Source organism: Medicago sativa, chromosome 2, assembly GCF_051527215.1.
Source record: "Medicago sativa cultivar Bolivia chromosome 2, Bolivia_mono, whole genome shotgun sequence".
Lineage (NCBI taxonomy): Eukaryota > Viridiplantae > Streptophyta > Magnoliopsida > Fabales > Fabaceae > Medicago > Medicago sativa.
The window spans coordinates 38930901-38992099 of NC_140750.1; the positions used below are offsets into that span (position 1 = coordinate 38930901).

Genomic DNA, 61199 nt, shown 5'->3' on the forward strand with positions numbered 1-61199 from the left:
CAAATTCCTTCTGGACGGAGAAATCCTATACAAGAGGAACTATGACATGGTCTTGTTGAGATGTGTTGATAAACAAGAAGCTGAGAAGTTGATGCATGATGTACATGACGGTACCTTTGGAACCCATGCTTCAGGTCACACCATGTCAAGGAAACTGCTAAGAGCTGGCTATTACTGGATAACTATGGAGCGTGATTGCCACAAACATGCTAAGAGATGCCACAAATGTCAAATCTATGCTGATAAGATTCATGTGCCTCCACACGCTCTCAATGTTATATCTTCCCCATGGCCTTTCTCTATGTAGGGCATTGATATGATCGGAAGAATTGAACCAAAAGCTTCCAACGGACATCGTTTCATTCTAGTGGCAATTGACTACTTCACCAAGTGGGTTGAAGCTGCTTCCTATGCAAATGTGACCAAGCAAGTGGTAGTGAAATTTATCAAGAATAACATCATCTGTCGATATGGTGTTCCCAACAAAATCATCACTGACAATGGTTCCAATCTGAACAATGGTATGATGCAAGCTTTATGTGAAGAATTCAAAATCGAACATCACAACTCTTCTCCTTATAGACCTCAGATGAATGGTGCAGTCGAGGCTGCTAACAAGAACATTAAGAAGATTGTTCAGAAGATGGTCACTACTTACAAAGACTGGCACGAGATGCTACCATTTGCCTTGCATGGTTACCGTACTACAGTGCGCAGTTCAACCGGGGCAACTCCTTTCTCTTTGGTGTATGGTATGGAAGCAGTTCTCCCTCTGGAAGTGGAGATTCCATCTCTTCGAGTGATCATGGAAGCAAAATTAACTGAGGCTGAATGGTGTCAAAGTCGGTATGACCAGTTGAATCTGATTGAAGAAAAACGTATGGATGCTATGGCTCATGGACAGTTGTACCAAGTGCGAATGAAGAATGTTTTTGACAAGAAAGTCCGACCTCAAGAATTCAAGGAAGGCGAACTTGTATTGAAAAGAAGGATAAGCCAGCAACCCGACCCAAGGGGCAAGTGGACACCTAACTCTGAAGGTCCTTATGTTGTCAAGAAGGCTTTCTCTGGTGGTGCTTTGATCCTTACACATATGGATGGTGTTGAACTCCCAAATCCTGTGAATGCCGATATAGTCAAGAAATACTTTGTCTAAAAAGAAAAGAACAGCGTGGTAGGTCGAAAACCCGAAAGGGCGACCTAGGCAAAAATGCGCTTCCCGATGGATCGAAAACCCGAAAGGGCGGTCCAGGCAAAAGTTAGGGACAAAAAAATGATGAATAAAGCTCGCTGAGATTGTACGCAACTCAGGCAAGAATGAGCGCCTCGATGAGCCGAAAACCCGAAAGGGTGGTTCATGCAAAAAAGAGGTTGACAATAAAAGACAAGTAACTATATCTGGCAAACCACCATCACCCCTTTGGGCATCTGCAACTGTCAATGATCATCTTCATCAGAAGCTTCTGTACTTGTGAATTCAAAATTTCTATGAAATGTAGCGGTCATCATGTTCAATGTATCACCAACCAATAAAATTACCATTTTCCGGGCTTTGTAAATCTGTGAAGTCATGCCTTTGGCTGACTTTCACTCCTCTACATCAATTTGAGCCTGTGCTATTTGTTTAAAACTCTATTTTTCTTTCTACTTTCAATGCTATATACAAAATATTTCCTTTCTATTTGATAATATCAATATCTGAAACAAACATTTTTGAAAATTAAAACATCTTTTCCTGTCTATTTTGAAAGCAAACCTGAGCAATAGGGTACATTTCAATGAAACATGCATGAATGAATGAGTGTCAATGTCTATTTCAATACATGTTACAAGCAGGTTACTTCCCAGGATGATCTGTGGTCAATGGCAAGAATGAAAAATAGAATGAAAAATTGAAAAAAATGAAAATGAAAAGCTCGCTAAGTTGAAAACCCGAAAGGGCGGCTTAGGCAAAAATGAGCACCCCGCTGATTGACAACCTATGAAGGCAATTCAGGCAAAAATGGGGCAATGAAAAGAACTTTACTCCCCGGTGAATCAAAAACCTGAAAGGGCGGTTCAGGCAAAAATGGGATTGAAAAATGAAAGAATGAAATAATGAAAAGCATTGACCACAGATGCGAACATCCAATGTTTACCCAGCACTGACACGCCTAACAACGGCGACCCGTATCCAAGAATCTTCCAAAGGTTCCCTCCTCTACAAGTTCATATTGCCCTCAGCCATGGTTTTGATACGTCTCTCAACGACGATCTCTCCAAAGAGGATTTTCTATGTGAATATGTTGCAGCACGAGCCACTACGTGCCCAATCTTCCAATGTTTCCTCTATCTCTGTGAAGCTTTCTTGTCAAATTACAAACCAATCATGCATTTCAAGCATTCATACATGCATAATCATGCATTCTATGTGCTCATACATTCAATAATCTTGCTATACAATACATACATGTTGCATTTCCAATTTCAACTTTCAATCTAAATCAGTTTCCACCTTCAGTTCAGTTCAATTTCCCCTTTCAATTCAATCCAATTCCAAATTTCAATCCAATCTCAATTCCAATTCAATTTAATTTCAGATGTCAAATTCAACTCAATCTTCAATTTCAACTTTCAGTCTAATTTCAACTGTCAAACTCAATTTCAATCTCCAATTTCAATCCAATCACAATTTCAATTTCAACTGTCAAATTCAATTCAATTTCAACTTTCAACTCAATTTCAACTGTCAAATTCAATTCAACCTTCAATCCAATTTCAATGTCAATTTAACTCAATTCAATTCCAATCTCCAATTCAATTCAATTTCAACTCTCAATTCAATGTCTATGTCTATGTCTCCGATCAATCTCAATTTTCAATCTCTTTTTCAATCGTAAACCTTCAATTCAATGTCTGTGCCAATATTAATCCACTCTCAATTTGCTTTTCTTGGGCCAACAAAAATGGTCATGTCTACCTTCAAATCAAGTCAATATCAACTTACTCTCAATTTGTATCTTTCCAAATCAAACTTCCAATACATATCTTGTTATCGGTCAAGTGGCTAGTTCGACCCAAAGAACAACTTGTACCTGCTATATACCTATACTTCCGGACAAACGACAAGTTCGATCCAAAGAACAGTTTGTACCCAGCTTATGCTTTGTTACCAGTCAAACGACAAGTTCGATCCAAAGAACAGTTTGCATCTACCCATATGATGTGTTGATGATTCAACGGCGAGTTCGATCCAAAGAACAGTTTGTATCTACCCTTTTGTCTATATCTCCAGCCAAACAGCCAGTTCGATCCAAAGAACAGTTTGTGCCTGTCTATCTGTTTATATCTTCAATCAAGTGTCAAGTTCGATCCAAAGAGCAGCTTGTATGTCTATGTTTCCGGTCAAGTGCCAAGTTCGATCCCAAGAACAGCTTGCACCTATCTCTTGTTTTGTATTCCTTGGTCAGGTGGCTAGTTCAATCCAAAGAACAGCTTGTACCCTATTTTCTATCCCCTGGTTTGTCTACCCAGTCAGTGTCTATCTGAATCCCCAGTGACATGACATGTTCCATAGACTCCAGTTGTTTGTCTTGCATTCATAATCAAAATATTGCATGGCATTCATAATTTTTGAAAATCTAAGAACGTATTTTTATGTCCAAAAACAGTGCAAATGTTAATATTTAAGTATCTTCGTCCCGTCAAATCAAAGACTTCGTCTCTTGACTCTCCGGACAAAGAAACTTAAATAGGGGCAGCTGTTATACCCTAATTTTGGACCTAAAAATACTTGTTCAATTCTTCTTTTCTTGCATTTCAAGTCATTTGAACTGTCTCTGATCAATTACATCTTTCCCTGCATTTCATTTCAATATCACTTGCAAAATTCATATGAAAGGGTATTTTAGTCCTCTCCTGTGTTTAAGCTCTTTTTAATTTTTGAAAATTGTTTGAGTCTTTTCAACTGGTTTGAATAAGTCCTTATTTCAATTATATGTCAAAATCCCTTTTACAGGTTGCATTTGAAGTCATTTTGAGTCAGTTTAGCCCCTAGGGGCATTTTAGTCTTTTCATGTGTTAAAAGCTCTGTTTAATCTCTTAAAATTGTCTCTGAGTCTTTTAATTTGTTTGTATAAGCTTTTGCTTCAATTCCCTGTTAAAAATCCATTCAAAATTGCATCTGAGTCGTCTTAGGTCAGTTTAGCCCCAAGGGCATTTTGGTCATTTCACACAAAATTTTGGCAGAGAGAGGTTACTTTAAAGTACCTCATTTAAGTAGTTGGTTCGTTTTAGTCCGTTTTGTCAAATTTTAATCGTTTCACTTTACGTTATTTTCCTTTTTACCAATTTTAATTCAATTTTATTTTAATTTCATTTTAGTCCTAAAAAATTCTAAAATTGCATTTTTGGCCCCTTTGTGTCATTTTATTTTAAGTTTTTGTTTTATATTAGGTCAATTTTCGTTTTAAGTCCTTTTTTGGGTCAATTGCAGTCCAGTCCTCTAATTTCCACAAATTGCAGATTAGTCCTTGGTAGTTTTTTTTTTGCAGGGCAGTCCTTGAAACTTTTGAAATTGCAGAAAGGTCCCCAAGCTTACAATTCAGTCCAGCACACGTGTCAGCCACTCATAGGGTCAAAAGCCACATGGCTCCCTATAAAAGGAGCACTTACTGCAATGTGTCAGGATCAGCAATCACAACGTGCCAACTCAACAAACACCGTTCCATTTCTCTCTCCAAAATTAACAGATCAAAATCAGAAAAAACTCAAGAACACGATGAAGGTTTGAAGAATCTTCAAACCCTAACCGTTTCCAGATTCATCCAAAACCAGCACAAGTTCACAAATCCATTGCCAAATACACAAAAATCAACACAAGTTTCCTAGAATCGAAATCAAAAGCTTGCAATTCAACAAAAATATTTTCGGATTCAACAAGCTCTCGGTGATTACTTGCGTAATCATCATCATCGAACTTGTTCCTTGCAATCCAAGCGTGAATCCGTCAATAATCAAGACGAATTCGACGCGATCACAAGGAATTTCGAGAAAAGAGAAGAAGATAGACCAAACAGCAAAGTTCATCAAGAACTCTAAACCCTAACTTTTCCAGATTCTCAAATTCATAGCAGATCATCACTGAATCACTCAATCCTCATCAATTCTCATCATAAACAACAACGAATTCACAGAAATTCCACGAAAGTCGCGAAGAAGAAGAAGAGTGAAAAGATCGATTTATTTTCGATCTTTGAAGCTACGAACTCACCAGAAGCATCAAGAGCATATCAGGACTCAAGTTTTCCGAGGATCTTCATCAGAAATCTCCAATAAAATTGTCAGGTAACACTCAAATATCATCGTCCTTTTCCAAAAAACAAGTTACAAGAACGAATCAACATAGATCTTCAGACTTTCGGAGAGTTTCACTCGAAGAGATTGAAAACCTAAAAAATAATTTCAAAACCGTAGCGAAGACTCTACATCTATGTTGATTCAGGTGTTATCTGTGAAAATCAGTGTTAGATTCATGATTAGGGTTAGGAGATGAGTAGATCGAAGTAAAAACCATAAGCCTCTGAGAGAAGATGAGAGAAGACGAGAGAATCTGAGAGTTAGAGAGAGAAATGAAAGGAACAAATGAGGCTTGGACCGGCCTCTTAGGTTTTATAGAGGGAATGAACCAGACCGGTTCACCTGAACCAGTCTGGTTCGCCCTTGAACCATGTGGCTGACCGTTCGATCTAGGGTTACACCGTTTGTATCAATCCATCGGTCCCTGAGCTCCCTGGGAACCCAAGATCCATGTTTGTGTGGGTTTGGGCCTATTGTTGTACTGGATTTCGTTTTTTCTTTATTTTCTTGCTATTTTGACACTGGTTCCTGCTGTTTGCACCCCTATATGTTCAAAAAGCCTTGAAAAAATTCCATAAAATTTTCCACATGTTCTTGATATTTTTCTTGACATTTTTGTGATATTCTTGTGTGTTAAAACCTGAGAAAAATATATGTGGAATTTCTTGCTAATTGTCTACTTTTTTTATTAAAATTTGTGAAGTTGTGCATTTAAAAGTCCCTAAAAAATTCTAAAATTTTTTCATGTATATTCCTTGTTATTTTTGTGATGTTTCTATGCATTTGTTTACTGAAAATCTTAATAAAAAATATTAGTACATTTTCTTTCTTTATTTCTTGATTTTGTGTGAAAAATTTTACAAAAAAAAATTGTCTAATCCCTTTTCAAATTCTTGATAAATTGTTTGAGGTTCATGCTATGTGATTCTTGGGATTTTTAGCCACTATTTGCATATAATTTGGCAGCATGAGTGTGAATCTTGATTAGTTACTTGCTTTGCAAGTTATGTCTAAATGAATAGTGCAAATGTGGCTAAGTTCACTTGAAAATGTAGGGTTCATCATGTGCCTTTAACTCTCATTTTAAGAACTGAGTATAAACCTTTAAAAGAATGCATGAGACTATGAGAGTTATGAGCTATGTGATGCTTGTATTCCATGAGTGAATTTTTAGTCATATTTTGCGTTTGTTTTGGTTTATTTTGTGTTAGATTCCATGCTCTTATTATAGTATTTTTCTTGCCTTATTTTTCCCCATATTATCATGTGCTACTAACCTTTTTCTTGTGTTTCATGTTTCATACATCATAAGCATACTCTCTATCACACTTTCTCATCCCATCTCTTTACATTTCTTTTGCTTTTAATTCATTTGTGTGGGATTAAGTTCTCACAAGGAAGTAGTGTGTATGTAGGTGAAGGATGTAATATGGACTATGGACTCTAATAATGTACACCGACACAAGCACCGACACATGCACACACCTCACTTTAGATGTATGCTTAGAATATGCATGTTTAGATGTATGTTTAGGATTGTATGTTTAGATGAATGCTTAGGATTTACACTTAGAAAAATCAATTTTCCAAAAAAATATGAACAATATCACTCAAGCCATTTTCTTAATAAACCTTGGGATCCAAAATCCCATTGATTTTCTCTTTTCATTTTCTTAATCAAATTTCAATGGAAATTAATCATACTTGACTTTTTTCCAAAAATAACTAATCAAACATCACTTTTTTCTTCAATCTCATGCCTTTAAGGCCTCTCAATCTCCATTCTTCAAAGCTTCAATTTTCAAACTTAAAATCAACCAACAAAAACAAAAACATTTTTTGAAGAGAACTACGGTGGATTTGATCCCTTAAACGGGTACGTAGGCAAGGACAAAATTCCTTCAATTCAAATAAAATAAAAATTCAAACATTCTTCTCCCTCCAAATTCTTCACTTAGTAAACCTTAGGTGTAAATATCATTTTCCAAATACCATTTAAAAATAAAGCGCACGCGTAGAAAGTAAAGACGGTTCCTATAGGATACTATAGTCGTTATGGGTGCCTAACACCTTCCCTTAGCGAAAACAACTCCCGGACCTCGATTCTCAAGGGTTTTGCTTATTTTTTCCCTTCCCAAGAAAAAATGAGATATCAACGGTTAAAAAGGTTCAAACGTAATCAATGTTTGACACCCGAAAACCAAGATAAAACATTCAGGACCTCAGATTCATGTTTCAACAGACTCTAAGGAACAGGTTCTGATATCTTTAGAATCCTGATCTTTGAAGTCTTAGAATCAGAGTTTATCATTGCCTTTGGCTTAGAGTTCTTTGGCTTTGAAGTAATCTTAGCCTTAGAGCTAGAAGCTTCAGGTTCTGATTGAACAGCAGTTTCCAACTTAGCACCTTCAGGTACAAAGAAGGTTTTCAACCCTTCCTTGATGCATTCACAACATGCTTTGAGACTGATTTCATTAGGTTTCCCTCCTGAAAATCCAATCCCTTTACCATTGTTTCTGTAAATGTTGTAAATCATTGAAGCAACTTTGCTTCTGTCAATACCAGATATAATGAAATCTTCAAGAGCTATCTCATGCTTACTTAAAGTCTTTCCATTACACTTTTCTAGTAGCTTCTGACAAAGATACTTGAGCTTCTCTTCATAAGTTTTAGAAATGAAGTCAAAGCCTCTAAGTCCTTCTTCAGAAGCTTTCAGATCCAATAGAGTTGATTCTAGTTGTTTCATTAACACAACATATTTTTCTTTTAAATCTTTCAACTCATTGTTCTAAGCTCAAAATTTGTAAGGAGTTCTTTAAGATATTCAATAAGTTCTTCTCTGGGAATTTTAGAATATACCTCATTTTCATCTTCAGAATCTGAATCAGGATCTACTTCTGAAGTCTCAGTAGCCACTAACCCAACAACTACTTTAGCATCTTCATCAACTTCTTCCTTTTCAGACCCAGATTCACTATCTAAATCTTCTCAGGATGCCATTAAACTCTTCTTAATCTGCTTTCTGAATTTCCTTGTGTTGAAGCTTGATTTCTTTGACTTGTCCTTTGATTTCTCCTTTTGAAGATCAGGTCAATCAGCAATGAAGTGTCCAGGCTTCTTACAGTAGAAGCATCCCTTATGATCTTCTTTCTTGGAACTCTTGCTACCACTTCTCTTACTCAGAAACTTCTTGTTCTTTCTTGCCAGATACTCATGCTTGTTAGAAAGCATAGCCATCTTCTCTGCAGGATCTTCACTAGAGTCTTCATCAGATGACTCTTCTTCAGATTCAACAACCTTCAAAGCTTTTGATGACTTCCCTTTAGATGGTAGAGCAATAGATTTACTCTTCTTGGAAGGTTCATGTTCATTAAGACTAATCTCATGAACTTTGAGAGAGCTGACAAGATCTTCAACACTCAAAGTGTTTAAATCTTTAGCTTCCTCAATAGCAGTAACCTTAGGTCTCCATCTAGCAGGCAAGCTTCTTAGTATCTTGCTAACATGGTCAGAAGCAACATAACTCTTCTTCAGTATTTGCAGTCCAGAGACTAGGGTTTGAAACCTTGAGTACATCTCCTCAATAGTTTCATCATCCGTCATCATGAACAACTCATACTGATGAACCAACATAAGAGCCTTTGCTTCTCTAACTTTCTTGCTGCCTTCATAGTTAGCACACAGAGAAGCAAACATTGCTTTAGCAGTTGACTTGTCACTCATCTTCATATATTCTGCTTTAGGAATAGCAGTGACAAGTGCTCCTCTGATAATATGATGCTTCTTGTAAATCTTCTTCTGAGCAGGAGTATGTTTCTTTCTATCAACAGCAGCTCCTTCTTCATCAAGAACCAAGTCACAAACACCATCTTCAAGTATGTCCCATAGTTCTTCATCTAAACCCATGACATAGCTGCAGAAGTTGGTTTTCCACCAAGAAAATTCTTCAGGGTCTCCATTGAATTTAGAAACTTTTCCAGAGTTGGACTTTTTGTTGTCACCATAATCATATGACACAGCAGTATGATTAGGGCCAGATCCAGAACTAGAAGTATCACCAGACATGTTTTTCTCAGATCTTTTTCTGTTACACTGTTAAGTGTTAGGACAACAGACCAAGGCTCTAGATACCAATTAAAGGTGAGAAAAACACAAGAAGGGGGGGTTGAATTGTGTTAGCTTTTTCTTCATTTTCTCCTAAGCTGAAAACACTAATCAGAAGCAAAGTGAGAACTGCTTCTGAAGTGAGATTCAGGACTAATATGCAGCGGATAAAAACAGAGAGAGAGAGAAAGAAAAAAGACACAAAGCAATTATACTGGTTCCTTCCACAAACCAGAAGTAGTCCAGTCCCCTTGCACTTCCAATGAGAGTTCACTAAAATGTAATATCTGATTACAATTGCTCACTGCTAAACTTAGCAAGAGACTTCAAATTGCTCAAGCACACAAGCAAGAGACTTCCTATGCTCCTGAACACAATCAAGAGAATTCTATTGCTCAAGCACAACTGCAAGAGACTTCTAATCAAACGGAATTACAAGGAAAAATGTTTGAGGTTGAACACTTGATATACAATCAGATGTGCTCACAATACAAATCAGATATAGACTCTTAAGACTCTAGAATTTCTAAGATATGAACTTAAAAACAGAAATTCTAAGTGAACTTTGAATGCAGAACAATTTCAGCAGAGTTTTGGCACTTGTAAATTGTTGTTGAGTCTCTAACAATCTCTAAGTCTTCACTCCGTTATATAGAGGTGTGAAAGAGACGTTGTGAAATTGCCAGCACATCAAAAAGAATCGTTTGAAGCTTTGATCAATCACCAATGATCTTTTGCCTGATATGGTTGTTGTCCTATGAAGGATCAATTTCAAATCCATTCCCATTGTGAAGGAACATTTCTGCAAGCAGAGTTGTTTTTCTTGTCCTGTAGCAGAGACACAACAGAGTAGTGGAGGTAGTGGTTGTACACTTCGTACAATTGTACTTTTGTCAACGCTTTTTGAAGATAAGCATCCAATGCCTTCAAAACCATTCAAAATGATCGTTTCTTTGCATTCCCAGTCTTCTGCATTGCTTTTGAATCCATTAAACAGCTTTTGAAGCTTTAATTCTTCCATCTTGATGAATTTCAGCTTCTAGTGATTTCCAGCTCTTGATGAGGTTGCTTCTGATGACCTTCAGCTTCTGATGACGTCATCACTTCAGGAGCACTTTGTCTTCAGGAGCACTTTTGTCTTCAGGAGCGCTTTCTCTTCAGATGCTTTAAGCTTCCTTTTTGTTGGTTTCTTAGCTCTCTTTTGTTCATTCAGAACCTATTTAAGATGTAAATTTTTGTATATGGTCCTGTACACTTAAACAAATATTAACTAGTCCAATTGACAATTTTTAATACCTTGTTATCATCAAAACTCTCAAGGTTTATTGTTAAACACATTTTGTTCCAACACAGATAATAATTTGAAAAGATTGGTAACAATCTCAATTAGAGCTTATAAATAGAGAAGAGAATTAGAGAAGAAGGGTTACTGAGAAAGAGAGAAACAAAGCGGCAAAAGAAAAACTAGGGTTGTGGAGAGAAGAGGCAAGGAGGCATAGCGAGAAGAACGTAGAGAGAGATTTCACCGTAGGAAATCATCAATTTTGCAAAACTAGAGGTATGGGGGGAGTCTCTATTCACCATAAGGGTTGTATGAAAATATGGGTAGTGAAGGGTTTTATTTTCAATTGTTTTTTTTATGATCTTAAAATAAATTCATGTTAAACTCGTGCTCTCATTTATGGGTGTGATTATGGATATGCTCTTATCTTTGAATTTATGGTTTGATGTGCTAAATTCGTGAACTCTGTATTCGATAAGTATAAGACATGTCATCGTAGTATTGTATGATTATTTTACAAATCGTAAAAGGCAAAACCGCTGCACTGTTTCATTGGCTTGTTTTCATTATATGATAATTTGAATTAGCTAGTTAGCTTTCACTTGTTAATTGTTCATGACATTGTACTTCTTGTTAATTGGCTAGGGTTTGTGTCCACATGTTTCCTGTGATTTATGATTGACAATTGATTTACTTTAATTTCATATTCCAGTCTTTATTTTACGTGAACAAATTATAGAACCTTCTTTTTGTTAGTTATAATTTCACTAGTGTTTACTATGTGCAAATTTTTATGTAACAAATTTTGGGTGTTTAAAATAGTAGCTTGCCTTTGTTTATCGTGATTTTTACATGCTTATAATATCTAATAGGTGGTCTTTCAATAAAACAAGTAAAAATAAGATCCCAAACAAGTTTGCATATGATTCTAGTTCACAGTTGGATTTAGATTTCAAATCAGAATATTGATTTTATTTTAATTTACAATGGTTTGAATCATTTAGTTAATTAAAATATTTGATAATGTGTAATGATGAATTATTTAATGATGTGTAATTGATGTGTTATTTGAAGATGTGTCGATACAAAGATGTGCTATATAAAGATGTGTTATTTGAAGATATGAGATTTAAATATGTGTTATATAAATATGTGTTATTTGAAGATGTGTGATTTAAAGATGTGTCATATAAAGATGTGTTATTTGACGATGATGCTATTTAAAGATGTGTATTTGTCTAGTCATTTAAAGATGTGCATTGTTGAGTTGTTACTTAGTGTTCATGCATTCATGGTCAGTCCGATTTAAAGATGTGTTTAAAGATGGGGGATAAATCAGTAACATAACTCTGATATCCAAAACCGGTACCACATGCATATAGAGTCGAGTTAGGGACATTGCATACATAACTGCAAGTCTATTTTGAAGATGCGTAATTAAAAGATGTGATATTTAAAAATGTGTAACTATTTAAAGATGTGATATTCAATAATTTGCTTCTATATGATTATGTGTGAATGATCTGTATTCTTTCTAAATGTGTACTTGATATACTTAAATGGTGTTGATATTTGTATGTTATATTAGATGTTGATTGATGCCTATTGATTTTTATTAAACGAAGGTTTATATTTAAATGTGAATATTATCCGTCTATGAAGTATACATGCCTAAATGTAAAAGATGTATTCTTTATCTTGGATCTATACATGTGTTTATGCATTTCTTATGTTGAATATATTCTCACCCTCTAGTGGCGGCTTGGGCGCCTGCACCCTTTGTGTTGTAGATTTGCAGGAAGAAGATATTAGTAGCAGTGAGACTCGGAGGATGGCGTTGGAGCCTTCTCCTTTTCGTTTATCGCTTTTGGGAGTTTTTATCGAGTCGATGCTCTGATCTGTGACACTAGGGATTGGGGATTTAGTTTATTTTAGACTATGTTTTAGAATTCTATTGAAATCAGTTTTTGTTGATAATGTGATGAGATGTATACTTTAAAGTTTTTGAAAACTATTCCACTGCGACGTTTTTTTTTATCTAAATAAAGTACTTTTGAATTGATGAAGATGTGTGACACCCTTGCGTGCTTTAATAATTATTATATTTTTATTAGAAAATGATATACGGGGTTTAGGTTGTTACACTAGTAAACCTTGAGACCTTAAAGTTTCGTTCTTAATGGGTTTCAATAACGATCAACCATGAGAATAGGCGTGGATTGTGAAACCGAGAGGAACCTTGATACGCTTTAGAGAAACCGGTCTTTTGAAATAGATTTAACATAAGATTTAGATATAGGTTTGGATTGTGAAAGATTTGTCATTATGATGAACCAATAATTCTGAGGCGATTTTTACTATTATTTTAAATCAATCAATTTGCAAAACTTCTAAACCTTGAATTATTCAGCTAATCATAAATTGAAAAGAGAATCAAAATTACAACAACTCCCTGTGGAACGATAATTTTACTACTCTGATAAAATCATGCACTTGCGGATTTCACACATCAATTCCTCAGGATGTCTTAGCAAGACACGATCTTCGACTCTAAAGTCTTCATAAGGAGTCTTTCTCCAGGATCCCCCAGTAGCTCCTTCCCTGACATCTGCTCTTCTGGTGTTAGCTGCACCATACTTTTCTTGATCTGCATGTGGTTGTTCCATGTCTTCATGAGAATTATAAGGATTGACATCCTTAACTGCATGGCATTCAGTACCTGCATCTTGCCTAATGTTATCCTGTGAAATCTGATGTATCAAGTATTTACCTCTTGACCTAAGCACGACCTCCGTGTATTCCATGTTTATCCGAGCTTTTGCAGTAGCAAGAAAAGGTCTGCCCAAAGTTACTCGACAATCTGGTTTGTCCACCAATATTATGTCCGCCAAGAATTTGAAGTTTTCTACTGCAACTTTCACATTAAACACAACTCACTCTGGTTCTTGTTCAGTTCCATCAGCTACCCTTACTAGCTTTTCTGCTGGTACCATCTCAAATCCTTTGATTTTTTTAAACGTTTCAAATGTCATCTGGTTGATATTGGCCCCTAAATCACATAAAGCGTCACCAAAAAACACATTATTAATCGAGATTGGAACGTTGAAGCTTCCAAGATCTTTAATCTTGATGTGAGTATCTGCTTTAGTGTTGGCATGATGATATCTGGCTAAGGATATCCATTCTGATGTTGTTGGATGCTTCTTAAGTTTCACAAGGTCTTGTAACATTTAAATGCAACAAGGATTTTGTTTCAGCATCTCTTGTGTCTGCAATTCCACCTTTAACCTCATAAGTTTTTGCAAGAATCGCTCGAAACTTCCTTCTTGACCTTGATCTACTCGTGCTGTGGAATGCACTTTTCTTTGGAGAGCATCAGTACCCTCCTCTTCAAAGGCTTCAGTACCCTTGACGTGGAAAGCTTCAGTACCTTCGTCGTCACTTGGGTCTTCCTCGACTTCATCCATGTTCATGATCAAAGTCTCCCCAAGTCCATAGCGAGTGTTGTTTGCTGTGTTAGGTTGATTCACCGTTCTTTCTGATTCTTGCGAGTAGTCTGATAATCCAAACTCATAGTAGCAGTTAATATAATGATAACTTGGTTCTTTCTCTAGCTCATGCTCCTCAGGTCCAGGATGATATTCAGGTGTCTTCGGATGCGGACTCCATGGATATTCGCCTACTTGAGAAGAATTGTTTTCCATTGACATCTTTGATAGCAGTTGTTATCATGGTACAATAAAACAACAAGTTTGTATTCTAGCAAAAGAGTATGATAATTGTTTTATTAACTGGATTTTAGTTGCTTGATTATTAATCCTAAGATTAATTTACTAAGCTCCTAGACTCGATTTAATGAAGATATTATAACAACCATTATTTTTACTACGACTCCTAAATGTAATGAGAAATAATAAAAACCTAAACTAAGACTCTAAAATAAAAAATATAAATAAACGAATGGGGTTAGTTCCTAAATGGTAAAACAAAAAGAAAACGAAAAATGGTTAGTACTTAATGGAAACAATAAACTAAATGCAAAACAGAAAAATAAACTATGTTAGTAACGACTAAAATAAATAAACTATATGATAAACTAGACTCTGAAAATAAAATGACTCAACTAGGTCTAAATATTTTTGGTATTTTTAAATTTTTGAATTTTTTTGGTATTTTTGAATTTTTGAAAAGAGAAAAATAAAATACGGAAAAATAAATGACAAAAAAATAAAGATAGAAAATAAGTAATTTAAATTGCTTAGTAGAAAATATCACACAATCCCCGACAACGGCACCAAAAACTTGATGTGCGGATTAGGCAAGTGTACCAAATCGTTTACCGAGTAATAAAGTGATAAGTAGAGTATTGTATCCCAAGGGATAGTCATTCGTCCAAACAATTCGCGTTACTTATTTTTAAGTTGACGATATAATAAAAGATAAGGGTTAGTGAGTAGCAATTTTTATCTGTTTGCAACAGAGCAAGTTTACCTGTTTTTGGTTGCATAAAAGTAAGAAGCGGTTAGGATTCTTCGAATCCCCCTATTTATATTGTTGGATATTAAATAACAGTCATGTTGCATTTGTTTATCTTAGGTAGACTCTACAAGTGATGAGGCCGTTGGGATGTGACTAACCTAATAGGTTGGAAACTGCACCTACTGATCACACGGTGATCCTTACGTGTGGGGTCTATAAATCTCGGTTAATTAGGTATATCCCTCTTAAGTCTGGTTGCACATGCTTTCCAAGATTTCCTAAGGCAATGAAGGCCAATGTTCCTGTAGGTCTACCCATATATGAATCTTAGTACACTCATAGCACACTCTCCTTCGCACTTAGCAGTTCTACAAACGGGAAGCCCTATCTTGTCTACCTTATCAATGGTTTAAGATAATGGTTATATTAGGCTACAACTTATTTCCTTCAAGTAGGTACTTGTTTGCTTAATTACTTACTAGTTACCTCCTAGGTTCAGCAAATTTTACTCAGTAGTAATGTCACCTCCTAAGTACTTACTACTAGGGTCAACTCGCTTTCAGTATCTTTTGCTAGTTACTAACTAATTACTTCCTAAACAGATATATATTAGTATCAAGATATAAATATCAAGACATAAGCATCAGAATAGTAATATCAATATTAGGCCTTATCACAACTTAAGTATCTAATCTAGGGTTGCACCTACTACAGAAATAAACTAAGGAATTTCCTAATAAAACTTAATTAGCGAACAAAAGATAAATAAAATTAAAACGACATTAAATTAAATAAATATCCAACAAAAATAAATAGAGGTTCATCTTAGAACTCTAACCTAAAAAGAATTAGTTACACATGGTAACTAAAATAAAATTACTAAAGATAAAAACATACCATAGAAAATCTAGGAGAAGATGGAAACTCTCCTGAAGCTCCAAAGTTACGTTCCTCTTGAACTATCACAGTTCTGAACGAGAAATTCTGAATGAGGAAGGCTAGTATTTATAGTGAGAGTTTCTAACTGGGTTTGGGCTAAAAATGCGGGCTTTACCCACAAAAAAGCATAAAATTACGCCTGCGCCCTCACATTTCAAATGCTCGGGGCGCAAGAAGTGCACCTTGGGATATGCCCAAGGCGCATGGTAGATGCCCAAGCGCATGGCAAGTTTTTGCCATGCCCAAGGCGCATCCCATGTACTCAAGCCATATGGTTTTTCTTCCTTGGTCCAGTTTCTTTGATTTTCGTCGTTTTTAGGTCTTCGCCTTCAAATGACTTGTCTCCGAATTTATTTTTGGAGAATAATAGCACTCGCGCATCGGTTGTGGAAATTATAGAAAAAGTTGTCTCTGATGATAATAACACTTTGCTAACCGCTCCTTCTCAGGATCATGAGTTGAAAGAAGCTATGTCTTATATGCACCCAGATAAATGTCCTAGTCCAAATGGTTTTAACTCGGGCTTTTTTCAGTACTTTTGGTCGATGTGTAGTTCTAATATTTTTCAGGAATGTTGCGCATGCCTTAATAATAATCAGTTTCTACCATCGCTTAACTCCACAAATATTGCTTTGATACCAAACGGAAGTGAGCATAAATCAAGGAAGGATTGGAGACCTATAGCCATGTGTAATGTATTATATAAATTAGTGGCAAAGTTACTCACTAATAGACTTAAAAATATTTCACATAAGTGCATTTCTGAAAATCAATCAGCTTTTGTTCTAGGGAGTTCTATTCTAGACAACGCCATGATTGCCATCGAAGTTGTACACCATATAAAAGTAAGTAAGAAAGCTAGAGATAAGAATGTTACACTCAAGCTAGACATTAGTAAGTCTTATGATAGAATTGACTGGATTTAGCTTAAGGAAGTTATGCTATAAATAGGGTTTGTTAGTAAATGGGTTCAATGGATCATGATGTGCGTAGAAACTATTGATTATTCATGAGATGGTGGGACCGATTCTACAAGGGCGGGGTTTGAGACAGGGCAACTGATGACAGAGCATCATATGACATTATGGCTATGTTTTTTAGTACTTTTCTTAGCACTTAAAGACAAATAAGATGAGTTGTCAATGGTTTGAAAACATATTGTATTGTTTTCACTCAAGTTATTCTAATTCAGTTTTATCATGGATCATGCAACTCCATAGGTGTTTTGTAGTGAGGAATCATGTAAATCAACAAATAAAGACATCACGTGAAGGATCAAGGATATGAAATTGAATATTAAGGGTTCTTAGAAGGTTGTTGAAGACAATACAAAGTGAAGAAACTTCATCTCTATATCCTAGGAGTTTACAGACAGAAGAACGACCGAAAACGACATGAAAACACAAGAAATCGCACCTAAGGGGAGGCCTCAGGCGCCTAGGTGCCCTGATGTGGGTAAAAACCTCTTTTTGCTTATTTTTCAAGTTGGATCTGTGCAAAAAGCCTATTTGGTCAAGATGGTGGAAGCTATTTAAGGCCCTTGAAGCGCTGATGAAGTCATGTCAGAGCCTCAATTTGCTGAGAAGATGAAAGTGGCTTATCCTATGGCAGAAGAAGAACAAATTGATTTCCTCAACCGTTGCAGATTCAAGAATTCTGAGGTTATATTATGCCCCAGATGCAATTCTGTGTTCGACAAAGAGGCTACTAAGGGCCTTGAGGGTTTTATTCCAAAATCAAAGAAAAGAGGAAAATGGTCTGCTAATCATAGACAGAGTTTTCTTTCACCAAGGGTTACATTCCTTTTATCAGTAATTCCTCGACCACTAACTATGTTAATAAGAATGGTCAAGGCAAAACTTTTGTGCCTCATCCTAAAGCACTTGTTCACAAATCTTATGGGTGTCTTTTTATTTAAGGGTTTTTTATGAGAAAAGATAATGGTGATGTGGAAGAGAGGTGATGTTTATTGTTGTGTGAAAGCTTAGGAATAAATAATGGCATCTAATCAAAACACTTGGTACTGAGCAAATCTCAACAATGACAAAATGCTAAAGAGGAGAGGGGTGAAGATTGAGCAGATTTACAAGGCTGAGTAGATTTACAAGATTGTGTAAATACATTTCTCTATTAAAATCTACACATACCAAGCTACAAATACTACAAATTAAAACCACAACAACAACTTTATCTACCAACACATTATAGAACAAAGGTACTCGCAAGATTGAATCAAACCATTGAGAACATAAGCTCACCTCAACTTAGAGGAAAGCGAGATTTCGAGGAGCCAAGGAGGGAAGGTGACGAGTCGGCGAAGACACAACTGAAGAGGAGAGGATCTGAGAAGGTGTTGAGCAGATCCAGTCACCGGGTTAATTGGATCGGCGCCGAGGAGATAGAGATGAGAGAGGGTGTAACACCCTACTTCTATTAAGCGGTAAAACGCACGAATATACAAATATATTCTAGAAATAGATGCTACGTCTTCCAAATTAAAACATACATGCAAAAAGATCATGTTACATCACATAGCAGTGGAACACATATATAATCCATAACAACTACAAATCTCAGAATAAAGATACAAAAATAACATCCTCCAATCTCAGATACAATGATATCTCAAATCTCCACATAATAATGTCTCAACACCAAAACTACATAATCAAATAGGAATCCAATGTGCAAGACTATCCTAGATCAGAGCCCTAATCTAGACACTGCACATAAAAAGAGGAACTCCGCTCCTCGGCAACATCAACACAAGTCTAAGCATCCTGCACTCCATTTACCCGTCCATACGGAAAGGTAGGTGGTAAACCACTGAGGGTTAGCATTACATCATCATAATCCAGTTAAAATTAACAAGAAACTTTGAGAATGAAAGATACATTTAAGAACAATGGATAACAAACTATACACATATTCACAAGTATTCTTAACATTCACATCATTCAATATCATCATCTCAAGTTCATATCCACAAGTGTATCATACACACCTCACAAAATCAACCATCTTAATCAACAATTAACAAATTCAATCATCATTCACAACTCAAATGCATTTCAATTCACCAACAAGTATGCAATGGCTCTAGACTCATCTAGATGCATGTGGTACGAAAACACCTCAAGGTCGTTGTTGCGCTAAAAACACACTTAGAGCAAGTGTACTCTATCGCAGAAGTAGTATAAAAGATTATCGTATCCACAGGGATTAATTAACAATTACCAAACTAATTAAGATTAATTTATTATTTAGACGAACAAGTAGTAGAGTGTTTTGGTAACTTAGTAAAAAGCAATGGCGAAGAATGATAAAAGTGTGAAGATGTAAATCAAATAGAGAGCGGTCTAGGGTCACGGTTTCACTTGCATGCTTTGATTCCTTTATGTCTAGTTCTAATTAAATTCCTATTTTTATTCAATCACCAATCCCTTTACTAAAACTATTAATCCGTTTGGTCATTCGTGATTAATATTCTTTCTCCAAGTTAACACTTTGTTTGGTCATTCAAAGAGTTGAAACTCAAGAAAAGCATAAAGAACAAAAAGGTTGAATGATTGGAAGACTAAAATTAAGGTTTGATCATGCAATAATTCTAGTCTCGATTGTTCTATAGGTCTACCAATTAATTGTAGTACGATCGCTGATCAATTAACTGATTGTTAACATACAAAGGTTTGATCATTCCTAATCATGTGATAAAATCAATAGAACAATTTAATTGGAATAAAAATAGAAATTATAATTAATAAACTATAACATGACAAGGTATCTCAACATACAAGATTCACCTAAGACCCTAGAGACTAATTTAGCTATCCATAATCAAAAACAATACTAAAATAGAGATAGAATTCATGAAATTAAGAGTAAGAAATAACCCTAAAAGGAAGGAAAATTCTTGCTCCAAGATTTGAATCTTCAATTTCTATCCCCAAGCTCTTGAATTAATTCTGCTCTCTCTGTAGCGTGTATTGTATATTGAAGTATGTGAAGTATATGTAATAAGTGAAGTGAGTGTTCTATATATAGCCTGTAGAATTCCAATTTCACCGCCTCAAAAATTCCTTTGTCAGTAAGCAAATCCTTCACCGCCTCAGCCTTTCATCAATTTACAATGGTCTTGCCTCCCACTTGTTTTCTCCTTGCCGTCAAAAGTAAAGGCCATTTTTCTTCTTTTTATCTCATGTATTAGTGTATCAACTTGATGGTAGATGCAAAATTCCTTTTGTCTTCTTTTCAATTTGATGCCGCCCCTTACACTTTTTGTTCCAGCAGTGTTAATTTCATGTGGGCCAACTTGTTTTGTTTTGATTTTTCTTCATAATCATGATTGTGTGTAGAGCCACTTGTTTGGTAAAAAGCAAAATAAATAACTCTCTCTACTTTTTTTGACCGCCTTGTTACTCATGTATGACTAAAAGGCATAACTCTTCATTTTCCTTGAGCCTTCATGAATGACTTATCTTAGGGTGAAAATTATGCCCATGTGATGTGCCGTTGGTATTGTATATACAGTTTTAGACATATAAGTGCACATAGACATATAGATACATGTACATGGATTGAAATCTTATAAAAATTCTATTCTTTTTAATATTTTTTTCTACTTTCTTATCTATATAAAATAAAGAAAAAATAGATAAGTAACTAACTAATAATAACACAAATTGGAATAAACTATACCCAAAAAGTTAATATAAAATACACAATTAAGTGGTTTATCAGTCGTCACCCATGATGCAACAAAAACATCATTATCAACGGCTATAGTCAACGGCAATATGGATATAACATCCGACACGACATATGATGCATGAACATATGACTCAATTCACTATGCATATGTTAATAACAATTCAACGACTATAATCAACGGCTATAAGTCAACGGCTATAATCATCATTCAACTATATCATATAGTTTCATATCTCCACATAGTTCCTTACATTCCAAATAAAAGAACAATTACAACATATGATCACAAACATCATATTCGTCACCTAACAACCATTCATATATCATCTCATAATCATATCAATCTAATCATAAAGGGTTCATAAGCAATTGGCCCTCAATAATCATTTTCAATCAAGTTCGTCTCAAAAATCACAATATTGAAAATAATAGAGTCATTTAACCAAAACAAAGTAAACGAGTTCCAATGCCTCAACTAGGCATACCACTAGGCCACATATGAATGCAGTAGAGGATACCTTGGCGTTTCACCGGCCAAATGCGACGGATTCATGAAAATCACAAGGTTCGTCTCAATTATCATTTTTCAAAGAATTCCCCAATTTCTAAGTAAAACAAGTAGGTTCACTACATCACAGTTTAACCTCCTTAGCCGAACTCATAAAAATCAAGTTTCAAAGATTAAAAACATTCCACGAGGATTGGGTCGACTTAGAACTAGTTATGCGGGATTTTTCGTCAAAACTTTTCAAGAGTATTTTCCCCATAACTTGAAAACCAAAAATCATATTCAAGTCAAACCAACGCCCTTAGAAAGCTAAAAATATTATCTACAATTTTCATGTTTGTACCAAAAACCAGTTCACGACAGAAACGAGGGAAAAAGTTGAAAGAATGTGAAACAGGGGGTTCTGCCCTGTGCAACTCGCAACTGCGAGTAACTTCACTCGCCATTGTGAGTTGGCTCCAGGGAGCCCCTGTTGCTCGCATCCAACTCGCCATTGCGAGTGCGTTGCGAGTTATGACAGCAGTCTCGGGAAAAAGAGCCATTTTCACCCCAAAACCCCAATTTTGACTTCCCAATGCCCAAATTTGATCCCAAAGTTTGTTTAAACATTTCTAAACATGAAAAGACACTCAAATCCATATAAAATTTGCCCCAAAACATTCTCTTAACAAAAATCATCATTTGACCCATTTTTCATCAAACTTCAAAAACAACACAAAGTCATAGCAAACTCCACACTTATGATTGCCCAAGGTTTTAATCTTCAACAACAACATCCCTCAACAACAACAGCAATTAACCATCATGACTTCATCAATAATTCATCACAACAACACCTCATTTCATCATTTTTGAACAAAAATGCAAAGCATACACTTAAACACAATTTAAGCATGTAATTTCATCATCAACAACTCAAATAACATTCAATTTACATACTCAAACATTGCATCAAAACATGAACACGAATTTACAATTAATTAGGTTCAATTCATCAATTTCACAAAATGGGTAGAAATAAAAAGTTAGGAATTATGGTTGAAACTTAACCCTCTTACCTCTAGCACAAAAATCTCTAACCCAAGCTTCAATTTAGCTCCTAGATGATGAATCCCCTCTTGCCTCTAACCCTTGTTCTTGTTCTTCCCTCTAGCCTCTAACTCTTCTCTTCTCAAATGAAAAATGTTGGTGAAAACCCTATTTCTCTACTAACATTAGTTTATATAGGCTCCCCTAATTGGGCTTATCTCACAAACCTTAATGGGTCTAACCCATTTCTATTTAAACCTCAAAAATGTTACTACTCACTTAACGGTAAAATATGACACTAACTGTCACTTAACGGTAAATAAAATAATTACTACACCTTCTAGTAACTTGGTAAAATAATACTCTTACTAAGCACTAAAAATAACCTCCAGCAAAAATTACAAAATTACCCCTGCTCTCAAAATGACCAAAATGTCCCTAAGTCCAAAATGACTAAAATGCCCTTCTAATACCGAATTCTATGATCCCCAACAAAAAATACACACAGAGGCAATAATAACATAAGAGTACATATAACACACATAAATAAATAAATAAAATAAATCTAGCGAAAAATCGGGCTGTTACAGAGGGCAGTCTATGGGGTTGAGGAGAGAGAGAGGGCATAACCGAGCTGTTGGGTTGCCTTTCAAACCATTTGTAGGACAGGTTATTGTGCTAAGGTTGTAGTTTGTGAGAATCAAAAGTTATTGAAAATGTGTAGTGTGATATGATAAAGTGCCAAGCAGCCGAGCTCCCAAGCTCCCAAGTTGCTGCTATGTTATGTGCTTCTCAATGCACTAAGTGGAATTTTGGTATTTTTCAAATGATATGGTTGCAGGAAGCAATATACATGTCACATAGTATTTTGGTCTTTAAAGCCATTATCATAGCATCGAAAAAGTAGCTTGTAACAGCAACAGTATTAAAGTAAAGGAGGTAGTACCAATTGTAGGTAGTTGAAAGACATTACGCCCATGTGAGAGGGAAAAATAAAGAAAATATGACAATGTGATGTTATAAAGAATATAAAGAAAATCTTTCAAATTTTTTAAAAGAATAGTTTTTAGAGATTGATGAATTAATGCATATGATAACTATACTTTTAATTTTAAAAATAATATAACAACATAGATTAAATTTGAAAAATTCATATAAACCCTCCAAACCCCCCCCCCCCCCCCCCCCCCCCCCCCCCCCCCCCCCAATACAATTTTTTAGTTCCCCCAAATGAGAAGGGCTTAGTATTATGAAGAAAAGTTAACCCCTCAAAGCCGTCCACTCCCATTTTCCTCTATTTCTTCCACTTGCTCATTCCTTTTTTCCCAAGCCTTCCCCTCCAAACTCGCAAACAAAGCCTAAGAAGATAAGGGTAAGGTAATTGGGGTGAGGTAGTGTTACTAGTGGACCTCGTGTTGTTATTACTAGAGAAGCTCGTGTCGTTACTAATTTATACCTCTACAAAAAATACATAGAGGAGTACAAATTACAAAGAGATAAGAGGAATAAAAATATACATGTGCTAGTTGTTGGTTCAAAAGACCGGCGATGAGAAGAAGCTATGAACGGAGAGCAACACATACGAAAGAATGGTCAATTTGAATAGGTAACAAGTGAAGACTATGGTAAACAAATAATATAGTACGAATGATGTGACAAGACAAAGCAGTCCAATAAGTCCCATCAATGCAAAACTCATAAATATGAGAGTTTTTGAAAAATTGATTGGAATAAAATTACTAGCGTTCTGCAGCTCTACAGATTAACGGGTGGGCAGAGGACTAGGTTGACCTGCTGAACAAACGTCAATGTGGACTGGTTCAGGTCGCCTTACGAAGAGCAAACTTCTACGCCTTAACAGGCTTGACGCTTGGTGGACTGTGAAATGGTTTAGGTCGACCCTATGAAGAATAAACGTCTACTCCTTAACAGGCTTGACGTTTGGTGGATTGTGGATTGGTTGAGGTCGACCCTATGAAGAACAAACGACTACGCCTTAACAGGCTTAACGCTTGGTGGATTGTGGACTGGTTGTGGTCGACCCTACGAAGAACAAACGTCTACGCCTTAACAGGCTTGACGCTGGGTGGATTGTGGACTGGTCTGGAGGACCATACCACGTGCACTCTCCTATACATTGATTATTCAACATGTACAGCTCAGCTTGATCGTTCAGGTCACGACAGCTCCACCTGCTTAGCTCAGTTGATCGTTCAGGTCACTTGAGCTCTACCTGCTTAGCTCAACTTGAATGTCCATGTCATGTGCGCACCATCGTCAACGTCACTGGCTCTCTTTTAAGTTGTTATCCAAGCAGCATTGTGGTCCTCCCCTTGAGGGTATCTCGTAACGTGCCACACGTCCTGCACAGACAATTGATGTGAGCTGTGTACCCTTGACTCCATGTGCCTTGTACGAATGAGCAGTGTGTTACCTGTATTTTCGACAGGCTATAATAAATGCAGTCAATTAAGTTTGACTCAAGATTCGAAGGAATCTAAATAAGTTCGACGCTCAAGCCGGATCGAGTCTATGGACTTAGAGAGATTTCACCGTTCGGTGGAGAAGAGTTTTTGTATAGGCAGTTATGTAGTATAAATAAGAGTTTTTCATAGGAAAAAGGGGTCACAATTCACATACACACAAAGCTTACACACTCAAACTATCCGCACATTAGGAGAAACGAGTAAACAAGTTGCAAATGTATGAATCTGTGTACCACTTTACATTCATTTATGCAATTTAAGTTTGTCCTTTAAATTCCTTGCAATTTACCCTTTTCTTTTTAGCAATTTACTTCAACGGTCGACGCGTGTTTGATTCCGACAGCTACATTCGTATTTTACATCAAGAACATTCATACTTTCTGCCAGACATAAACACAATATGCCCCGAGATTTACTGGTTGATCTCTCAAGTTAACCGTTTTTGGAAACGAGCGTTTGTTTACCAAAAACCACGGTAAACACAGTGCAAGGAAACTTGATCAGCACCACGCGCCTGGTACAGATGAACCATATGGACCTCATGGTTAATGGTCCTGGACATCCAAAGAAAGGCCAATTAGGTCAAGAAAGTGAGGCCTATAAAAGGAGACAACTAGATAGCAGTAAAGGGATCAAATTCATTATCTTAAACAGTGTATTTCAATCTAAGTCTTATTCAGAGTGCTCTTGGAATTCCTCCTAGGACATTTCACCGAGCAGCTCATCTTTTGTAATTAACTTGTGTTTACAACACAAAGTGATCTCGTAGAAGAGAAAAACTTATGAAAGAGGAGAGAAAAAGAGTTAAACTCCATATGTTCAGAGCCAGCACAATAATTTTCAAAACCCAACGAGGCTTTTAGTAGCTTTATCTTTGGGTTGTCGCTGCATAATATTTCTCTTTTTTTTTTTAAGGATTGCATATTATTTCATATAGAATATATTTTGTAATAACATATACATATAACATAGTCTAACGATTCTATTACAATTGTGGATTATATATGTATATATTTATTGCTACAATTCTGGATGCTATTTGCAGTAATATTGATGGATAATCCCCCCACCCCACCCCACTTATTTTGTACTTACTATAGTTCCTACAATTACAAGAAGATGTAACTTGTAAGCTTGAGAAGAAAACAATTCATATTAGTATTCATTCACTTACGGAAAAGACCATTGAAATCAGTGGGGCCATATGGTTCAAATAGCTCAGCAAAAAAACTCTTCTTTCTTCTATGGTTACATTTCATGTCTTTGCACAACTGATCGTTATACCATATCCCACACGTAATGCATGATCTTGAATTAAAATTATTTGTATGTTGCTTCCTGTTCTCTTCCCACATTTTCACATCATTTTCCATCTCTCTTATGCTAGGAAGTTCAATGTTTTCATCCAAAAGATGCGCCAGCCATTGACATCTCATTTCATTAGAAAAAATATTTGATAAGCTGTCGTCGTATCCTATTATTGCCAATTGTGGAATTCGAGGGTGAATTATTTGCCTGGATACAGTACAATTGACATGTCATATTGACCAAAAACTTAACACATCATAAAATATCATGTGGTATAAATATGATATAAATAGTGGGTGTGCATCTAATATATGGTCATCTAAAAAAGGTTAAGGACGGACCCTTATTCTTTGTAGTAAATTTCAATAAAATACTAACTTTTGTCCATGAAATTTATTGTTATAAAGTTCAAATATTTACTAAAAATAGTAAGGTCGTCTTAAAATCCTTTATGGTAGGTATATGTATGTATATATATATATATATATATATATATATATATATATATATATATATATATATATATATATATATATATATATATATATTGGTACAATGGTAGGTCTATATTAAACAAACTCTTTAAATATATACCCTCAAAAAACTGTAATTATTAATGATTTTCAATTTTATTTAAATTCTTATAAACAATTAGTTTGCTTGTTGATGACTAACATTTTCAAAATTATCTTTTTAATCATTGTCGTTAACTTTTTTGTATTGAACTCCTTGTCCTTTTATTTTTTTAATGGAAGAGAGAGATGATACAAGAGTAAAAGGAGTACCATCCGAAAATAGGACAAGAAAAACGATATTCTCGTTTCAAAATGCAATGATTAGAAAAAATAAAATAACTATTTTTCTAAAAAAAAAAAATAAATATTAGCTATTGGTATCTTTTCGATTATCATAAATGTTAAGTAGATATAACGGTTTGGATATTTTCTTTAAGTGACATTAATTTTAAATCAGATGGGGTACAAAAGAAAAAATCATTTTTGTTTAAGGGGTGGTCTTGCTTATTAGCAAAACAATTTTCTTGCAAGATCCACCTTTTATCAATTGAAATTCTCTCAATTTTTTTCTTCTATAGTTGCATTTCAACCATCAAATTGAACATCTCATTTCAATATAATTTTATTTGTCATTGTCTCTCCCATATTTGATGGTTAAGAAGCAATAATTGATTTTTTTTTTTTTTTTGAAAGGATTCCAATTGGGAATCGATTCTAATTCTACTCCTCTCTAGGAAATTTGGCTATGGTATTGGTGAAACGGGGATAAACATGCACGTGAGTTGGAAATCCATTTAACACTGTAACATACATGACAATGTAAGCATATTTCCGCTTGCCATGTCAATGTCAAATAAATGAAAATTGCAACATGTACATGCGGGATTAAAAGCAAAAACTGTTATATTTATATGACTAAACCCATATTTAATTAACTAAATGATTTAACTCTGATTAATGAACTTCACCAAAAGAGGAATCGTTTGGAAGAATCCCATTTCGACTCGGTAAAATAATTATTGGTCGAACTTTACTTATCTTCGAGCAAAACCATTTTCTCTTGAAAAGTCAATAATAAGAATACTAGACAGTATATACAAACCTGTAGATAGGAACCGTTGAGTTTGCTGATTCGTTGAGATAATTTTGAAATATAGTAGATTTGAATATGCTCCTAAGTTTTTGGTCACCTTTATATCCCGTGGCAAGAATAACTAGGTCAGCTTCTTGGGGCTTATCTTCTCCATTAATGGTTAAACCTTCTTTGCAGAAGCTAAAGCTTTGTGATTTCTTTATATTGATGGATCCTTTTATTATTTTGTCAAAAAAATGATCAGGAAGCACCCCAGCTCGACATGTAGAGATATCTTGAAGAAAACTGTAATCGGGTACCAGCCCGTACTTCTTCAGTGGCAGCTTCCATTTCAAATATGTTTCAACAAGTTTTGAAATTCCCGTTCTCTAAAAAATTAATAATGAAATTATGAGCACATTTAAAATTAAATTTAAATATTTTTTTTTTTTTAGATAAATAAAAGACATGCATGCTGAAGCAATAGAATAGAGGAAGGAGCAACCAACTAGTTTGAGATCCCATATAACAACCACAGTGAGCAAACATAAAATATATATTAATAAAAATAAAAGGTTAAGCACTCTAATATCCTAGAGATTAGTTAGATTCTTCTTAGGGGAAATTGATTAGTTAGATATGTAATCATAATCTAATCATTCAAATGACATGTCACATTTTTATATTATTTGACTTCAAATAAATTAAATTTTTTAATTAATTTTGTCTAAAAGTACTTTAATCAATCCAACTCCAAGATAGATAAAAATTAACTAAAAGATAAAAATAAAACAAGATTGAGGGATTAGGCCAAAATCCTACGAACCAATACAGCGATAATGCTACATCTCTCAATAATGTTTTACTCGATACATATTTTTTAAAATTTGCTCGTTAGATTATATATTTATATCATATAGATCATCCATGTAAACTTTTACATATATTGAAAAATAATATGATAATTTTTGAGATCCACCAAGATTAACGATATTAAAAAAAACGCATAACCTTGATTGGTGAGTCTAAGAAACATACTAAAAATTTATATAAGATCTATATGATATAAGTTTCGGTCAAATTTCGAAAATATGTATCAAGTAAATTGATATTGAGTATTGTAGCAATATTGTAACATTATACCGCTTTATTATTAATTAGTTGAAAGTGCTTAGTGTTCGAAAGAATGTAGTAATAGATCTTACCAATGGTGAAAGTAAAGTGGCCACAAGGCTAAGTAGGAATGGTTCTCCAGGCTTGTGTACTAAAAGCTCCGCAAAACGGTTGAAATATAAGTATCCAAGATTAATGCCCGCAATGTCAAAATCTGGAAGAAACCAGTGTGTAGTTCTTTGGATAATTGTGCAAGGATGAGTGACTCCTATAGAGGTGAAAAATTGATTTTAAAAAAATAAATTGAAGTAGTTATTTAAAATTGAAAACTATAAATAACGAATTCTCTATACACTGTACAATTATGGACAAATATATTCTTACCATTTGCATTTGCACATTCAGCAGCAATATCAAAAGCAGATTTCCCTGAGCCTACTATTGTAACTCTCTTGTTTTTTATCATTTCAGCTGCAGTCTTGTTGTCTAAGGCAGAATAATCCAAAGAATGCATAACTTTACCTTTAAAGATTTCTGGGCCTTTTCCAAGGGGGAACTTAGGAATATTTGGAAAGCCACTATACTTTCCAATGCAAAGAATGACAAACTTAGCCTTGTGAACCTGAATTTACAAATATTCAAACTAGTTTAATGTATTGTTGCTTTTCCTTTTTTTTTTTTTTTATGGGAACTTTTTCCTTAAGCTAATTAAATATTTATATCATTTTCAAACTACAAAATTTATTCACGTGTATAGTATGGTGTTCGATAAGGTAAAATGGCGTCCAACAACTACACAAATAAACATGAAAGGGAGGTCGTGTTATGGGTTCGTTGGGGCCAAGCAATCCAAATTAGGGTTTTAAACCTTCAAATTTTGAATAAAAAAAGTGTCAAAAAATTTCAATTTAGTTATAAATATGTAATATGATAATCCAACTACAAATGTTTCTCTAGCTTTGTTGGTTAGAAAGAAGGTCGCATGTAAATTGATTTTTTTCATTTATTTTATAAGGTCCCATTATAAAATTTGTCTTAAACCTCCAAACATGTTGGACCGGCCATGTGAGTCCGAATAGTTCTAACCACCACTGCAATTTGATTTTTTCTTTTTTATTGAGACAGTGAAAATAGAAATTGTAAGCATAAAGATTTTGCCCAAACAAGAAAAAAATATGAAATAAACCAAAATGAAAAAGAAAAAGAAGTTACACACAAAATTACAATTCATATTTACATACCTCGGTGGTGAAATTCTTAGTATCTTCTACGGTTAGATGCCAAGTTCCCTTAGAACCAAATGGACTTCCATTACCACTCCATAATTCCCATGACTTCATTTCTTCATGAGACTCCCCAACATAATCAATATCAATGACTTTGGAATTGAATCTTATGTATGGAATGATGGAAAAATGTTGAGCATAGGAGTTAAGATAATCTTGCACTTGTTGATTACTTGGAAAATCTTCTTTTATAGAAGAATCCCATGGAAAATCTGTAAACTGGAAGTCTTGTTTGTTAGTTTGGAGTTTGGTAGACTGAATAGTATGTCTCCATATTCCACCAATGCCATCGTCAGATTCGTAGACAATTGGATGAAAACCAATTTGTAGAGCATATTTGCAGGCAAGTATACCACTTATTCCTGCCCCAACAATTGCAACATTTTTTTCCATTTCTTTTATACTGAAACTTATAATAGTTGGTAACGCTTAATATCCTCTTATATGGTTTATGTTATGAAACTAAAGAAATAGGAACAAGAATAAAGTAGAGAGAAATAGAGAAGGAGAAAGAAAGAGAAGAGAGATGATTCTATTATTCTCTTGTTGTATACAATTAGGTTACATATGAGCTCTATTTATAGAGAAATACAATGACTTGGGGAGCAAACACAATATGGCCCAATAAGCTAATAGTATAACCCAATAACCCAATTGTTATATGGACATCCACTTATAATATTCATAACACTCCCCCTTGGATGTCCATCAAGGATGTGCCTCATTAAAACCTTACTAGAGAAAAACCCGGTGGGAAAAAAATTCTAGTGAAGGAAAAAGAGTACAACATCATTTTGTGTGATAATCTGCCTCGTTAAAAACCTTACCAGGAAAACCCAGTGGGATAAAACCTTGGTTAAGGGAAAAAGAGTGCAGACCACATTTATGTCTCCCCCTCATAAAGACAATCGTATATGAGACAAAGAAAGTCAATTAATCTTCTATTCTAGTTACTCAAAAGCTTTTCTTGGCGGTGACTTTGAAGAAAATCTGATCTATCTCCATACCCTTCTCCAAATGAGCAATGCTTTTATCTTCATATTGAGTTGTTGAAAGAACATTCTTCAATTCCTTGATCATGTTGTTTCTCTTAGGTACAAAATGTATGCTTGATTTTGTTCCGATTTCGGTATTTACTAATATTGACAAAAAAAAACAAAATACCATAATACATATAGTTATCAAAATACATTAAAATGGACATATGATGCCATTTCTTCAATATCTCACGAAAATTAACTCTTTCAGAGAGTTTCATATACTCATCACTATCACGTGAGTCATACAACTATATTGCAACACATATTTCATATAAATTGAGCCTTTCATGTGATGCTAAACTTAATCAAGCAAGAAAAGTTCTTGAATTCACTTCAGGTGAATATGTCTCTTAAACATAAACATTAAACATATATCATGTAACAGCCCGATTTTCGCTAGTTATATTTTATTATTTACTTATGTATGTTATATCTGTTTATATGTGATTATTTGCTTTTGTGTGTATTTTGGTTGGGATTCGTATAATTCGATGTTAGAAGGGTATTTTAGTCATTTTGGACTTAGGGGCATTTTGGTCATTTTGAGAGTAGGGGTAATCTTGTAATTTAGTTGAGGATTATTTTTAGTACTTAGTGAGAGTTATTATTTCACCAAGTTACTAGAGAGGGTGTAGTAATTATTTTATTTACCGGTAAGTGACCGTTGGTGATATATTTTACCGTTAGTATTGTATTTTACCGTTAAGAGAGTAATAACATTTTTGAGGTTAGAATAGAAATGGGTTAGGCCCATTAAGGTGTGGTGAGTTAAGCCCAATTAAGTGAGCCTATATAAACTAATGTTAGTGGAGAGATAGGGTTTTTCACAACATTTTTCATTTGAGAAGAGAAGAGATAGAGGCTAGAGGGAAGAACAAGAACAAGGGTTAGAGGCAAGAGAGGATTCATCATCTAGGAGCTAAATTGAAGCTTGGGTTAGAGAATCTTGGTGCTAGAGGTAAGAGGGTTAGAATTCAACCATAATTCATAACTTTTCATTTCTACCCATTTTATGAAATTGATGAATTGAATCTAATTGTTGTAAATTCGTGCATGATTATTGTTGTTATGTTTGAGAACATGATTTGTATGATAATTGCATGTTAGTATATGCATTAACATGTCCAAATGCATAGTTGTTGGTGCTTTGTATTCTTGAGCAAATTTGATGAAAAATGAAGTTGTAGTGATGATTTGTGCATGAATTTGTGTTCATTAGTTGTTGTTGATGATTGTTGAACTGTTGGAACCAAATTATTATGCTTGGAATTGTTGTTTATGGATTTGGGAAGAGATTTATGGTTGTGTTGGTGTTTTGAGAAAATTTCATGATTTTGATGAAATGAGTCAAATTGTTGTTTCTAATGCATGATTCATGTTTGTTTAAGTGTATTGAACATATTTTGACCCATAAACATTTTCTGGAACGTGTTTTGGGAGTTGGGGATTTGAAAAATGGGATTTTGGGTGAAAAAGGTGTGAAAACCCGTAACTGCTGAAGAAATTCGCCAGAATTTCGCTAATAGCGAAACTTTCTGGAGTATTTTCGCTAATAGCGAAAACTGAGCTAATAGCGAAAATTGAGCTAATAGCGCAGATTTCGCTAATAGCAAAATTGCCCAGAAGCAGTTTTTCTGTTTTGTTGTTTTGAGCTTTTGGGGACCAATCCAATACTTCTAAAATGTTTCTTTGGACTTAATTAACCTCTGTTTACACCTTTAATCCTACTGGAACATGATTTGAATTGGTTTGGACTTGAATTTGGGAAAATTGTCTAACTTTGGTGAAAACGGTCCAAACGTCGATCCTTCCGTAAACTCGTTTTCTCTCGGAAATTGAAGTAGGATTAGAGTTGTATAATGTGTATATGATTTCTAAAAATGGTTACGATTGGTTCCATCAAGTTTGAACTTGTTTTGCTTTGAAAATGAGAATTTTTGTGAAAAGTGATAAAGGGAGACGAACTTTGAGTTTTTCATGAATTCATCATATTTGGCCGATGAAATGCTTATGTAATCTCTACTTCACATATAAGTGACTTGTGAGAATACATGACATAGACAATTGAGCTTGTAGAATTGGTTTTAGTTCATAACCTCTAGTATTTTTGAGTTGTGACTTTTGGAGACGAACTTGGTAGAAAATGACTTTAAGAGTTGATTGTTTTGTGAATCCTTTATGGATAGTTGAAATAACATATATGAAGATGATTGATGATGTATTTATGTGACAACTACATATTGACTGAATTATGGATGTTGTTAATGATTGTATATATGTTAAGTGGTGGTGAATTGTTGTTGATTGCATATATATAAGTATTGGTGATGTTGAGGTGAATTGTTTGTGTGAACATATGCATACATGACTGATGGTGGTGGATTTTATATCCGATTGAGGTGAGTACGATGTTTTTGTTGCATCGGAGGTGACGACCTTGAGGTGATTTGGTACCACATGCATCTAGATGAGTCTAGAGCCATTTGCATAGATTGTTGGTGAATTGAATTGCATTGAAATGTGCTTGATGGTTGAATTGCTAATTGTAATTGTGATTTGAATTGTTAATTGTTAATTGACAAGGTGGAGTTGTGATACGTGTATGTTGCACTTGTTGATATGAACTTAGTATGATGGTAATGAATGATATGCATGTGTTGTGGATACTTTTGAGTATGAGCATGATTTAATATTCTTCATATTTGAATGTATCTTCCATTTCCAATATTCATATTAAACCTTTTTTTTTTGGATTATGATGATGTAATGCTAACCCTCAGTGGTTTACCACCTGCCTTTCCGTATGGACGGGTAGATGGAGTGCAGGATGCTTAGATTGTATGCTTGATGTTGCCGAGGAGTGGAGTTCCTCTTTTTATGTGCAGTGTCTAGATTAGGGCTCTGATCTAGGGTAGTTCTTGCACGTTGGATTTCTATTTGATTGTGTAGTTTTGGTGTTGAGACATTATTATGTTGAGATTTGAGATATTATTGTATCTGAGATTGGAGGATGTTATTTTTGTATCTTTATTCTGAGATTTGTTGTTGTTATGGATTATATATGTGTTCCGCTGCTATATGATGTAACATGATCTTTATGCATGTATGTTTTAATTTGGAAGACGTAGCATCTATTTCTAGAATATATTTGTATATTCGCGCGTTTTAGCGCTTAATAGAAGTAGGGTGTTACATATCATCTCACTTCCGGTGAATATATCAAACTCTATACATATGTATTTTATCAATATAATTCTTTTTCGCGCGAAAAATTGGTACATATCTAAATAACTTCACATCTTCAAGTGTGCGGACTACAAGTCCATAAAGTTTAGCTTTTACAAAGCGAGTTTGATTTTACATGAATTGTCTTTTTCCTTCTGCAGATATTTTCTTTTTATAGACGTTAATTCATGATCTTCATTATCACTTATCACATATAGCGCTATATTATATGCAAAAACATCGTCAACGTTGACTTATATTTTGGTTCCACCTCATTCCATTCATGACATAATTTATCGAGATATCTTTCTTTTCCAAAAATTTCAGGTACCTGGTCAGTTCTTCTGGAACAAAAATATCAATTATGTCATAATACTCTTTTAGAGTTTACACATCCTCATTTGGGTTATCTTTCCTTTTAGCTCCTTTTCTTGTTTGAGGATTTTATATGCAGAACTGATCTACCATGCTTCATGCACGGTTGGGACTCATTTGCAATAATCCAACAGGGACATCTATTTTGTTTGGAGCATTAGTAGCTGCTATTTTATTTGTTTAACTTTGCAAACGAGTTATATTTTGAGGATCAAGATGTGACAATAATATTTCCTTTCAAATTATTCATTTGAACTTCAGGTTCACATTTTCAGCTGCTTATTCTCTCCCCCTAATATTGGGAAAACTAATCAATCTATTGATAATCAACCTTCTGTGATGAGATCATGAGTTCATTAAGCATGTGGAAGGAGACATATAAAAAATGCACAAGTAAAATGAATATTTTATTCATTTTAATATTATATTTTTTTATTATCATTAGTTCAGCCACATATTGCAATGCTAGTTTAAAACAATTGAGCTTATGGATGCTGAAATTGAATTGGGCATATTACGTGATGTTTCTATTGACCTTTGAAATTCATGAATAATTGTTATTGATTGGCTTGGAAGTTTGAATCACAAAATGCAGTTTCAAATGGTGATGAACCTTACGAGTATTCATTTGGGAATTAATTATCCATTTGCATTGAATTTGATAATTGGAAGCAGCAGCTAGCTAAATGGACTTGACATGGAATGACCAGCCAAATAATAAAGACGTTTTGCATGTAACATCAGTTACATGATGTTAGTGAGTCGAATAGCTCTTTTCAATCAAGTACACATGTATTAGTTTTAATAAGTGTCATTATGAATTAGTCTAATTAGGCATAAATTTATATTTAAAAAGAATATTGTGTTATTTTAATTTATTAAGGTCTTTTGAGTTCATTAGAGATAGAGCTCTATAAATTGTAAGTTTCATTATGAAATAAAAAAATGTAGAATTTTGATAAAAATATACCTTTGTGTATGTGTGAGAGCTTTGTCTCTTTCTTTGGTTCTGGATTGAACCAAGTTTATTGAATCTTATCAATGGCTTCCTTACCATTGTGGCGATTCCTCCTGGCTTAGCATTCCTTCTTGGATTAGAAGTGAGTGTGACGCCTTCTTTACCATTCCTTTCCCCAAATCCATATTTTTATTTTACTTTTTATCCCTATACGATTTCTGACCTTTATCATTCTGGGCTATAAACAAGTTGGCTCAATACAATTTATAATAGATGAAGATTCATATCAAATATATTTTCCCAATATTCTTTTAAGATCCACCTAAGTGCATTATATTGGAGCAACTGTGATAGACACAACACATCCAAAAATTTACTTAGATGAGAAATATTAAGTTCTTAACGAATATATAAATTCAGGGGAGGACTTACGTATGGTAACTTGTGGGCTTGATGCGAATCAATATATCAACATACATGATTGCTGACTCCCAAAGTAGAGTTTTAAGGTCTCATAAGTATCAATCATACAATTAACTTTAGACGTCTAAAAAACGGATCTTCAAGTCCATTTCATGAGCATATGCTACAAGCTATTCAATATTAATTTCAATCGATAATTGATACTTTTCAAATGCTTTATGAAAAGCTCATAAAACAAACTCTTGGTCAACTTAGTTGAGAAAACAATTACACAAACTTCTGGTTGTGAGTTGACAACAAACATACATGTGATCATTTCGTTGATGCATCAATTAAAGTCATAAAATATTGAATTGATCCACATGATCAATGTATTGATTTACAATATCACCTTATATAAGCTCTATCAAATTGTCAACTTTCCTTGGGAATCAATAATGCACAAATATTCTTGGTTTGAAGAATCTTCTGGTTCTTTAATAAATGCGCATAGAATTTGTTTACTATTTTCACATCATAATAGATCCGGGGTAACCCAACCGGTCTTGCCAACTATAAATTTATTATGTAAACTTCTGGTTTACAATTAATAATGTGCTTCCATTGCACTAATATAATAAAGAAAGAAGAAATAAGAAACAATCTTGCAAAATTCTAAAAAGGAAACAAACCATATCTTGTGGAATAGAGAAAGAAGAAAATCAAAATCAAATATCCGGTTTCTAAAAAGGAAACAAACCATATCTTGTGGAATAGAGAAAGAAGAAAATCAAAATCAAATATCCGGTTATAAAATAAGGAAATAATCTTGCAAGATTATAAAAGGAAACAAAACATAATATAAAATTTTAAAATATTACCTCATCAATTCCTTAAATAAATATTACCTTATCAAAAACATTCTTTGACAAATAATAAAAAAAATGTTTGACATACTAACCGAATTTTATGACATTGACGTAAGGGAGGGATCATCCACTTATAGAGGAGTATGGGTGATAAGGTATTCTCTACTAAATCAATTATCATAACCACAACATTGGTTATATAAAATAAATAGTATGATTTTTCAATTTTTGCTACTTCAAGAGCATATTTGACTAGTTTCTTCTTTAAATTAATACGTAGGTCAAATAGATTTTATGTTTCTATCATGGTCTAAATGTGTAGTTCTTCAAGAACTCAACATCAAATCTTCATAATTTTTCTAGGCAAATAAGAAGATCAATTGATCTTATAAATTGCTATCATGTTTTAAACGTGTGGTTCTTCAGGAACTCCGTATCAAATCTTCATAAGCAATGATCAATAAATATTACACCTTATGCAATGCTGCTATAAGTAAAAATGGTGGGAATTTTACTTAGAGCAATACTACAAGAATGCTCGAGTATGATTATATAGCAAATGTTCAAAAGCATTCATCAATACAAATTCATTCTTCAAGAAATCCTTTTAATATTAAATATTTAGTTCTTCAGGAACTATGTCACATATGTTCTTTATAAACAATGATTGAGAAAAAATTGTTTTATAGACTATAGTCTATCCTTCAATAATAGTTTATTATTTAAAATTTTAATATGAAGTAAACGATGACACAAATCATTCCATGTAATACATAAATATATTAATCACTTTTACAAATCAACAAAATATTTCGTTTCAAAAGCAAAATATCTTCTTTACAATATATGACTCGATAATAAATATATTAAAGAAAATAAAATCTCCTGGTAGAAAGTATATTGACTTTTTATATTAAAGATAATAAATCTCGAGAATAATATATAATCGAATGCAATCAAATATATATTGCAACACACACCTAAATAAGAACAATATATATGTGTTGAAATAATAACATTATAAAAATTTACAATTTATAAAATTGAGCAATCCATGTTTGGAATATAAAATTTTGAGATCTTCAGGAACTATATAGAATAATTATTATTTGCGTCACTATCGAATTCTTCAAGAATTCATGGAGGATGGAATTAAATTTTTAAGTTCTTCAAGAACTATACAACTCATTTAAATAATACAATCAATTCTCTCAGTAATCCTTAAAGGATTAATGCTTTTGAGTTCTTCAGGAATTCTTAGAGTATAATATCTAGTTCTTCAGGAACTACGTTTTTGAATTCGTTAGAAATTCATATAGAATAATATTGAGTTTTTCCGGAACTACATAATAGATCTCTTTAATTTTATAATAAGAGATCAATCCTTATGCAATACTTCAGGAATGCATAAGGAATAAATAAACACACAATAATATAATAGGGTTCATATAATAATTAATTAATTAATGTATCTATAAAGAACTGATTCCAATTGATGGAATTGTAACAGTATAGCCTATAATCATCAATACAAGAAATAAATTTTGTTTACAAAAAAAAAATTGATTAAGAAGAATTACATACCTCAGTTGGTTAGAGCTTCGTGCTGATAACGTGTTATGAAACTAAAGAAATAGGTACAAGAATAAAGTAGAGAGAACTAGAGAAGGAGAAAGAAAGAGAAGAGATGATTCTATTATTCTCTTGTGGTATACAATTAGGTTACATATGAGCTCTATTTATAGAGAAATACAATGATTTGGGGAGCAAACACAATATGGCCCAATAAGCTAATAGTATAACTCAATAACTCAATTGCTATATTGACATCCACTTATAATATTCATAACAGTTTAAATATTTTGTAATTTATTGTCTCGGTACTTATGGTATCTTGGAGTGTTAGAGAAGAGAAATATATAGATTGTCGGCAAAACATTTTAAATTCGGTTATGGAACTCCAACAAAAACGAATTGTTCAGAAGAATCCAAGCTCTATTTAGGATGGAACAATTTTTGGGACTCTAGTTATACTTATCTTGCGGTCGAACTCCTTGTGTCTCTTTCTAATGTGAACTGGATGGTTAACACCAAATTAAAAATATATATTCTAAATTTTTTATTTTGGATACAAAGAGGGTCAAATCAATTTACAAAGAAAAATATGTATTGACACAGATATCAAAACAATAGAGAAAAAGTAAAAACATAGTATGAGCATGAGAGAAAAAATTATCACAAAAATTATCACAAAATAGTTGTACAAATATCATTTCTCATAATTCCATGGTTGAAAAACCCTATGATTTACCAACTTCGGTCCTTCTAGGACCTCACCATAATTCAGCCAGTTAAAAAACCTCTACGATTTACCAATTTTGGTCTGAATCCTGCTCTTTACCCAAACAGTTTTACTCACTCCCAAAGTAAAATACAAATATACCCCTACGCATGTTAACATGCGTTACGTAAGTTAACTTACGCTAGTTGCAATGTTTACGCAACTTAAGTCATGCTACGTGACTTAAGTTGCGCTACGTGATGTTATTAACCCAGGCAAAACCTCATTCTGCCTCATTTTCATCAAACAACACACACACTTCTCAATTTTCTCTCAAATTTCCCAACTTCAAAATTCCTTCAACTTCAAATCAAACAACACTACAACAACAAGAACAAGTAAGCTTTCACATAAACTATGTTGTTATGATAAAAAATTTCACTTAATCTAGAATTTTTTAGGTTTATTGTTTTGTTAAAATTTTAAATTTTTTTTGCAAGAAATTATAGAATGCTACATGCAAATGACTTATAGTGTTTAATTCTTATGATGTTTAGATGTTTGCATGATTATGTTAGATTTTTTACACTTAGATTAGATTTTTTTAGATTTAGGGTTTGTTTAATTTTTGGTTATTTTGTTTTTTGCAATATATGATACAATGTTACATGCAAATGAGTAATATTGCTTAATTATTTTGATCTTTGCATGTTTATGTTGTAGTTATCATTTTTAGGGTTTATGTATAATTTGCACTCCAAGTGTTTGATGAAATGTTTGAATGAGTTTTTCATTGATTGTGTTTAATTTGTAATTGTGTAGATTTGAAGCAATGGCCGGGTGGATTGACATTCATGCAAAATTCAACGGCGGAGAAACTCAGAGGTTGAAGGTTCGGTGCCTTGATGTAACGTTAAGAGGTCTCAAGGATCAACTGAATGAATTCTACCAAGGAGTCAACCCCACAGACACAAGGAGGGTGCAAAATATTCTGTATAAACGTCCAAAGCTCGACGAGGGGAACATATCATTCACTTGGGTGGAGTTAAAGAACGACGAAAACGTGACGAGTATGTTTTGGGAGCACACCAAGTTCCAGTGGATCGATATGCGGGTGACGTTGCTGAGATCAACTGAAGATATCATCAACGGCTTGATTCCGCCAGAAGATCGTCATTAGTTAGGGTAAGGTGCATTCAAACTACAACATTTGTCTCACCTCTGAAATGGGGTAATTCAAACTTGCCAAACGGCGAGGACTCAAGCATTTTGCTCAGCATTTATGTTTTTCCTTTGAAAAGATTAAATTTTTGTTTGGCTGGTTTAGATGAAGGTATTAAGTGTCAAGGAATGGACCTCATTTCGGTGGCACTGGAATACATTCATTTAAATCAAGCCTAACAAAAATTTATTCTTTTCAAAGGAAGGCATGAATGCTGAGCGAAATGCTTGAGTCCTGTTGTTTGGCAAGTTTGAATTTACCCCATTTCAGAGGTAAGACAATTGTTGTAGTTGGAATGCACATTCCAACTACAACAATTGTCTTCCTTTGGATGGGGTCATTCAAACTAGTTAAATGGCAGGACACCGACATTCGTCCGGGAGTGTTTTTGTTCCATTCTAAGTGTTAATTTCTTGTTGGCTTCGTTTAAATGATGGTATCGAAGTGTCAAGGTCTGGACCTCATTCCGTTGACACTTAGATACTATCATTTTAAACCATGACCAACAAGAATTTAACATTTGGAATGGAACAGAAGCACTTCTGGACGAATGTCGGAGTCCTGCTTTTTAGCTAGTTTGAATTGACCCCATTCAGTGGTAAGATAATTGTTGTAGTTGGAAGGTACATTTCCGAATGTAATGTAATGATAGTTGACGTACATGTCTTTTACGTAATGTAATGTAATGATACCACAATGTAATGTAACGTAAATGAAATTATATCTAAATAAAATTGTCTAAGAATTAATGTTGTGTACTTATCGAATTTATTTATTCAATACGCCATTTTTATTTGAATTAATGTTGTGTACTTATTATAATTTACTTATTTGATACGCAATATTTATTCGAATTCACGCTATCGCAATTTTTATTCTAATTTTCTTTATTTGAATTTATTAATTCAATACAATTTATTAATTCAATACGCAATCATAAAATAAATATAAAAAAATAAAATAAGGAAAGGAAGAAGATTCATAGGGGGAGAGAGTGAGAATGAGAGATGGTGTGAGGAAATGGGGAAGTTTAGGAGTGTATTTATAGGGGGAGATTGTAACTCACGCCCAGGATTTACACTAGCGTGAGTTAACTCACGCACAGGTTAACACTAGCGTGAGTTAACTCACGCTAGTTAGGCCGGTGGTCACAACTCAAGAACACGTTTGTTGGACTTTGGTCGGTTATTCAACCATGGTTTTATTGTGTTTTACACGTTTTTTTTTTACTGTTTTTGACTGGATTTAGTGCATATAAAACCTATGCACTAAACAATTTTCAATTAGGCCTTCATTTTTTTTTTGGTTACATTTAAGGCCTATATTCTAAATTATTTTGTTTACCACAAGAAGTTCTTTTTACCCACGGTAAAAAGTTTCTGCGGTTAAAAAAGCAAATTTAAAATTATCCCAACGGTCAATCACTTCCCCAAGTCGGCTACTCACTATTTTTCCCGACGAATTTTGATCCCTTTTTACCCCAAAGAGAATATTGAAAGAAAAAAAACAAAGAAAGAAGAGAATTAGAGGGAGAGAGTGGGAGGAGATAATGTGAAGAATATGAGAAGTATGTGAGGGTATTTATAGGTAGAAATGTGAACCTAGGTTGTATCTAACATAAATGTAGTCAAAAAAAACGTGTGAAAGTGGTAAAAAACGTGTACATTGAATGTTGAAAAGCTGACCGAAGTTGGAAAAACGTTTGTTCTTCACCGGCCAACTAGCGTGAGTTAACTTGCGGTAGTGCTAAGTGGTACGTGACTTAAGTCACATTCATATTACACTAACGCATGTTGAGTCACGTAGCGTGACTTAACATGCGTACAAAATACACAAGCGCAAGTTAAGTTGCGTAAGGGTATATTTGTATTTTACTTTAGGAATGAGCAGAACTGTTTGGGTAAAGAGCAGGATTCTTTTGCTCCATCTAGGACCCCCCTTAATTATGCCCATTGAAAAACCTCTAACCATTTACCAACTTCGGTCCTTCTAGGGCCCCATAATTCTGCCACGAGCTGTACAATAGCTCCGTTAGTATTCAATTTAACCCACCCAACTTGGGGAGCGATCAATGGATATGACTTGAATTTTCGGAGCAACATGCAGATTAAAGTCATCCAAATGAATCTCATTATTTCTCCACTTCCACAACCAATGGCAAGTTGTTCTCCAAAGAACATTCCAAGGAATATCAAAGTTATTTTCTGATTTAAGAACCAAATTTGTGTAAATCCATTTCTGCAAATTTTCAACAAAGAAATAGCTTCTCAATTGAGAAGGAACAATGTTAAGCCAAATTGCCATTGCCATTGAGCAATGAGAGTTAAATCATATTCCATATTATGATAATTGAATTGAGAATGTTTTTAAGTAAATGGGAGTACAAATGATGTACCTTTCGCAACACCAAAATATATTATAAAAAGATGAAAAAGATTACAAAATATTTGGGGCCATAAATCAGAATCCTGCTCTTTACCCAAATGGTTATGCTCCTTGCCAAAGTAAATGTCAGAATTGCCCCTGCGTAAGTTAATTCGCGTTACGTGGGTTAAGTCACACTGTGTGAGGTAACTCATAAATTTTCAAAATTTTCACGTTTGTTGAATGGGTTTGTACAGTGGTTTGTTTTTAGTAGTGGTGGGACAGCGTTGGTTTGTTTTTAAGTAGTGGTGCGACAGCAGCTTTCAAATGACATGGCCCATTCCTTCATCTCCTGCAAATTCATAAAACTGTGTTTCAAAACATTTGCAACCACATGTTCAACGAAATTAAAAGCCCCTGCCGACATAAATGTTTTGGGATTATTGTGATGCATACACATGTAATTTAATTTCATAATTCATCAAGCTATTGTTGCCAGCACATCTGGTTGAATAGTTGGCACCGTTTTCCTATGGCATAGGTGTAGCACATGTATAACAAACTATAAGGTTGGTGTGAATTTTAGGTGAAAGAAAACCGGCGTGAGTTAACTCACGTTGGAATTCAGTGTGAATTTTCAGCATGACTTAACGTGAGTTAAGTCACGCATATTTAACACTAGCGTGAATTACCATGCGTGGGGGTGTTTTGGTCATTTACTTTGGGAATGAGCAAAATCATTTGGATAAAGAGCAGTACTCTGGGGCCATAACCTAATCTAGTCAAACCACGCCAAATGTGCTTCAAATACACAATTGAAGGACTCTTGGACTTTGGAGGAAAATGGAGGGGAGGATTTCGGAAACAAGGAATGAGCAACAAATGGAAAACATTGAAAGGGAATGATTTTGGGAGGTTCTTTTTTTTCATAATACAACACCTTTTTAATTTGGGAAACTCAAAAATTGCATTGGAGGAGAGTTTCTAAAGGTTTGTATGAATTATTCAAATTTAATTTATGTTGTTGTAACATTCTTCAAATTCAAACTATATTAATCACAAAAATCAATTTATCATTTTGTAAAAAATTATTCTAAAAAAAATATGAAAGATTTCATAACTTTTTCCTATATTTTTCACCCTCAAAACTTCTCTTCCTCTAAACTCTGAACAAAACCATGATATATTTCATAATTTTTATTTGATCTGAATTATTAAATTGAGATTTGGCGTACGGAATTCAATTTTTAGTGAAAAGATCTCAACAAACATCTGTCTTAGTGTAAAGAGTGGTTTACTATCCAGGCGAGTCGTGTAAAATTGGGTCTTGCATATTTGGATTAAAATTGACTTTTGAATTTAATAATCGTTTCGAATTAAATGACCATTACCCTACGTATCTATTGATAATGATCCGTATTTCATTTTGGAATTGGAATTTGCGTTCCTTTTATTTATTTTTTTTGAAAGAGTTCATGTTTAAATTATTTAATAATAATACTAATAATGATAATTTATTTTGTAAGAAATAATTATTTTATTTAAATGTTTTTGAGATGTATGGTTAAAGTCTTAGAATTTTGTGTTTTTTATTTTTTATTTCATTTTTTTGAATTGATTTAGACTTTTTTTAAAAGAGATTTAGCCTTTTTTTTTTTGGATAAAGAATTGATTTAGCCTTTTAATTGCCAGCTTTGGAGTTCAAAAACCTAGATCTTTTAAAATTGGTATTTAATATTTGGATTAACATTGACTTTTGAATTCAATGATCATTTTGATTTAAATGTCAAGTACATTAGGTATTCTTCTAAATTGGGCCGCACTACAAGTGTGCGGACTATATATCTAAATTGCCTTTTTAATATTTGAAATAATTGAATTTTTTTTCCCAATGAACATATGAGTAAAAAATCAAATTTTATTCTTGCCAATCTAATATTGTCTTTTTTATACACAAAATCGAACATTTTTTTTTCACAACCATTGCTTATTATTTCTTTTTGTTATATTCCGTTGAAACAGACCTGAAATATAAACAAGGTTTATTCACTCTGCTTTTTCTCTCATCCTTTCAGATTCCATCACATTCACAGAAGCATGGCCAACAATGACATACAAGCTCTGCTGTCTTATCATGCTTTAACAGGTTTAGGGTTTTGCTAAATTTCTTATCATGTTGTAATACAAAATTAAAATTTGTTATCGTAATACTGACATTTTTGTTGGTGTTTTGTTGTCAGCCCCCAAATCCCACATCTGAACTTGAGAAGGTTGTCAATGATCTCAATACAAAGTACATGATGTATGTCGTTGAGCTTGATACTCTACACGTAAGGTTTTCTTTCCAAATGCTTTTGTTCGGATCATCCTTTCCATTCAAATTCATCTATTAACATGTTGATTCATATTTTTTTTAATATTAGGCCATGGTTGTCTTGCCAATAATGTTTGTTCATGACTTTGGAGACCAAATTGGACACTACGCAAATCTGGTGGATTCTAAAAACAACGAATTTGAGGTGTTGGTTGAGAGATTCAATGGCAACATTTACTTGACTACGGGTTGGCATGCCCTAAAAGACTTCTACGGTGTTTGTCTCGGATCCTGGGTGACTATGGTGTTTGTTGGTATGGATAAGTATGTTATCCATTTGAAGGATAGGTTTCGAAGGAATATGTCAATTCCTAGGTTTGCCCCACCAATGATTTTTAAGCTTGAGAAACAGGTTGTTCCTTTCAATAACTTTGATGTCTTACCATCCCCTTTTGTCCATGATCAGATTAATTTTTTATGTTCTTATAAAAAAAATTGACTTTTGAAGACTATGATGGTGGATATGTGGTGAGTAAAAATTAATATTACTCATTGTATTCTCAACGTTTGTAAGGTATTAAATTAACGATGTTATATTTTGCACTGCAGGAGCTTTCAATGATGGGATTTTGTGAGGTCGTATTGGATGTGACAACTACAGCTTTGAAGATTGTGGATGACAATGGCAACGTGTGGGGTTGCACTCTGATTTATGACAATACTAATTATGCTCATTTCAAATTTGGAGGTGGGTGGAAGAGAATGGTTCTTGCTCGCAATCTTCGTCCAGGTTCCCGCATACTGCTTGGTGCACCATCTGCTGGAAAGAACGAGACTCTTTACCTTTGTGTTATCCGCAAATAGGAATTTGAATGCGGCCTCTTGGTGGAACGAATTTTTGTTTAATTTTTGTTTTTCTTAAGTTAACTTTTCCTTGAATATTTTATTAAGTACTTCGTCAATTAAGTTTATGTTTTGTAATCCTTAATCATGCAACTTTTCCTTGAATAAAATTTCGTGTCTGCCTTACTTAATTTCGTTTTTGTTTGAAATTGGTGTTGCGTTTAATATTGCTTTCTTTTATCTAAATTGCAGTGTTGGCATTATTTAGATAATTTTTTACTGTCGTTATAATTTTTCCGATTGTATTTCTATCAAAAAATAGCGTGTTGCAGTAGCAGCGAATCAGTAATGATTTATTTATTTTTGTGCTAATTGCTTCCTTATCCCTCCAAACATTGAAATGTGCTAATAACGAATAATTGATTTTGTTTGACACTCGGCATCTTCCACAAAAACATGGATTTGATCTTCAAAGTTTTAGACAAATATCTGTTTAGAAAAATAAAATTATTTAAATAACAAACAACATTAATGTGCTAGCAAGTAAATGTGATTCTTGAAACTTTATTGAAACTTTTTAAAACATAAATCAGCACAATTTTTAGTTAGAATCCCTATTTATATTACGACATAATATTTTCGTTCTCATTCAAAAACAAAAGAAAATATTTCTTCTCAATATCGCAGCACATCCTTTATTATAAAAGCTATAGTTGATTAGCTAGCATGTTTGCCCTAATCACTAGCTTTTTTCCCTCCTAAGCATGTATCTAATCTCAGCCGTTGGTTTAAATTCTATGCTAATCTAATCTCAGCCGTTGGTTCCAAGGCTATGTTTAAACTACTCATTTCCTCTCTCATACAGATATGTCATAATGGCCATTGAAAACGTAGTTAATGCTAATCAAATCACCATAACTCCTAACGATTACCCTTTATTATAAAAGCTAGAGTTGATTAGCTAGCATGTAATCTCAGCCGTTGATTCAAAGGCTATGTTTAAACTACTCATTTCCTCTCTCATACAGATATGTCATAATAGCCATTGAAAACGTAGTTAATGCTAATCAAATCATTATAACTCCTAACGATTACCATCTCCAACCACTACCATCTCCCATCATTATCGTCTCTTACCACCATTTTTATCTACAGAAACTCTTAACGATTGCTAAAGGTGAAGTTTCCCCCAAATTTTACCACTAAAGTTATAGGAATATATGCTTTTTACCACTAAATTTTACCACTATAGCATACTATAGTCATTCACCTTAAAAACACGCGAGTGAATATACCTAGCTAAAATTTCCTTACAAAAAACTTTCTTAGATAAATACATTTAATTTGCAATAATTGCTTTTATGACTGCAATAAATAGGTAGTAATTGCTTTTAATAAGAATTACTTTTAATAGAAAAACTTTCTTCGAATAAGAATTGTTTTTAATTGCTTTTATGCAATATCCACTAATTGCTCCGTCAATTACTACTTATCGAAAGCATTCATGACTGCAATGATGATATTAACAAAAAAACTTTCTTAGACAAATACATTTAATTTGCACTAATTGCTTTTATGTCTGCAATAAATAGGAATTACTACCAATAGCATGTTTTCATCACAGTTACCTCATAGAGACATACTTGTGTCTATCATTATGCATTATTATAGCATTATACTAATCGAAATTCATTGCTCATTATTGTTACTCGAAATTCCAGGTATGAGAGCATTACAAATCAATTCGCAATAATTGCATTTTATGTCTACAATGAATATTAACTGTTTTGTAAGCGAAAATAACTTGCCAATACCTGTTTAAATACCACTTAGTTATGAGAATACATCTATTCTGTTTTGTAAGCGAAAGTAATTGTTTCTCTCTTTAAGATGGCCAACATTTTCACCCCCATTTCAGCCGTCAAAGGTGGGAAGAAGGATTTGAAGTTGCTTGTGCGTGTGGCCCATATCTGGCTCATCCGTGATAAGGAGAATTCAGATGACATCATCTTCATGAACATGATATTGGTTGATGAGAAGGTGTTTTATATGAACCTAATGTCTTACCACATACAATAATTTAGGTTGGCACTGCGATTAGGTTTATTCTGATTTATGTTAATGACATGTTATTTTTGTTTAGCGAGGACGGATCCATGCTACTGTTCGTAAATTCTTGGTGCCAACGATTCAAAATATGGTTGAAAAAGGAGGAACATATAAGCTTGAGAATGTCATGGTTGGATTCAACGAGGGGAATTACAAATTCTTGCCACACAAGCACAAGCTTACCATGATGGGAAATTCGAGATTTACTAAGGTGAATGCTAGCAACCTGCCTTAGAACGTGTTTGAAATCATGGACTTCAAAGACATCTTGATCTCTCAGGAAGAGGATGTGGTTGCTGGTATGAAATCCTACCTTTTAGTATTATGCGAATTTGTTTTTAGCTGTTTGGTAAATAATAATGCAAATTTTTGTGTTGTAGATGTCATTGGTCATGTAGTCGAGAAAGATAGTGTAAGAGAAACCGAGAAGAATGGAAGAAAAAGAAAAGTCATGGATTTGATTAACTTCTACGTGGTAGGACCCGTGCGGTAGCACGGGTCATTGGTCTAGTTATTATAAAACCAAGGATTATTTCTTCGACTAAATAGGGATTCGAATTTTTCAACATAATTCCTCTTTTAATGACTATCAATATGTAATTAATTGGTATAAATTTCCATTTACTTTTAAAAGTTGACTATGTAAAAAAGGAATTATAAAATATTTTCAAAAATAATTCGTTGATTACCTTTCTAATATTTGAAATAATCGAATTTTTTTCACAAATATTGCCTTTCTAATATTGCCTTTCTAATTAAATAACGAACAACAGATTAATGTTCTAGCTAGTAAAATGTGATTCTTGAAACTCGATTAAATTTTTTTATAACATAAATCAACACAATTTTTAGTTAGAATCCCTATTTATATTACGACATAATATTTTCGTTGTCATTCAAAAACAAAAGAAAATCTTTCTTCTCAATATCTCAGCACATTATTATAAAACCAAGGATTATTTCTTCGACTAAATAGGGATTCAAATTTCCCAATATAATTCCTCTTTTAATGACTATCAATATGTATTAATTGGTATAAATTTTCATTTACTTTTAAAAGTTGACTATGTAAAAAAGGAATTATAAAATATTTTCAAAAATAATTTGTTGATTGCCTTTCTAATATTTGATATAATCGAATTTTTTTTCACAATATTTCCTTTCTATTATTGCCTTTCTAATTAAATAACGAACAACAGATTAATGTGCTAGCAAGTAAAATGTGATTCTTGAAACTTGATTAAATTTTTTTATAACATAAATCAGCACAATTTTTAGTTAGAATCCCTATTTATATTACGGCATAACATTTTCGTTGTCATTCAAAAACGAAAGAAAATCTTTCTTCTTCAATATTGCATCACATTATTTTGGTGTTTGTTAGCAACATTAAGGATTCAGTTTATGACTGCATACACACCTTAAGGATTCATTTGGCTTCTCTATAAATATCTATCCACCTTCTATCCAAGGCATTTCAGTTTGAGGAATCCATATCTGTTTGATTTGCACATTACGGTAAACAAAAGTCAAGGTCAATCTCTAAAGCATGTTGGTGTCTACCTACTGTCTCCTGTTTTTTCACATGGACAGTTCTACGCCGCAATCTCAACGGTTACTTCGAGAGACAACTTAAAGATTTTGATAAATGATCAAGACAGGGAAGATACCGATGTTACGTCAAATGTGGTCTATAGGAAAGATTTCCGTAATGTGTAGTGTTTTGTTTTGTAGTATTGTTTTAAAGACATATTGTTACTATTTATATATTGCCAAAGCTCCAGCTTTTGTTTTGTTCACTACACTATGCCATTAAAATATTATGTTATGTTACAATACCAAGGACGATGTCATGGAAATATTATGTTATGGTACAATATCAACGTCTATGCTTTTTAATATTTTGACATTCAACTAAACTATTTCGTTACCTATTACCGTGAAATATTACATTTGATATGACCCGTGCGTTAGCACGGGTCGTTGGTCTAGTTAGGTATTCTTCTAAATTGGGCCACACTAGGTGCTCAAAATCAACCAACCCAATAGAAAAACCCTAACTCAAACAAACTGTTGTGGACCACTCATATGGCTACACATGTACAATAATACGCCGCCTTAAGGTTACACATTCAAAGGAGCATGCCAACTTGCATGCACCGTGCCACACTAGAGCACGCTTCCTTGCTGGGATCATGCTACATGTGTCCTTCCCTGCTCCTAATCATACGTTGCATAACCCGGAAACGATTATGCCACGAGCGCGCCTATATAAGGGTGGATTTGCTTCACCTCAAGGTACATATCACTTTTCACAACACTTCTTACACTTTCTCTTTAAGTTCCATTACTGGCTTGAGCGTTGGAGTGCTAACGTGCCTGCAGGAACCTTTCATTCCACCGCAGAAGACACATCGCCGCCACATGTAATAGCCCGATTTCTCGCTAGATTTAATTTAATTATTTTTATGTATGTTTTTATGTGCTCATATGTGATTAATTGCCTCTGTGTGTATTTTGGTTGGGAATTGTAGAATTCGGTGTTAGAAGGGTATTTTAGTCATTTTGGACTCAGGGGTATTTTGGTCATTTTGCAAGTAAGGGGTAATTTAATAATTTTGATGAGGATTATTTTTAGTGCTTAGTGAGAGCCGTTATTATTTTACTAAGTACTAGGAATTTGTAGTGAAGTGTTTTTTTAACCGGTAGGTGACCGTTATTATATTTTACCGTTAAGTGGATAGAAACATTTTGAATTGGTTTAGTAAATGGGTTAGGCCTATTAAGGCATTGTGAGTTGAGCCCAATTATGTAGAGCCTATATAAACTCTATTGTTAGAGAAAATAGGGTTTACATAATCATTTCACAATTTTAAGAGAGTAAGAGAAAGAGAGAAGAGAAGGGTTTGAAGAAGGAAAGCTAGAGAGAGCTAGAGGAAGGTAGAGCTTCAAGGATTGGAGCTAAAGTGAAGCCCTAGTTTGAGTTTGTGAAGAATTAAGGTAAGGGGGTTAGACTTTAATCATAATCTTGTAGTTTAATTTCTACCCTAATTCTTTGCATAATTGTTTATTGTGGTTAAGTGGTTAATTTGATTTTGGTTGTAGAAATTCGTGCTTAATTGTGATGATATGATTATGTACATGAATTGAATGATAATTGTGTTGTTGTTGTTGAATTTGTATGTCAAAATGGGTATATATGAACATGATGTGTTTTTGTGTGAAATTAATGATAAATGAAGTTGTGGTTGTTGAATTGTGGATGAATTCATGTTCAAATGTTGTTGTTGTTATCTTGACATTATGTTGTTGTAGAATTGATGCAATGGGTATCATTGAAATGATGAATTATTGATGAGTTTGTTGTTGTTGTTGAAAGTTGTGAGAGTTTGGTGAATTGGTGAATTATTGATAAATTGAAGTTGTAATCTAAAAACTTGTGTATGTTTGAGTGTTTTGAATTGTATATGACGTGTAAACATCTTTTGGGTTGAGTTTTGGGGTTTGGAATGATCAAAATTGGGATTTTGGGTGAAAAAGGGTTGGAACCCGTAACTGAATTTTTAACAGACTGAAGCAGGACGCTTAAGCGTGCTCACCACGCTTAAGCGAGCAGCAAGTGTGCTGCCAGCGAGCTCCAAGCGAGCAAGCCCAGAAGTTTCTGGAACTTGCACGCTTAAGCGAGCAGGCTACGCTTAAGCTTGCTCCCTCCTGTACAACAAAACTTGATTTTTCTTTTCGTGCACTTGGGGACCAATCCGTGCTTTCTAAAATGATTCTTTTGACTTGGTTAACCTCGTTTATACACTTAAACCTACTGGAACATCGGGTGAATAGACTTGGACTTGAATTTGTGAATTGAACTTAACTTTTGAAAAATGGTCAAAGAATGTAGATTTTTCCGAAACTCAATTTCTCCAGAAAATGGAGTGGGGTTAAGGTTGTATAATGTTTATATGGTTTCTAAAAATGGTTGTGATTGATTTCATCAAGTCTTAACTTGTTTTGCTTTGAAAAAGGGATTTTCTTGAAAAGTGATAAAGAGAGACGAACTTTGTGATTCTCATGAATTGGTCGTGTTTAGCCGGTGAAACGTAATTGTATACTCTACTGCACTTATATGTAGTCTAGAGGTATACTTACTTGAGGCATTAGATCTTGTTTACTTAGTTTTGGTTCAATAGCTTTAATTATTTTGAAAATGGGATAACGATAGACGAACTTGGTTGAAAATGGTTCCTTTGAGCCGATTACTTTTTAAATCCTTCGTGAATGGTTTTATATGATTAATTGAGGATTCGTGGATGATTGTTGATGGTTGAATATGATGTTATCATAAAAGTGTTGTATTGTTCCATTTACTTGGCTTATGAGAAGCATATGGAATTGTTGGGATATATTGCGTAGTTGATGTTGATGTATGTTGATCCATGTTGATGACTCTTATCTGAATTGTGATTTGTTGAATGTGTGGACATGAATACTTAATAATGCAATTGTTGTTGAGATAGTCAATGTAATTGGAGGTGTACTTTTACATTGGCGTTGGTAGTTGTTATGTTTAAGTTGTGCATTATTGGGTCGTGGCAGTATCTATAATAGTAATTAAGGGAGTACTATTAATGAAACATGTACCTCTGATCAGACGATCCTCGTTCACTGTCTGAGTACCAGCTAAAGCAAACACCTTCCCACTAGACTGAGCTTTCTTAGGTTTCTGACATTGAGGGCTAATATGTCCTTCTTCACCACAGTTAAAACAAACCACATCATCATGCTTGCAATCCGCAACTGTATGTCCCTTCCTGCCACAACGGAAACACCGTTTCACATCGCCACTACAAGCGTTACTCTTATGACCCTTTTCTCCACATCGGAAACAAACAACTTTGGTAGGAGTATCTCTTTTTCTGGGTCTCTTCTCATCATTCACCCTCTGTTTACCCTTATCAGCCGGAGCGCTGTAAGGCTTGCCACGACTTTGTTGGTGCTTACCCCTCCGCTCATTCAGAATCTTATAATGAGCTTTGGTGTCATCTTCATAAATTCTGCAGCTACTTACCAACTCGAAAAACTGTCGGATCTTTTGATACCCAATCGCTCGCTTAATCTCAGCACGCAATCCATTCTCGAATTTGATACACTTAGAGAATTCGGCAATCTCAACATTATAGTGCGGATAAAACTTTGCCAACTCAACAAACTTATCAGCATACTCCGTTACTGACATATCCCCTTGCTTCAGCTCCAGGAATTCAATTTCCTTCTTCCCGCGAACATCTTCCGGAAAGTACCTATTCAGGAATTCTCTCTTAAAAACAGCCCATGTGACTTCCTCACCTCCGTAACAATGGAAAATAAAACACATAAGAATCCCCATCCCGTTACGTATCAGAGTATGACTCCTATGACGACACGAGAATTCAACTCACATCAGTTGTTACTCCTGAATATCTGCACGTTACCCACGTAGAGGTAACATTCAAACAGAAGGGGTGAGATTTCACATTCGATAATAATAACCAATAATTCATGTAAAAGAGTTTAGCAACACAAAACAGCAGCAATTCATCATTAACAATGCTTCACATAAGTCCAACTACAAATCATCAATTAACTTCGCTCAACAGTGCAACGACACGACTCAACAAATGCAATGCAATGCAATTATGCATGTGGTACCAACAGAGCTACAACTCCCTTCGCTAATGCCGTGATTCGGCTTTGACAGGCTACAACCCCCTTCGCTTAAACAATCACCAATACAGGCCATCGTGGTGTCAATCCAGGCCATTGTAATTAAAATGAAATGATCATGCAATGACATAATTAAAATGCAACAACAACAACATCAACTTCGCATCACAATTTCACAATTAATTAACATTATTCTTCGCAAATAAACAATAATTTCATTCACACACTTATAATTACGAAACTCCAGCATGCATACCTTAATCGAAAACGCTTCAAAAACAACTCAAGGACATAACGAAATAATTATTAAAATACACCTAAATTCATTCTTAAATACAGGAACCACGTTCTGAAAACCATTTCAAAATCTGGAACATTTTCAGTTTTGAAATTGCGCTAAAATCCAAACTTTCATTTCACCAAAAATCAGAATTTTTAACACACCAATTCCATTTTAAGTTATTCCACAACAAAATAACTCACATCCTGGGCCAGAGACTATTATTATAAGGTAGTTCATCTCGTTATCTTTCCAACGCTTTGAACGGCGTACGAATCAGACTCCCGGAACTCAAGTTACGAATTTTCGAAGTTTCCAAAATTCAGCACTAACACAGCTACGGGTTTGATCACTTTTTATCCAAAAACCCAATTTTTGACCCCATTCGATCCCAATTTGATAGGAAACATTACCTAGGGTTACTCTACAACCTAAACATCAACTTTCACATTAATTCATTGGATTACTTACACTTTCAAGAATCAAATTGCAATTCAAAACCCTAACTTCTTTAACATCACAATTATCAACAACATCAAAGTTAGCCCCTTTTTCAGAATTATAGAATTCATATTAAAGAAGGTTAGTCCCACCCTTACCTTAGATTGGATGAACTTTGAATTCTTTAAGCTTTCCCTTTCCCTCTCACAATGCTCTTCTCTTCTCTGACTTCTCACTTTCACGTTTTCTCCAAAAACTATTTTACGTGTCTGACTCTTCTTTTCCTAACCTCTCCTTATTCCTAACTTAACACATTCCCTCTTATTCCAATTTTGCCTTTACTGCCTCATTATTCTATTTTAATTTTATTCCTTCACTATAATACTATAATAAGCTACTAATATTCACCAACACATAACACAAAACATCACACATCGCAATTATTCAAATAAATTATTCAAAATGACACTAAACTCGATAAAATAACTAAATAATAAATTAGGGCATTACACAAGGCACCGCCATACATGGTGTCTGGAGCATCACACAGCCTGATTGTCTCACCAGTATTTTCAAAGTGATCCATAATGTAGTTCATCTGAACATCAAGAGGGTCTTGTTTGCATATTGGAGGAAACCCATCCATTAGATCAGATACAACATTTGACTCTTTCAGATCTGTTCTAAGCTTCTTAAAAGCTCTCTTCTCTATCAGCTTCATCTTTCTGAGGGTTTGTCCATTGATCACTTTGCCTGTTTCAGTGCCAAGCTGATCATCAGTGAATATGTTAAGCTCCTTAAGTACTTTTAGAATTCCTCCTTGATGAAGAATCTCTGAAATTAACCTTCCATAAGGAATCCAGCACCTCCTGTTATCTTGACTTTTCCTGAGCTCTTTGATCATATGCTTCAAGATATACTTAGGCACATCTGCACTCTCCTTCGTGATGAAGTAATGAAGGAATACTCTGTGCTCCAGAGAAGGTTGATCTCCACCACCACCCTTTGGTATGAGATTTTCATTTTGTATCTTCAGGAGCAGTTTCTTCTCCATTGTCAAATCACAGTAATCCCCTTTCTTCCTGCTATTGAACATTGAACTGTTCACAACTTCATTCCAGGGAGTATTCTTGCTATTGTCTAGACCATCCTTGAAACTTCCTCCTGATGGTCTTCTGATTACAAACGCAATCGCTTCCTGAGAGATGAAGACAAGAATTCCCATGATGCTTGACCTAATTTCTGTAACTGTGAAAGGTTCCAAACCCATTTCTTTCCTTGATTTCCCAGCAAGAGTAGGATCAATCAGAACCTTCTCATCCATTTCTGCTTGAGCAGCTTTGCGATCATATACTTGAGCTCTTACCCATAAATGCCTAACAAGATTCTTGTAAGTTGGACTATTCAACATCGTGAAGTAATCCATTAGACCTTTAGCTTCGTAGTAGCTTGTGATGTCACAGCCATGATATGCCAAGGAGATGAAATCTACAGGATTCTCAGTCTGAACGTTGAGTTCCCATTCCTCTAGGGACATAGTTCTTCCTCTGATTTCATACGCAGGAGTTTCTTGAGTAGTTGATTCTGGAACTACTTCTTGCATGTTTGATTCTGGAACGGAGCTTGAGGATGCCATTGGTGTTGAATAAGGTTTAGGGTTCTAGGGATTTTGGTTGAAGAGGACGAACTAACTTCGCAGAGAAAGAGAGTGAAAAGAGGAAAGTGTAGGTTGTGAAGTGAGTATGATTTGTCTAAGTGTTTTGAGTAAAACGTTTGCAATTCAGAAGGGGACAAACAAACACAACATTAATGACATAGGGGGCACGAGATAGTATTCAAAGCATAAGTTCATCATTGCCCTCTTACGTTATACACCAATACACTTAAGCCGCGTCAGAGTTTCTCAAAGTAACTGCCAAGTTAGTGGGACAAGTGTTACTAAAAAGTAACTTCGAACGTTTCTACTAACTCTGCTATTCAGGAGCAAAAAGTCCTTCTTCTGAAGTTAAAATGCTGACGTCATCTTCAGAAGCACATTTTCCTCAGAATCTCAGTCAAGAACTTCTGATGGACCATTGCTTTTGAACAGACTTCAGGACCTAACTTCTAGTTCAGGAGCAAGCAAATTTAATCCGACACAAAGTGCATGTTCAAATTTTTCTTTATAAAATCAAATCTTTCCACAGTTAAAGGCTTAGTATATATGTCAGTCCATTGATGTTCAGTATCAATGAATTGTATATCTAAAATTCAATTTTGAACATAATCTCTAATAAAGTGGTGTTTGATTTCTATATGCTTGGCTCTTGAATGTAGAATAGGATTCTTTGACAAACAAATAGCAGCAGTATTATCACAATAAATGGGAATACTGTTAGCATTAATTTGATAGTCTTTGTAACACCCCGTTTTCCCAACATGTATAATAATACATAGAAATCAGAGTATTCAACTTAAACAGGATGTCATACTTCTTTAAGAGATAAATAGAGTAAAATTACTATTTATTTAAACATCTTTTATCAATAATTCAAATTACATCGCAGCGGAAAAACATTTCATTATTCAACAAAATGACACTACGACCTCAACATAAACAACTTCTTAAAAATTCCATTACAAATGGTTCATCAACATAATTCATAGTAATACATAACAAATGGAAAACAATGTGAATATCAGAACGTCCCTAAGACGACGCGTGAGAGAGTCAGCTCACACCAGCAGCTAATCCTGGTTATCTGCACGTTACCCACGTAGAGGCAACATTCAAACAGAAGGGGTGAGATTCACATTCAACAATAATAAGCATATAATTCATCAACAGAATTTAACAACATAAACAACAACAATTAAACAATGTTAATGCTTCACATAATTTCTCAATAACAACTCATTAATTATTTCAACAACTTGACAACTCGATGACAACACCGACTACTCGACACCAACGACAGTGCAACGACAACAACATCAACTTGACAATGCACTATGCATGTGGTACCAATCAGGGCATCAAGCCCCCAACTTATAGAGCATACACTCTCAACTTATAGAGCATGGGCTCTCAACTTATATAGCATTGGCTCTCAACTTATAGAGCATAGGCTCTCAACATGGTATGAATGATCAAGCATCAACAGGGCATCAAGCCCCCAACTTTATATGAATGATTATACATTCAACAGGGGATCAAGCCCCCAACTTTATATGAATGATTATACATTCAACAGGGCATCAAGCCCCCAACTTTATATGAATGATTATGCATGGACTCAGCAACAAATGCAACAACAATCAACAACTTCAACGACATCGACAACAACTTACAACTTTAACGACATTGGCGACAACAGCGGCAACGACAACAACGACTTCGCATCATAATTTCATAATTCATAGATCAAAGATATTCACGTCAAACCAAGTTAGAATTCATCGCAACATAGGTTAAATACTCTAAAACACCTTAATTGAACTCATAGTACACAAGCTTTGACGTTTGGAGACAATCCATAAGTTTTGGTTTAACTTAGAAATAGTTATGCTGAATTTTCATAAAGTTTTACTAAGACCCACTTGGAGTATTTTCATCATAACTCAAAATCTAAAAATCATTTTTGAGCCAAACCAAGACCAATGGAAAGCTAACACAATTATCTAAAACTTTCATGTTTACACGAAAGGCCAATTCAAAACAGATATGTGTGAAAAAGACGCAAGAACGTGAAACAGAGAATGCTGTCACTGTGCAATTTCGCTGATAGCGAAAATCTGGCTATTAGGAAACTTCTTAGCGAGTTTTCTCCTGCTGTTACGATTTCTACCTTTTTTTCACCCAAAAACCCAAATTTTATTTACCCAAACCCCAAATTTGATAGGAAACTTAACCTATGATTATTCTACAACCTGAACATCAATTATACACCAATTGAATGGATTTTCTACTCTATTAACAACCAATTACGACTTCAAAACCTAATTCCCAAATTCACAAACAACAACATGCTAAATTCAATTTCAGAATTATACAACCTAAAATTAGAGAAAGTTAATCCCACCCTTACCTTAGATTGGTTGATTACAAGGTTCTACAAGCTTTCTCTTCTCTGGCTCTTCTCTTCTCTTGGTTTCTTCCTTTTCTCCCAAAAACTTGTTTTACGAGAAAAACTCTCAGACTCTTAGTTTCCCTATTCTTATTTCCTTAACCAATTCTCTTAATTCTACTTAATTCCACTAAACTCCTCTAAATTCTAATTCAGCCCTTCAAGTCTAATTAGTCTATTTTTAATCATATTATACTAAATAATAAAATAAAGCCATTAAACAAAATAAGAACATACCACATAATCAATTAAATCAAATAATTAGACTCTAAACCCAGTAAAATAATTAAATAGATAAATAGAGCGTTACAACTCTCTCCAACTTATAAAATATTCGTCCTCGAAAATGTACCTCATGCAAACAACTCTGGATAAGACTCCAGCAGCTTACTTTCCAACTCCCACATTAGACTACTAGTCGCTCCTCCCCAAACGACCTTCACAAGAGGTATCTCCTTGCCTTTCAACTTCTTCACTTCACGGCCTTCAATTCTCACTAGTAAGGTTTCAACCGTAAGGTTATCTCTAACTTGCACATCATCCCTTGGAATCACATGAGATGCATCCGAAACATACTTTCGAAGTTGTGACACATGAAACACATCATGCAAATTTGAAAGATGCGGTGGTAAACCCACTCGATACGCCACTGCTCCAATTCTTTCTGATATCTGATACGGATCAATAAACCTCGGAGTCAGTTTCTTTGACTTCAATGCACGTCCCACACCAGTCACAGGAGTGACTCTCAAAAATACATGGTCTCCTTCCTGAAACTCAAGGTCTTTCCTACGCTTATCATGATAACTCTTTTGTTGACTCTGCGACGCTTTCATCTTTTCTTGGATCAACTTAACCTTCTCAGTAGTTTGCTGAACGATATCTAGTCCCAAAACCACACTTTCTCCTGACTCGAACCAACACAACGGAGTACTGTACCTCCGGCCATACAACACTTCGAATGGTGCCATTCCAATACTAGAATGATAGCTGTTATTGTACGTGAACTCTATCAAAGGTAGATGACTATCCCAAGTTCCGATTGACCATCTGTCTGCGGATGATACGCTGAACTCAACCTCAACTTAGAACCCAAAGTCTCTTGCAAACTCTTCCAAAATCTAGAAGGAAACCTTGGATCTCTATCTGACACAATGCTCGATGGAAAACCATGTAGCTTCACAATCTCGCGAATGTAAATCTCCGCCAACTGAGATACAGGAAAACTGATGTTAATTGGAATGAAATGAGCCGAATTCGTCAATCTATCCACAATCGCCCAAATAGCGTCATGCCCGCTTGGAGTATTCGGCAAACTCGTCACAAAATCCATGGATATACTATCCCATTTCTACTCTGGCACATTTAACGGTGTCAACAACCCAACAGGTTTCTGATGCTCAACTTTTGATTTCTAACAAATCAAACATGAATACGCAAACTGCGTCACATCACGTTTCAACCCAGACCACCAAAACAACTTCTTCAAATCATGATACATCTTTGTAGCTCCCGGATGAATAGTCAAGCTACTTCTGTGACTTTCTTCAAGAATCATCTTCTTCATCTCATCATTGTCAGGAATACAAATTCTGCCTCAAAATCGCAACACTCCTTGATCATCAACTTTAAAGTCACTATCTTCAGCCTGATTGTTCCCAACCATTAAATCTACCAACTTCACATCTACCTTCTGAGCTTCTTTGATACTATTCAAAAATTCACTGTTGATCTTCAACATTTCCAACTTCACACTCTGAGGTGATAATTCACAAACTAAACTCAGGTCTCTAAACTGTTCGAGCAGCTCCAACTCTTTAACCATCATAGCAGACATATGTAAAGTTTTCCTACTTAAAGCATCTGCAACAAAATTAGCTTTACCTAGAATATAATTCAACCCAAAATCATAATCTTTCAACAATTCAAGCCACCTTAACTGCCTCATATTCAATTCCTTCTGATCAAACAAATAATTCAGACTTTTACGATCACTGAACACTTCAAATCTAGAACCATACAATAATGTCTCCAAATCTTAAGCACAAAGACTACTGCAGCTAACTCAAGATCGTGAGTATGATAATTTCGTTCATGAATCCTCAACTGCCTCGATGCATAAGCCACTACCTTGTTATTCTGATAAGCACACCACCTAAACCCAACTTAGACGCATCACAATACACAACAAAAGGTTCATCGGACTTTGGTAGTATTAATATCGGAGCCGTCGTCAAACGTTGCTTTAGTTCATTAAAACTATTTTCACACTAAACATTCCATACTAAAGCTCTACCTTTACAAGTCAACTGAGTTAACGAAAGTGCTAACCTGGAAAATCCTTCAATAAATCTTCGGTATTAACCTGCCAAACCCAAAAAGCTTTTAACCTCGGTAACCGACTTAGGAGTCTCCCATTGTGATACTGCATCAACTTTAGACGGATCTACGACAATACCACTACCAGAAATAATATGGCCAAGAAAACTCACCTCATTCAACCAG

At 34.4% G+C, this 61199-nt stretch overlaps 5 protein-coding genes, 1 long non-coding RNA gene and 1 pseudogene across 7 annotated transcripts; 3 read left to right on the forward strand and 4 right to left on the reverse strand.

The window, feature by feature from the left end:
- Nucleotides 1–6308, forward strand: part of LOC146946778 (uncharacterized) — a 10918-nt pseudogene extending 4610 nt beyond the window's left edge.
- Nucleotides 6309–18627: 12319 nt separating this feature from the next.
- LOC146946779 (uncharacterized) lies at nt 18628–20314 on the reverse strand. Its single transcript, XR_015026809.1, has 2 exons — nt 20035–20314; nt 18628–18921 (listed from the first exon to the last, which is right to left on the reverse strand). It is a non-coding gene; the product is annotated as an uncharacterized LOC146946779 (long non-coding RNA).
- A 4865-nt stretch (nt 20315–25179) lies between these two features.
- Nucleotides 25180–30720, reverse strand: LOC146946780 (putative flavin-containing monooxygenase 1). 2 transcript variants are annotated; one of them, XM_085744668.1, is made up of 6 exons: nt 30124–30720; nt 29267–29504; nt 28975–29150; nt 27800–28158; nt 26049–26389; nt 25180–25428 (listed from the first exon to the last, which is right to left on the reverse strand). In XM_085744668.1, exons 1-6 carry the CDS (start codon nt 30559–30561, stop codon nt 25307–25309), a joined length of 1674 nt encoding a protein of 557 aa, XP_085600794.1. In that variant the 5' UTR covers nt 30562–30720; the 3' UTR covers nt 25180–25306. The 2 variants fall into 2 exon arrangements, with proteins under 2 accessions (XP_085600794.1, XP_085600795.1); XM_085744669.1 differs by lacking the exon at nt 25180–25428 and having other exon boundaries at nt 25855–26389.
- Nucleotides 30721–45330: 14610 nt separating this feature from the next.
- Nucleotides 45331–46082, forward strand: LOC146946781 (uncharacterized). Its single transcript, XM_085748306.1, has 2 exons — nt 45331–45630; nt 45828–46082. Exons 1-2 carry the CDS (start codon nt 45331–45333, stop codon nt 46080–46082), a joined length of 555 nt encoding a protein of 184 aa, XP_085604432.1.
- On the forward strand, nt 46083–48803 carry LOC146946782 (uncharacterized). Its single transcript, XM_085748923.1, has 3 exons — nt 46083–48101; nt 48205–48469; nt 48551–48803. Exons 1-2 carry the CDS (start codon nt 47952–47954, stop codon nt 48403–48405), a joined length of 351 nt encoding a protein of 116 aa, XP_085605049.1. The 5' UTR covers nt 46083–47951; the 3' UTR covers nt 48406–48469; nt 48551–48803.
- Nucleotides 48804–52743: 3940 nt separating this feature from the next.
- LOC146946783 (uncharacterized) lies at nt 52744–53400 on the reverse strand. The gene has a single exon (XM_085748307.1). It carries the CDS (start codon nt 53398–53400, stop codon nt 52744–52746), a length of 657 nt encoding a protein of 218 aa, XP_085604433.1.
- Nucleotides 53401–54438: 1038 nt separating this feature from the next.
- Nucleotides 54439–56224, reverse strand: LOC146946784 (uncharacterized). Its single transcript, XM_085748308.1, has 2 exons — nt 55099–56224; nt 54439–54578 (listed from the first exon to the last, which is right to left on the reverse strand). Exons 1-2 carry the CDS (start codon nt 56222–56224, stop codon nt 54439–54441), a joined length of 1266 nt encoding a protein of 421 aa, XP_085604434.1.
- Nucleotides 56225–61199: the final 4975 nt, after the last annotated feature.

Bases quoted from the DNA above. Each gene is read 5' to 3' on its own strand.
- LOC146946782 (XM_085748923.1), top strand. From the start codon at position 47,952: ATGGCCAACATTTTCACCCCCATTTCAGCCGTCAAAGGTGGGAAGAAG. The intron at 48,102-48,204 runs GTGTTTTATATG...ATTTTTGTTTAG, and splicing joins TGATATTGGTTGATGAGAAG to CGAGGACGGATCCATGCTAC.
- LOC146946783 (XM_085748307.1), bottom strand. From the start codon at position 53,400: ATGTCAGTAACGGAGTATGCTGATAAGTTTGTTGAGTTGGCAAAGTTT.
- LOC146946780 (XM_085744668.1), bottom strand. From the start codon at position 30,561: ATGGAAAAAAATGTTGCAATTGTTGGGGCAGGAATAAGTGGTATACTT. The intron at 29,505-30,123 runs GTATGTAAATAT...TTGTAAATTCAG, and splicing joins CTAAGAATTTCACCACCGAG to GTTCACAAGGCTAAGTTTGT. The intron at 28,159-28,974 runs GTAAGATCTATT...TTAATTTTTTAG, and splicing joins CCACTTTACTTTCACCATTG to AGAACGGGAATTTCAAAACT.
- LOC146946784 (XM_085748308.1), bottom strand. From the start codon at position 56,224: ATGGCATCCTCAAGCTCCGTTCCAGAATCAAACATGCAAGAAGTAGTT. The intron at 54,579-55,098 runs GTAATGCCCTAA...GTTGATGTTTAG, and splicing joins CATGTATGGCGGTGCCTTGT to GTTGTAGAGTAACCCTAGGT.
- LOC146946781 (XM_085748306.1), top strand. From the start codon at position 45,331: ATGGTTGTCTTGCCAATAATGTTTGTTCATGACTTTGGAGACCAAATT. The intron at 45,631-45,827 runs GTTGTTCCTTTC...TTTGCACTGCAG, and splicing joins TTTTTAAGCTTGAGAAACAG to GAGCTTTCAATGATGGGATT.